The sequence below is a fragment of the Cryptomeria japonica genome, chromosome 3, assembly GCF_030272615.1.
Source record: "Cryptomeria japonica chromosome 3, Sugi_1.0, whole genome shotgun sequence".
Taxonomy (NCBI): Eukaryota; Viridiplantae; Streptophyta; class Pinopsida; order Cupressales; family Cupressaceae; genus Cryptomeria; species Cryptomeria japonica.
This window is the reverse complement of record NC_081407.1, coordinates 317,657,369-317,729,457: the sequence shown is the minus strand read 5'-3', so window position 1 is coordinate 317,729,457 and position 72,089 is coordinate 317,657,369. Positions and strand designations below refer to the sequence as shown.

The 72,089-nt window shown below is 36.2% G+C and overlaps 1 protein-coding gene across 1 annotated transcript; it reads left to right on the top strand.

The window, feature by feature from the left end:
* The first annotated feature begins 23,443 nt into the window (after window positions 1–23,443).
* On the top strand, window positions 23,444–49,850 carry LOC131035943 (uncharacterized). Its single transcript, XM_057967722.2, has 5 exons — window positions 23,444–24,734; window positions 29,911–29,963; window positions 30,168–30,349; window positions 30,460–30,605; window positions 48,967–49,850. The coding sequence occupies exons 1-5, from the start codon at window positions 23,591–23,593 to the stop codon at window positions 49,464–49,466; spliced, it is 2,025 nt and encodes a 674-aa protein (XP_057823705.2). The 5' UTR covers window positions 23,444–23,590; the 3' UTR covers window positions 49,467–49,850.
* The last annotated feature ends 22,239 nt before the right edge of the window (window positions 49,851–72,089 follow it).

The window sequence follows — 72,089 nt, the reverse complement described above, 5'->3', positions numbered from 1 at the left end:
TTCCTCCTGGAAGTTACAATACTTTTTAGACCGAATCCTTGGTCAATTAAAGTTTTTTAGTTCCTTTTCTATCTCGCATTGCTATAGGGAAATTAATTGCATTGCTTATTTTCTTGCTAATAAGGCAATAGGTGAGTATATGGATTACTTGGAGGTTGCCCCTTCGGATATTCCCTTCTCTTGTATAAGTATTTTATATTAGTGTGGTTTGGCCAATATTTCCCGAGGTTAGCCATCCCGATGGCTAGTATTGGGCGGGGTGTTTTTCATTTATGACTTGGCATGGCATGGCTACGTGTTGGCATTTCTTCTGAGGCTAGTCTGTTGAGTGTGTAATTCTGGGGTTGTGGCATTCTGAGATTAGGCTACGTGGTATTTGTATTATTGTTTGATGTTCATCTTTTATGATTTGTGATCTTCTTTGGGAAAGGTATGTCTTCATGATTGGAAGTAATAATGGCTTGATCCTTTCGTGCATGATTATGCTGACAGAGTAATGTTTAATTATTTCCATGCTATTTTGGTTTGTGGGATGGGATTTCATATGATGTATTGGCAGAGTCCTTTGAGGACATTTGTATTTTGGTTCTCATTAATACTTTGGTCCTTTGTATCCTTTGTGATCATGATAGTTTATGGCTTGAATGCCTATTGTTAGAAATCAATATATTTACATAAATACTTATGTCTTTCTTTATCTCTGAATATTTGCTTGGCACCCTTTTCAAAGTTGATTTCTTATCTGTGTTGCATTAGGGGTGGTGTTGTCCACATATTGATTATGTGGTTGCACTTTCATTGATGTTATACATTCGAGTGTCTTATCATTGGGGGGTGGTGTTTTCTATGGTCCTCCTAATATGGAATTGCTTTTGTTTGGCATGACTCCTTTATGTTTACTCCATGCTAATTTTAATTGCTTCATTTGGGTTGGGTTTATGAGAATGCATATTGGCTATATTGGATTGTTCATTCATAAGTGAATGATTGTTATAATGAGTGGTTTTTTTCCTTCTCCAAGATGTACCACTGCAATTATTTTGGAGAATGGTTTGGTGTGGGGGTGCCTTGTTTGTTACTTCATTAAGGTTGGTCGTATCTTTGGGATCAATGTGTATTAATTATGAATTTGGATGCTAGTATTTCTGAGTGAGTTGATTATCTCAAGTCATGTGAGATATCGAGCATCTCTTTCACACAATATTTGTTATGATGTTGCTTGTTATGTGGTTTGTGATATATATGTTCAAGGTATATGAGCTTGTGGTATTAGTGTTCTCAGCATTTCATCTTTTGGTCGTTTCTTTCCTTCTGAAGTTCATGATTTTCATGCATTCGAAGATGAGGAACTTGGGTAGGTTTTTAATCTATTTTATTCGGATGCTTTTTATGCGGCTTGGAAAGTGGTGGATAACTTTTGGCTGGTGGAAAATGCAGGTTTTAGGACACCTGAAGTGGTTTCTTGTTTTCTTATTGTTTGCATGGTTTTTCTTATGTCTACTCATATGGCTCCGACTCTGGCTGGTTCCTTCTTGGTCTCAGCATCCTGCTCTTCTCTTCATATGGATTATACTTTGTCTGTTCATGGTTTTGATTATGGCCTACTCACTTATAGTGGTTTCATGTCTTTTCACGAGTTTCCTGCTAATAGATAGGACGAAGAGTTGTTTTGTGTAGCCAAGTGTGTTGCGAGGATGAAAATGTTTTGCAATTTGAAAGTTCATGCACATGTGGAGGTTTATATTTTTTCACCGGTGGATGATCTTCTATTGTATTTTTGTGATGTTTCCTCACAGTTAGTTGAAGGGATGATTATATATTAAATATTTGCAATTGGTTTCTTTTTGTATCCCATTTATGGGAGTCCCTTTGTACTTAATGGGCTTTCTATGTAATGTGGGAGGGGGTTTTTTGAATATGCCCTTGAGGCTTCTTGTAATGAGTAGGTAGGCCTTAAGTTTTTTTGAGCAATACTAGAAGGTTTTCTTACTATCTCTTTCCTTCCAGTGCTCATTGAACCAGACACCATGTAAAAATTATAATAATAATAAAATTTAGTAGTAAATCCACTTTTATCAAATAATAATAATAATAATAATAATAATGCAACCTCCTAGGAAATTGAAATTTAAAATTAGGGTTATGTAAAAATAACCTCTTAATTTAAAATTAAAATTATCCAAAAGAGATTGAATTTTAAAATTAGGGCCTTGTGAAAATAATCTCTTAATTGTAAAATTTGAAATTGAAGGAATTAATTTAAATTTAAAAATTATGGCTCTATTAATTAACCTCTTAATTTTAAAATTTAAAATTGTCCACAAGAGATTTAAATTTAAAATTAGGGCCTTGTAAAAAGAACCATTTAATTTTAAAATTAAAATTAGATCTAAGATTGAAATTTGGAAATTGGAAAATTGGAAAATGCACAAGACTAATTTAAATTTAAAAATTAGGGTTTGTTGAATTAACCACTTCATTTTAAAATTTAAATTTGAAATTGAAATTTGATCTGAGATTGCAATTTTGAATTTGAATTGAAATTAGCAACCAAATTTGAAGAGGGAAATTCAAAATTTAAACAACCCACAAGGTCAATTTTTAAAATTAGGGTTTTTAAAATTAATCACTTGATTTTTTAAAATTAATTGCAAAATTTGTCTTGTAGATGAAATTTTAAATTTTTAAATTGCATACACTCATATCTGAAGATAAAAATCAGAATTAATGGTGTAAGGAGTCGGGTTCACCAAAATGTAAAGGGGAAAATTTGATTTGGCAATTTGCAACCTAGAAGGAGAAATCACCAAATCAATTTTCACTTTGGGAGAAGGAATTCCTTTACATTCAAAAGAGTGGAGGAATCCACTAGATTCAGTTGCAAATCAGATAAGGACTAAATGCTAAGTGGATTGATTGATTATGATGTGTTTTTCCCTCTTTTGTAAGTTGAAATGTTGATTTAGGGTAAAGTGTCAAAATGGAAAACAAAACTAAGAAAATAATGTGTTACAAGTTCGAGATTTTGTCATGCACCTAAATCTGAGTAATATAAGATTATTCAGATCTGCCCTACGAAAATGCCCCCAAAAAGCAGGGACCATGGCGTTGCCTCTTGGTCCTTCGAATTTTCCACCCAAAAGGGTTGTTCCATCTTTGTGTCTGAAGTTTATTTCCAGAAGTACATTTGCACACATGTTTCCTGCACACAAAAAGAAAGGGGAAAGAGGTTGGGAATAGGGGTCTTCTTGAGTCAAACCTTGGTTGAGGAATAAACCTTGAATAAAATATTACAAATGCTTAAAATAAATGATGAAAAGGTATACCTTCAGATCTTCAATGAGTGATGATGATGCTTTGCTTCTTGAATGTAATCACATGTGTTGTATGAAATGGCATGAACATGAGAAAACCCTAATCACACAGACATGCTTGCAAAAGAAATATATAATGTTGCTCCACAATGGATAGATGAAGAATATGTAGCGTTAAAGACCTCTAGAGATGCTTGATGATGAATTCTTGAATGCTTGAATGTAGTCTCCTCCCTTATCATGTTATGCTCACCTTATACCTTATTTTCACCTTTTGCCCAAATGAGAGAGGAAGACCTCCTTATATACTTGCCTGTAGTCAAACATATTAATTTTCTGAAATAGGTCGACATGGAGAAGCAATTCCCACTCAAATTTTGGACATGGCCTAGGGTTCAAATTGGGTCCCAATTAGGGAGGACTAGGGTGTGGTGTCTTGGCCCCAGTGAGAACCAAGGCGCCATGCCTTGGTCCTATCCCAAATTGGTCTAGGGTTAAGGGGTCCAAACAAGGTGCAAGATGAAAATATGATGTTTATTGCATGACGGAGGCACAAATAGGTCCCGATCAAGCATGAGAATGAGAATGCTAAGGCGAGGGCCCCAAATATGGTGAAAATTGCAAAGGGTACAATTTTAGGAAGCTACATCAACATATGTCTTTATGTGTGCCTCATGACTGATGTGTCTTCAACATTAAATATACAAAAATACAGTATTCATATTACAAGATTTAGATACACAATAAACAAATTCGATCAAATTAGCTTTTATATATATCAAAATGCACAACAATTGTGTATGTATACAAAAATGTCATATATGACAAGTCAATAACAGTTTTACAAAAATGTGGCATATGCCATGTCCAGATTGATATACAATAAAAATGTTGAATACATGCATGTATTGGTCCTTCAATGACCACAATTAATACTATATGATCCTATAGTTATGGTGGATCATCAAAATTGAGCCTCTTTGATGAAGTACGCGACTCTGTAGATGGCTGCACAACCACAATTCAAATGCCAAATTAGATTCCTTTTGTAAAAAATAATTTATAATTATCAAAATAACTATATATTCAGCTATAATTTCTTTGCAAATGAATTGTATATTACCTCATGTGTTGATCTAGTATTTGTTGTCTTTTCTCTCCTTGCCATGTCAATCTTAGGAGTCTTGGCAAATTGGTACGGGAGAGGATCCATGTTATGACCAAACTGCGAAGGGGCTTAGTGCAAGTTAAATACAATTAATACAAGGTAATAACATATATAGATCAAAAACACTAAAAATCTACAATATATAGAACAAAAGCGTATCAGAGCCTGAGATGGTTCTCCTATTGACCTAAGAGGGCTCATCATTGATGAAGCAACTATGGCTATTTCCTATATGAAAAAATATAAGATTATAATTTATCTAAAGTTCACTTGTACATGTGCATATAATCATGAAATCAAGAAAATAAAGTAGAGATACATACCTCTTCCCTCTCTTGAACCTCTAGCATATCAGGTGCATTCATCAATTCTACGAAGCCCAATTGCCATTGTATATAAAAGAGACAAAAAAGACTATACCAATCTACAAGTTCCAATTAAGACTATATCAATCTTTTCAAACAATTGTGTCAATTAAAAATGTGTTCAATTACCTTTTGACGTTTATGTGTCCTTGATGATTTCTTTCGCCTAGGAGATGTCCTAGAAACACGTGGGGTGCCCTAAAAGAAATAAAATTGACACAAGAGATATCAATAGATAATATTAAATATAATTTAACAAATCTAAATTTAAATGACTCGCATATTCAAAAAAATGCATAAAGAAGAGGTGTGCAAAATATGATACCACATAGCTTTCTAGGCCAAAATTAATAGTTTAAAGCGTGACATTATCAACTTGGGACATTTTATCCCCTAACAATGCCTATAAAACACAAAATAAATATACATTAAAGAGAGTTAGTATATCATAAAAAAAAGTATTTTGAATTCAAGGTAATATTGTATTTTAACATGTTACAAAATTTTTACCTTAGGCATCGAAGCTGCAACTGCAACAAAAGTGGGAGGAATATGAGATTGTGTATTAACACCAGCTGCTACATCCTAAAATGCATATTGTTCATATCAATTTAAATCAATCTATAAATGAAAATTTATTTACATTTACAAGTTTTAAGTGACTAATAAATAAAATGTTATCAATTCAAATCAACATATGTGTGTCTGTGTCTGATCGACAAACACCATATCCATCAAATCATTAGTCAACACCATATCCTCTATTGTGCTAGCCTAACATCTAGCCCCGCAACATGTACACACATGAGACATAGAACCATTTGCATGGGTATCAATATCTGTCCTAGAGCATATACCTGAACAACTAGGACACATGTTGAATGGGTTCACCAAGGCCAGATGGTTCAATTGTTGCATCATCATCTGGGCTAAGAGGATGTGATAATCGTGTGTCATGCTGAATAATGACATCAGTCAAAGCGGTGACTGCTTGAAGAATCTATACCTCCATAAACTCTTTCAAGGCTACTAGGACCGTGACATGGACCACAAGTTTTGCTACTCGAGGGATGTGATTTTGGGGATTTAGTACCCTCTAGGCTCCAGGTCTATCCTAGGTGGAGCCTCCACCTCTACGTTGGAAGTCTCTCATTCAAAATAGTTTGGCCTTTGATTGAGGACAAAATCACAATATAGTTTCCTCAAAATATATAATGGAACCTCAAAATTTTTACAAGGTGGTTGGTCGAAGACCATCCACCACCTATCCCAAAAAGCATTTTTAATCTTGAAATGGTTACACCACTATATAGGAAACCTCTTTTAATTAAGAGGTAAGGTCTCCTTGGTTTTGGGCTCATTAAAAAGAGCATATATATGTGCTTTACTTATCATTTTATTTTTCACTTCATTGTAGGACAACACATTAGCATAAAATGCATGACATTGATCCATATAGCTTCCCCATTTTGTAACTTGTTTCGAAACTTCCTTGGCACTATTAGCCATTGATTCTAGGTTTGTGCTAAGGAATGCATGATATTAATACTTGGAGGTCTTCAATCTATTCACCAATCTGGTTATTTTTGCAATGTTTTATGTTAATTGGTTTATCAAATCCTCTTTTGTCATTTGTGAAGGGTATTGGAGGAGATGGAGGGTTTGTATCTTGAGGGTCTTATTGTGCGTTCTTCTGTGGGTTTTTCCCTAATTTCTTAGGAGGTATATTTTGTTGGGGGCAGTGCTTTGAGAATCTGACATATATTTATAACAAATAATAAAATAATAATAAAAAAAACAATGAAATTACATTCAAATTTCAAATAAAATTAATCAAATAAATAAAATGGATCAAAAGCAACGAGTTACATACCTCTTCATCATCATGGCATTGTTTATATATTTTTTTTCTCAAAACTCAATCACGTATATGTGATTTGGATTCTTCTTCAAAACCCTTCTCACATGACCTCTAGTGAAAATGACCCAGTCGGCCGAAGTAAAAAAAAATTATTGTTAGTAAAACACAAATGTGTTTTTAAAACTAAAAAAATGATCAATTTTTTTTTAAATAAATAAAACCCGATTGGGTTTTAGGCTCAGTAATACAAGCCTTAACGTGAATGGGTTAATTAAATTAAAAATAACCCATTCACGTTAGTAGTTTTTAGAAGTTTTTTTGATAGGGTGTCCACTTTTTTGCACAACTTCTTGCACTTACCCTTATATTACATGTTCTTTTGATATATTATCCTTTTATCTTATGACAATTCCTTGTATAATATTAATATCACTAATTGCTCATAGGTTTGATATACAAATAGACACCCACGCTTATAGAGATCTTCATCTTATGATAAACATATACATAAAAGGTAAACACACATGATTATATATTTGTAAGGTCCATTACTTTATATGAATCCTTTGTTGATATCTTTGAAGTATTTGAATATTTAATTTGCATGCATGTTTATTTGTACTACATACTTTGAGATATGTGATCATTTTAAGATTCGCATGCACATCAAAGAAGGGACAAAATGTAATGGTGAATTGTGCATATCTATTCCTTTTTCCATTTATTTTTTTCTTATTTTGAGGTAATATAATAATACATGTACATAGTAATGTAGAGGAGTAAAATTGAACCACTACAAAGGGTGGTTAGACCCACAAGGACTTGAAATCCAACTCTTCACTTTGAGCAAATATTTGGAGCACTATGACATCTGAGTTTACCCACTAGAAGGAAAATGTGAGTATAATTAAGATATGCTAACAAATAAAAATGTTTAGCTCATAGAAGAAGAAAACATAGGTTACAAGGACCAAACTGATAACTTTGTATGCTCTTTGTCCAGGAGGCACACGCAAGTTGAGGACGACAATGTGGTGCTCAAATTTCTTGTATGGACATAGTGCAAGGAGTCATACCAAAAGGTACCAAATAACTAGTATTGCATTCTATAAACTAAATATGATGAAAGTATGAAACAAAAATTAAATAAATAGAAGTAAATTGACAGAATGATAAGGGGGAAGCAAAGGAATGTTCACTTGGGTCTATGAAATGAAGCTCCAACAAACACTACGCTCTTCTTGACCGAAACCTACACATAAGAAGCCAAGATGAAATCTTGGGGGTGGCTATGTTTAGAGGTTTGCCAGGGTCAAACCCCCTATTGGTGTTTCCACCTCCATAGACAACCTACAGATAAGATTGTGATAAAATATATGAAATAAAATAACATAGAATAGAATACTATGCTAGAACAAAGACAATAGACCTAATAATCATATAACCTAGATAGTTACCCCCTTTCAAGATCCAAAATCATATCAACTTGTTGCAATGAAGAAGCAAGTAGTCTCCAAGTTGGCAAAGCTTCGCTAGACAACAATGGCGAAAGGTGGTGGACTAGTATGCTGCGAGATGGTGTAGAAAATGCAAGAGAGCTTAAAAATGTGTGAAAGCAAGAACCTAATGAATGTGAGAGATGAAATGAAGCCCATAACAATAGTTTCATGAAACTAAAAGTCATCCCAACATTAGTGTGAGCCCAAAGGGGCATTACACAACCAAAATAAAAAAAGTGTAACATCCTAATGACCACCTTCATTTGTGGATATTTGTGAGAGGAATGTGTGATGCACAAATGTCTCTATGATTCATGCGTCCATGCATATTCCAGACCAAATGGTTGGGAAGGTAGATGGTACAAGTGGCAAGTAAGGTTGACAAAATGGGATTTGATCAATGTCTTTAATTTATCTAAAGTGAAAGCTTATGTAAAGTATATAAAAAATGAGATGCAAGCTAAAGTAGAGAGATGAATGGGTTAGGTGAGATATATCCAAGATTTGAATGGGAAGCAAAGTCTTCTATTCACGTGTAGTTGTTCCTAGGCAAGAGACCTTAGTCAAGCCTTAGTGCTCAGATGGTGCTGAGTTGTATCATCATAAACATGTTAGGTGTAAACAAACATTTTGGATAAAAAATAAAAAATTAGATATAAAATGATCATATTCATTAAGAAAAGATCATAAGACATCGAAAATTTATACATAAGATCATTTTAGATGACATTGATATATATGGGTAGCAAGTTGTGCTATGCTAGATTGAAATACGATTGATCGAATAATGACTACTACAAAAATTGTGTTGTAGGACAACCACAAAAAAATTTAAAGATAAAAAAGACACAAGTGTAGTGGTTTGGCCCCCAAGCTAGACAATAAATACGATAGATGGATGTAGACATATTTTGAAAATAAATATGTGATAAGAGATCAAAAATATAAATATAAATATGAATGCATATATAATAGCCCCCCCTTAGAATGAGATATGCTAGACAAAGAGGAGAATAAACCATTATAAGGAGAAGAGATTTTGTGTCATGAAAGTATAACAAGATGTATCCATGGAATGCTACCTTGCAACAAATAACACATGACACCCATTGTTGGCTTGATGATAATTGTAATGTATTCATCACTTGTTGTCATTGATGAAACACTCTCACACACATATATGATTACATTGACTACCTGTATAACTTCAATTGGTTTTTACTACCAACCGGTATGTTTAAGGTCTATCCATAACCGGTACTTTGTGTCAACTGGTATGTGCCTAAGAGATAACCTATGGTAACACTAAGTCGACATCAAAGTGAAGATAAAGTTGGAGGTGAAGATCAAGTGGAAGATTCCTGGACAACGATTCACTAGTTTTATTCCAACCGGTATTGATTGCTCTAACCAATATATGATTTTGTGATGAGTTACCGAGCACCGTTTGTTTGGCGGTCATTTTTTAGATGAGTTATGTTTACTTGTCTAGATACACTACACCTAGGAAATTGTGTTCCTATGGGCGATATAAGATATGAATGTCTATTTAAAGACATCTCAGTGAATCATTTTATAATAACACATAGAGAGTTGTTATGAGAAAAAGCTTTTGTTGAAAAGCGATAAGTGTTTAGATGGAGAGCAATGTTGAATGTACTTAGAATGATCTGATCAAGCAAGTTTGTGCTACTCATAACAGATCAAATCTTTCTTGTTGTTTTTTAATCATTACAACAAAATAAAATCCCCTAACTGGGTAAGCTCTAACAAGCTTCATTGTACAAATCCTCTAACAAGGTGATCCATTAGTTTGGATTGTAAAATCCTCCAACAAGGTAGTACTCTTAACAAGGTATAAGCTTCTAATCAAGCTTGGGATCTCTAACAAGATTTGCTCCTAGCAGAGCTTTTTGTAAGACCTTAACCGGTCAGTTATCTATTACTGCAGATAGTTAACTTGTGAGTTCCATCTCATCGTGGTTTTTACCTATTTGGGTTTTCCACATATAAACACTTGTGTTATGGTGGATGTTCTACTTTATGTGGATGTTGTTATTTCATTTTGGATAGCATGTATTTTGTTTAACTGCCTGGTTAAGTTCATTACCGATTAGTGTTTAAAGTAGTGTTTGTTTTGGTATCACTGATTCACCCCCCCCCACCCCCTCTCAGTGCTTTTCAATTCCATCAATTGGTATCAGAGCCTAACTTCTTTGAACCCTAACCGCTTGGAAGGAAATATTGAAACTACCATGGGGGACAAAAGTTACTTCGAGATGGTTAGAGAGCTAGATGCTAGCAGAAATGAGATTGAATCCCTTAGGGGCAAACTAAAAGTTTCTCAAACCAAAAGGAGAGAGCTATCTAAAAAACTATTAGAAATATCTGACAATACTTCTTCAAATGAAGCTAATATTGATGCTTTATCAGAAGAAGTTGAAAAGTTGTAGGGTGAGAAATTGAATTTAAGAAGAGAGCTGGAAGGTCTCACTATCTGCATGAGTCGGGAGCTGGAAGCTAGAAGAGTTGATGAAGATCTTATCAAGGCAAGAGATCAGGAAATCATAAAGATAAAATGGGAAAAATATAATATACATGAGGACTTAATTGTTGAAACAAAAGAAAAGGAAAACCTAAAGCTAGATCTTGAGTTGGCATCGTCTCTGCAAGAGAACCTGTCTAAGCATAATGAAGATCTTGTCAAAAAGCTTACTAAATCCAATGAGAAATTGGAGAAGTTCGTCAAAAGTTCTACCATGCTGGAAGAACAAATTCTATCACAAAGAATGAAGGGTGATATCTCTGGACTTGGTTTCCATACAACTGAAAAAAGGTGAATCCTTTGGCACAAAGAGAAACAATCCAAAGAACAAAAATACTTCTAAAGTCAATAAGGCTACCGGTAAGAAGGCTTTTAAACTTGTTTGCTTTATTTTCCATAAGCCTGGTCATACTGCAAATGGTTTTAGGAACAAACCTAACAAGAATGCAAGTTACAATACTAGTGCTAGGTATGTGTCTAGAAAGTTTGAAGGACATTGCTACACTTGTGGAATGTATGGGCATAAACATATTGAGTGTAGATATGGATCAAACAATCCTGTACCACACATGCATCCTGGACCATATGGTGACCGGACAAGGAATTTTGATAACCGGGTAAACAGAAACCGACAAAGATCCTATGGCAATCGGTTTAGTCCATTAGAAATGGAAATGGTAACAAATGTTGTTTGTACCTTTTGTAATAACCTTGGTCATGTGGCTATGAATTGTAGAAAAAGAACAGGAAGAGGAAATGCAGGACCCTGGAGATCATTTGGTATGGTCTGTTACCATTGCAACAAACCAGGGCACCTAGCAAAGTTTTGCAGATCAAGGAACAATAAACCGGTCAACTCTTTCAAGGACCAGAAAGGCAAACAAAAAATTGATGTTGAGAAAACAAGAGAAGATATGAACCAGACTTGGAAGAAGAAAAGCGAAGAATTGTCTGTAGAGGAAATCATTCCTTCATCTAGTGAAGAGAATCCAACACCGGTGACTTAAGCTTGTCTAACATGGCTAAGGGGAGCATAACGGTAAAACTTTTTCGGACCCCTTTTGTAAAATGAGTGGGAAATTTATTTTTTTTGAATTTTAAATTTTGGTGATTTTTGTTGACATGTTATTAACCGGTATTTCACTTGAGCGGTGAAATTAGGGTTTGCAACCTAAAAGTATGAGCATTTATTGTGGTTGATGAAAAGGATAAAAACAAGTTTTACCTTATCATTTTTACCCTAACTCTTTCGAAAAAAAAAAGGAAATTGAAGTGATTGCAGAGCAGAGCAAGATTGTCTTGGTGCGAATTGGTGAATTGCTTTGTGATTAAGAGAAATCAAGTTGAATCAGAAGCTGCAGAGAAGCAAATGGGAGTGCATTTGAACAGTCCAACCGGGAAACAGAGTGACGTGCAAGATTCGAATTATTTCTTTGTATCTCGCCTCGAAACTTGTTTATCTAGAATGACATCTACTTCTAAGTCTGTAGAGAGGTTGATGATCATTGCTGAGCTTGAGGAAGCTCTAAAGGCAGATGAAATTATGTCTTATAATGCATTGTTGCAAGTCCCAAGTGGTGTCGTGGTCAAAGGTGATTTGTCCTGCTATATAGATTGCAAAATTGAAGATTTGGGAACTCTTCACATCTATACTCAGCTGAAATCACTCTGTAATACATATGGAAATATTGAAGCTAAATACGCTAGGGTTTTTGAAAAAGGGTTTCACAATGCTGCCTACTTTCTTGAAGACTTTGAGGATGAACACATAAGAATAATTTTAAGTAGAGTCCACGGTGAAAATATGTGTCTAGAGAGGACTCACACAATAACCAAGGAAGCTATTAGAACTGTAACGGGTTATTGTTCAACCGGTGAAGTTCCTGAGTTGAGGAAAATTTCAAAAGGTACTATCTTCAAGTTAACATGTTCTACCTCTGATAGGCATTCTTTTTCTGTCAACAATATTAGGGACCCTGCAGTGAAACTTGAAGCAATGGTGATAGGCTACCAAGTGTTTTACTCCAGTAGACTTAACAGTGTTCCATCTGCAACAATTCATACAACACATAGAATGATAATTGATAATGCAGACTATGACATTTGTGAAGCTAGCAGAGTCTAGTTATTTCAAAATTTGAAATCCATTAAGAAGGACAATACTTAGAAGTTCAAATATGGTCAGCTATTAGCTGGGTTATTTTTCTACTTTCAGAACTTTCAACCTGGTATATGTGACATTGAATGGTCCAAAGAACAACCGGTGAATGCACAGATCAAGAACAACATTAAGGCTGTGAAGGATACCTTTTCAGTTGCCACGAATAGGTACTTTAATGAATTCCAGAAGAAGATGAGCTCGAGAATGAGGTTACCTGAAGATGTGGTAAAACACTTTGAAAAAGACATAATCTTCACGGTTACCACTGACTATTGATTGATGCAAGCAATTGAACCAAGGAAGGAAGAGATGGAAGATATGAGCTACGAGCTCAATCATGACTTACTAGTTGGCTATGCTAATATTTTGTTAGCATTGCCCAAAGACAAAAAGAAGGCAAAATTGGACATCTTAGCAGTCCAAGATGCACCAACTGAAACCAGTATTGCACCTGTAGCAAAAGCAAACGGAAAGCAAAAGAAATGTGATGAAAAATATCTTGTGAAGAAGACTACAAGGGTGACTTAGAGTGTCCTAACCAAGAAGGAACCAACACCTAAAATATCTGAGAAGAAGGAAAGTGCACCAAAGAAGAGGAATAGGAAACTAATTTTGCAACTAGAGTCCGAGGGTACAAATTCTTAAGAAGAAGCTAAGAAGGAAAAAGCAACTGACAGAACACCTAAGAAGGTAAAGGTAGTGCCAAAGGCAACTACACCTATAGACATTACCACCTACAAACCTGACACAACATTTGAGAGAACAATGAAGTCATCAGGAAGAAACAAATTTGACAATGTCAAAGAACATTACAATTCTTTTACTGAAGATGAGTAGAAGCAAGTACTTCAACAGGTAATAACCTACTTGGGTCATTATAGTAGATCTCCACATGATTTGGAGAAAGATATTTAAGTCTCTTTGTATAATACTTTGTTAGATAAATGGGAAGAAGCCATTCAATTAGAAAAGAATATTTTTGATGAAGTATTTGTACAGTATTCTCCCAATCTATCATCAAATGGAATTAGTGCAATAACTGAGGAATACAAAGCATATTTTGATTTTAAAATAAGAAGACTGAAGCTTCTAAATGGAAAAAGGTCAGTTGTTGAGTCTAAGACACATCAACTAGCCTGTAAAATCAAAAAGAGGGAAGATGTCATGCACTCAAGTAGTAAGGATGATACCACAGAAGATGTTCCTCGACCAGAAATGGATGAAGAGGAAGTTGTTCAAGCTAACGTTGTCTATCCAACCAAGAAGAAGGATAATTCCATTATTCTTGTTGATGAAGATATTTAGGACACAATAGACCTATCTGGAGACATTACTGCACCAGATACGGATCCTCCTACAATCACAGAAGTACAGGTTACATTAGGTGATCAACCAACTAATCAACTAAAAGAGGTCAGTGAACTGGCAACTGAACAACTGGAGAAACCCCAATCTCCACCGGTCATTGAGACTACTCAAAAGTAGTCTACTGAGGAAGCCATTACTCAGCAAATAGAAGATACAACGAAGAAGAACACAAAAAGAGCCATCATTAAGAGTACACCCCCTGAACCGGCAAAGCCATAACTACTTGATGATGATGATGATGAAGACTCTTTAAGTATTTCAGGACCTATTGACATGAATACCTTGAGTGCATCTGAAATTATGAAGATTGCTAATGTTATGCAATCTTGTGCACACAAGAAGAGGTTGAAAGAGCAAAGAATTGAGGTAGAGACAATCTAGAATGCAGTAGAAATTTTGTCTGGATTACTACCAGAAACCTCTATCGCACATCTTCCTACTCCTATCAGCAAACTTGGTCAGTTAGTTGCAGATGCATCTGATCAAATCAAATCTCTTGAAGATGCTACTCAAATATCTGCTGAGAAGAGCCACAAGAAGGAATATGGAGATAAACTAGCTAAGCACAGTGAAAATGGCAAAATGGCTTTATCTCATAATGAAAGTCTGTTAAAGAAAGCTATTGAATCTAGAGGAAAGTATCTTGCCTCTACCTCCAATATTAATGTCTTTTATTATGATATTTCTAAGAACCAAGTTGAGACTGAGCAGGAAATAGAAAGGTTATGCAAGGTATATGTCCCAATCCAGGACTCTATTCACGCCTTTAATCGATCTATAGATGAACTGCATGACAAACTAAATAGGTATGATAATGAGAGAGCTAAGATATTCCAATCTCTGAGAGAGCTCAAGAGTCAGCTCACCTCATAGGTTGACATTCTTCAGCCAGCCTACTCTAGTGTAGAAGCTATTCTTGCTACTCCTGAAACCTGCACGTAGATTTAATGGAAGAATTCTATTCTCAATTGCTGTCTACCTCTGAGTATATGGATAACATACTGGAATCATGGTAGTATGCTCTATCCTAGATGAAGCAGAATTTTAATAATATTTTCATGAGAATATCCAATGCATGAACTTGTTTAAAATTGTAATAGATGATGCACACTTTGATACAGATTTTCTATATATATGTATATATTTTACTTTATCATTTTTGCATTGTTGTCAAAGGGGAAGTAATAATATGTATGTGTGTTTTTGAAAATTTTGTATTTATGCATGCATTAAGGGGGAGTATTACATTCAAGGGGAGTATGAGTATATATATGTAAATATGTTGTGTACGCACGCTTAGTGGTATTGTGTTACTAAAATTTTCTAAGTGTTGCCATAAATGCCAAAGGGGGAGATTGTTGGCTTGATGATAATTGTAATGTATTCATCACTTGTTGTCATTGATGAAACACTCTCACACACACATATGATTACATTGACTACCAGTATAACTTCAATTGGTTTTTACTACCAATCGGTATGTTTAAGGTCTATCCCTAACCAGTACTTTGTGTCAACCGGTATATGCCTAAGAGATAACCTATGGTAACACTAAGTTGACATCAAAGTGAAGATAAAGTTGGAGGTGAAGATCAAGTGGAAGATTCCTGGACAACAATTCACTAGTTTTATTACAACCGGTATTGATTGCTCTAACCGGTATCTGAGTTTGTGATGAGTTACCAAGCACCGTTTGTTTGGCGGTCATTTTTTAGATGATTTATGTTTACTTGTCTAGATACACTACACCTAGGAAATTGTGTTCCTATGGGCGATATAAGATATGAATGTCTATTTAAAGACATCTCAGTGAATCATTTTATAATAACACATAGAGAGTTGTTATGAGAAAAAGCTTTTGTTGAAAAGCGATAAGTGTTTAGATGGAGAGCAGTGTTGAATGTACTTAGAATGATCTGATCAAGCAAGTTTGTGCTACTTAGAACAGATCAAATATTTCTTGTTGTTTTCTAATCATTACAACAAAATAAAATCCCCTAACCGGGTAAGCTCTAACAAGCTTCATTGTACAAATCCTCTAACAAGGTGATCCATTAGTTTGGATTCTAAAATCCTCCAACAAGGTTACTCTTAATAGGGTATAAGCTTCTAATCAAGCTTGGGATCTCTAACAAGATTCTCTCCTAGCAGAGCTCTTTGTAAGACCTTAACCGGTCAGTTATCTATTACTGTAGATAGTTAACTTGTGAGTTCCATCTCACCGTGGTTTTTACCTATTTTGGTTTTCCACGTATAAACACTTGTGTTATAGTGGATGTTCTACTTTATGTGGATGTTGTTATTTCATTTTGGATAGCATGTATTTTGTTTAACTGCTTGGTTAAGTTCATCTACCGGTTAGTGTTTAAACTAGTGTTTGTTTTGGTATCACTGATTCACCACCCCCCTCCCCCCCCCCCTCTCAATGCTTTTCAAGTCCATCAACCCATAACATCCACGAAAATAGAAAGAGACATGAGAATCAATTTTTAGGGGGTTAGTAGAATTAATAGTAGAGAAATAAAAACATATATATGATTACATATGAAATATTCATCATATTCCCAATGTTTTTAGATTTGAAGAAAGTATGTGAAAACAAAGATAAAATAAAAATTTGCTTCAACATGGAAGAAGTCCTAAATACCCCCAACTCTTTGCATTGTCCTTGAATGTTGAAAGTCAAGATACAACAAAATGAAGAATGGTGAGACAAACAGAGGAAGTGGACAACAAATATTATCCCATGTATCCAAGTACCTATGGAGTAACTTGGGTCCTTCAAGAGAGCATAAACATATAAAGACAAGTACTAGGGAACACAATACAACAAACACACTCTAATCTAAAAATAGAGAGGTACCACTCTAGTAATCATCCCCGATTAGATCATTATCCTCTCAATCTCATGAATAAGGGGAAGGAGGGTGAGCCTAAAGAGGCATGATAGCCAAAGTCATGCTAGGCATTTCACCAATAATAAGAGCCAAAGATGAGGTTGCCTCAACATTATCATCCAATAACTCTTGTGAGGTAAGAGTCAATGATCTTGTAAAAATAGTCAACAACACTGGAATCTCCTCCAGAGAGTCAAACATACACCTCTCTAAAGAAGAGGTAGGTGACTCAACTAAAGGCTGCAAGATGGGAGCTACATTGCCAACCTTTGAAAGAGGAGCATTGACAAGATCTAGAGAAGGTGGAACCTTTTCAACAATGAGAACTAAAGTAGACAAAGAAGCTGCAAGAGCTCACTTCCTATAATGAAACTCAAGAATTAAGCCTTGCTCAAACTTACACTTAGGCAGTTGAGATGAGACCTTCACATCAACGGTGGTAGGTTTGAGGACCCTAGGAAAGTTGTGATGAAGATGTGGAGAATAAATGGGAAGGGCAGAAAAGGCCATTCTAGACACCACCTGCATATGACGCATGTTTATGGGCTACAATAATGGAGGGATATTGGGAAGAGAGGTGGTAAGAGGTGGCTATAAGGAAGGAACAATGAACACCTAAACCTACTTAGGGTAGAGCTTATTGAAAGCCTCAAAGTTGTTTAAAGAAGGGACACAAAAGGAGAATATAGACAACATTAAGCCTTGCTACTATTGGACAAATGAGCAAGCTGCCCATAGACTAATAGGGCACTCATCAAAACAATCAATATATCAATATATAACATCTTAGGATAATCAACTACTTAATCAAACAAATCCCCAATCTTGAACATAAAGGAGCTCTAAGGTGACCTATATTCAAAAGGCTAACAAAAACTAATATTGTTTATGAGACCAATCCTGAACAATAGAGGTCAATCTTGGATATAAAAGTGCTCCTAGGTGAATGGAAGAAGGAGTGGGATTAAAAATTGAAGGCTCGCCCTCGGTCTTTAATGTAGCCTTATGTTCCTTAGTCATCGCCCATCGATAAAATTTACACTCATGCATAAGATGGTTTCAATATAGATGGGCTCTAGGAATGGAAGCCTGAGACAACTCTATAGCATCCTACACCATAGGGGGAGCCATCTACATCATTATTGGTGAAGAGAGGGTTCAATTATTGAAGCAAGAGGTGTGATAGAAGCAAGAATCGTAGACTCTATCATGGACACATTTTCTCTTTTTGTTTTAGGAGTAGTCAAAGGAATAGGAGGGCCCCTTAAAGGTTGAGAGACAAGTACCAAAGGTCAATGACAAGGATGTGGTGAATGCTTACATTTTTAAAAAAAAATAGGATGAGGGATATTTACAAGGATGGGAAGTTTAAAGGGAGGGTATAACTTAGACTTCGACAATACAAATGTCTTTCCTTTTTTTTTGTTGGGCACAATTGAAGAAAGAAAAGACACTACTGGAGGTTGCATTGTCTTTGGAGGACAAGGAGGCCTACTCTAAAGAATAGGCTTGTGCTTAACTCCTGATAATGAGGGAGTAGAAGACAAAGCATGCTATTGATGTAGGAGGAGCTAAAGAACAAGCATGTTGGACCAAATTAGAGCATGTTGGACCAAATTAGATGCCAACTCCTTGGTTTTATATTTATACTATGCTTTATATAACAAATTACCATGGGGTAGCATAGGTCCAGTCGGAGAGGGCTATAAATGAGCAAGAGAAAATCCCCCACATGACACTAGTGGCATGTATCCAATGTCTTGGATAGTATGCATGATACCTTCATGATTAAACTAGACACTTGTGCATAACTGAGGAGACTACATCCATTGAACCTGGGCACAAAATGCTTAGCTTCACCTAGAATAAGTCAAACTCAGGAATGACTACAAATATGGTAGAAATTGCCTTGGGTCCTACAAGGAACATCAAGGTAGTAGATCCCATAGGAGAAACAAAGAGATCATCATGTGTATGAATGGTGGCCTTACACTCATCATTTTTCACCCTTTGTAATCCAACAATGAAGAGGGACTCCTCCATGATCAAATCAACTTTACAAGAGGGATAAACCATAATGTCTGAGATGACGTTACCATTGATCTTAGAAAGGATGTAAAGAGGAGCAAGATATCCATAATATGATGGGTCATTAGGTGTGAATGATATATTGAGAATTATGATCTTCTAAATCAGGGGAGAGATCAAAGTGGCAGTAACCATGTTCACATATGGACAATCAGTTGGTGGAGGAGAAGATGATGAAGAAGATAAAGTTAGCAAATGTGGACGAAAAGTATAGGTATAGATCCACAACTCATTATTAGCTTTATCAATTAACATGTTAGATTTTTGTTTAATATCCTTGATTTAGATGGTACCATTATTTATGTGATCTTGGACAATACATCTCAGATGCACAAAATGCTAAGTATCTTGCCTAGGTACATAATGATATTGATAAAACTTAGATCCATCATACCAATGAGGGTACAATTTGTTGTCTAGGAATGGTCGGATCTCAAAAAGGGTTACCAAGTTATCTTTTAATAAATTTTGTTGCACACTTAAATTCAGATAATTTAGTAAACACTTGATCACATTGAGGCCCTTGTGTGCTCTTCTTAGTTGCCCGAGGAAATTTTATTACATTTTCAAAAGCTTTAATTTTCCTGGACCCACCCAAGGAAGAAACAACCCCAAAGTTATCAGCACAATAATTTGAAGTAGAGGCTCCAAATTGAGCCAATGTGTGTTGATAATCTATGAGTGCATTGCAGAGATTAGAAAAGGAAGGATACTTGTTCAAAAAAACTTTCTCCATAAGTGTCGGTTGTAGACTATCAAAGAACATCCTTTAGAGATCACCATCATGTAGGGAATAAGGGATGTTAGAAGCGACATATTAATATCATAAAATGAAATTAGTAAGCTTCTCATTAAGTTGTTGCTTATAATGAACAAGGTCAACAGTCCTAACCCTACTACTAATGCTTGCTTGAAACATCTAGAGAAATAGATCCCTCAATTGATCAAAAGAATGAAAGGAGTGAAGGTAGAAAGCCATACCATTCTAGTCTGGTCCTCTTGAGAGACCGAGATAATAACTTAGTTACCAATATATAGTCCTAATGATGGAAATCACTAGAGAGTGGAGTAAAAGAATTGATGTGTAGTTGCTGATCACCATCATCACCGAATCTATCAAACTTTGGAATCTCAATATATGGGGCGAGTGATGATTAATTAGTGACATTGGTGAATTTAGCAAGTTGAGCTTGCAACTACCTCATATTTTGCAATATGGTGTTTTAAATTAGATTGCCAAGTGGAGGAGGAGGTGGATACCCATGCCAACAGAGACTTGGGTAATATAAACATTAGTTGCAACTATGCTAATTGCAACATCATGGATAGTAGAAGTGACATTATTAGAGCTAGGAGGTCGAATGGTATATCCCAAGGGAGTCTGAGAAACATTAATACTATGAATTGTATTTATAGATAAAGGATCGATGGTAGGGCCCATATCAACCACGTGGACCAATACCTTAGGCATTTGGACACCCAACTAAGAACCAATTATGTCAGGCTAAGTGTCTTAAGGTTTAGGTGCGATGGAAGGTACATGCATGTCTACAATCATTGTCAATTCCCAAAGCACCTCAAGACCTTTGTGATATGAGATTAACGTGTCTCTCAATTTACTAACAACAAATCTTACTTAAGGGAGGACATTCTATTGATTAAGGAATCCTTTAAAATCTCTTAGGTTCTCCTCCAAAGACTATATTTGATCAAACGAGACTGAAAGAGAAGACTTGTGATCAACATTAGGAGACCCATGAGGGGTATTTGTTGTAGTGTTATGTTGAGAACTAGTTTGAAAATTATATGGAGAAGATGCTTCTAGATTTAAAGGAAAATATCAAGGAGTAAAATGATCTACATTACCTAAGAACATTGGACCAAGCCTTGTAGGACTATAACAATCAAGGGGAATACTAGGTCTTAAACTCCTCACCATAATTCTAGAGTTTTTCTGGGTCATAAAACTCAAAGATGAGCTACAAAACACTCAGGTAACCTCAAGAATGAGCAAGAAAAAAGAAGACAAAAAAGTTCACTATTTAAGTTTTCAATTTGTTTACAAAATTTTGACAAGCTTTAGAATTAGGAGGCGAGTTCACATCGAGTTCACCAAAATGTAGAGGACGAAAATAAAACCACTACAAAGGGAGGTCAGACCCCATAAGGACTTGCAATCTCTTTTTACTTCGAGCAAACCTTCAGGGCACTACAACCTCTAAGTTTGCTAACTAGAAGGTAAATGTGTGTATAACTAAGGTATGCTAATGAATAATTTTTTTTGTTTATATGGAAGACAAAGACATAGGTCATGAGAACCTTTCAAACAATTATATATGTTCTTTGCCTAGGACACACATGTGGGTCAAGGATGATAATGCGATGTGTAAATGTCTTATATGAACAAATTGCTAGGGGTCATACCGAAAATTAACAAATAACCAATATTACTTCTATAAACTAAATATGATGAAAATACAAAACAAAAAAATAATAAATAGGACAAGGAGGAAGCAAAGGAATGTTCACCTAGGTCCATGAAATGAATCTCCAACAAGCACTACAATCTTCTCCACTAAGATTTGCATACAAGAAGCCAAGACAAACTGTTGGAGGTGGTTGTGTTTAGAGGTTTGCCACGGTCAAACCCTTGTTTTGGTGTTTCCACCTCCATGGACAAACTATAAACAATATTATGATAAAATAGATGAAATGAAATAACACAAAATAAACTACTATGCTAGAACACAGACAATATAGAACAAATAATCAAATAACCTAGATAGTTACCCCCTTCAAGACCTAGAAGTGTAGCAACTTGTTGGAATGAGGAAGGTACTGGTATCCAAGTCAAGAGAGCTTTCCTAGACAACAATGACAGAAGGTGGTGGACTAGTATGTTGCAAGATGATGTAGAAAATGCAAGAGAGTTTGAAAATGTGTGAGAGCATGAATCCAATGAACGAGAGAGATGAAATGAAGTCCAATTAGGTAGTTTTATGGAACTACAAGTCATCTTGATGCTGGTGTGAGCCCAAAGGGGTGATACAATGCCAAAATTGGAAAGTGTAATGTCCCAATGACCACCTTTAGTCATGGATATTTGCAAGATGAATGTGCAACATGCGTGCATCACATCCATGCAAAATCTAGACAAAATGATCGAAAAAATAAACGAGACAAATGGCAAGGAAGGTTGGCAAAATGTGATTTGATCATTGTCTTGAATTCGACTCAAGTGAAAGCCCATGCAACATGAAATTGCATGGGGTGAAAGTTGCGTGCAATTTACGATGTTACAAGTAACAAATGGCACGATCTCGTGCAATGTTGGGCTCATTCCCATAGCCTTTGTATCCATTTACACATACACACACATGTATCCTTGCACATTTATCCCCACCTTATCCATTTACATGTGCACTTTTATACATTTGCATTATCCACTCACTAATCACACATGCACTTGCTTCCATTTAGCTACTTTCTACCCAAAATTGACTATTATGTTCTTTGAAACAAGTTTGTGATTGCAAGACAACCTTAGTCTTGAACTTGTCCCCTTCCATTTTAAAATTCAAAATTTAAATTTCACCTATAGGCAGGCCCCATTCAAACTCCTACCTGAACTTTATTGAACACACGTTTGGCATAATTTGATGTGGTGCCCTAGTATTTAAAAACATTTAATACATTCATTGAAATCATCTAAGAATCTTCTAAACAATGCATTTATCATTCTAGAGTATTAGAATAATCAATAATGACATAGTTTGTCTACATGTTTAAACACTTCTTAGAATTTTTGATATTGTTTAATTTTTAAAAATTGATCTAAATGAATGCTCCTTATAACATAATGACAATTCTTCAATATATTTACATATCATTAATCCTTAAATATTCTAATAAAGAACAAAATACTATTGATTCCCATAACAAATTCAAAACACAAATATATATCTATAATGTCAAATTTATCTAGAATCCACAACTTATCTGCACAAATTTAATAGGTAGAGACTTCAAAACAACTTATTAAAAAAGAACACACTCAAAATTTAACAAATTCTAAAATCTCCTTTATTTATAATAATCCTTTAATTATCGAAGACTCGAAAGTAAATACCATTCCCCCACATTAATTTCCCTTATGGATAATTTTACGTTTTACTATCACAATTTCATTTTTTTATGGGAGACAATTGCTTACGCTCCGATAGGGTTTTGTTAAACCCTGGAATACTACGAGAAGTTTTTAGTTGTTAGATCGTCTGCGAGGCATTTCAATCCAAATAACTCTGCTTGTCATTTCAATCCAGGCATGAAGACGACGGAGAAAAGAATCCACAAATTCATACAACTCCTCGCGGATCAGCTGCACAAACAATTTTCGCTTTCAGACGAAGAGAATGTCCTTCTATCTTCCTCACCAGCAGTAAAAAACTCGCTAGTTTCTTCGATTCAAGGCCTACCCGAATCCTCCCTAAAAAACATTCTTCTTCAAAATGAAGACCATCTTCTCGAACTTCTATGTCACGCTCTTCAGGAGCGAAAAGCACCGAAAAAATTCATATTACGGTCCAGAAAGGAGCGCATAAATGCAATCAGAAATGAGGTGGATGCATTTCTCAGAAACTTCGGCGACGGAACACTAGATGCCTCTAAAAATTACCGTCAAAGCTTTTCACAAATGTTGCTGGAGGAAGCTGAAGATCCGCCTCTGGAGCTTCTATGGTGTCTTTCCGCCGTCAAGTTCATGCAGGAAAACTGCCAAACAAAGGATGACGATGCTCATTCTGGGTTTTTGGCGTCTGACAATGCGAATTCTAGGGCGTTGGTAGCTGACAGAGCCAATTCTAGGGTTTCTGTTGCGAAAGCTTTGTTTCAGTGCTTGGCAGCTTGTACTGTGGGACACCAGTACAGTGCTTCGATTTCAATAGCTGCACTTGCTCCCACGATTGTCGTATTGGTAGATGCTGTTACTAAATTGGCGATAAATCCTACCTCGAAAACTTTGAGCAAGGCTTACCTGAAATCTTTGAAGAATTTTGTCGGGCAAATAGCTGGTCACATAGCCGTTTGTGGAAACAAGGGTAAAAAATCCAGTGTTGAACTAAGTTTGGCGAGGGCTTTGCCGTGCTGTGGCGCTTTGTTTAACTGCATTGATTTTTGGGATCGTGATAAGGGTTTAAAGTGTTCCATTGAGAAGGATTTGGGGGAGTTTTTTCCTTTTAGTTCGGCTTGTGTGCATGCAGCCTTGTTAGAAAAAAACTGCAGTGTGGATTATTTGGCCACTGTGGTTATTTTGGAGGTAAGTCTGTTGCAGCTTGTTTTAGAGGTCTTTGATCGGCGTAGGATGATGAATGAAGGTAGCCGCTGCACAGGCAGAGATGTAGAATTGCGGCAGAATTTGAGGATTTTGGCTGTAAATTCCATTGGCACAGCGAATAATATTAGATTTTTTGGTAAGCAGTTTTGCTTTCTTTTACAGCTAATCTTTTTGAGTCAATCTTTAGAGAGATTATGGGTGACTTTTTAGATCATAATTGTGGATCAGCTTAAGCCACAATTCAATATTTAAATTGAGTCACCCTTTTAATGCACTCCCTTTGTTACATCATGTCTAGTTGAGTTATAGGTTGCATGGTTGTTGTAAGGCAAGGGTGGTATTCAAGACATGGTCACTGTCTTGTTAGTGCTGGTAGTGCCATCACACCACCACATCTTGGACTTTGCAGCTAGTCATTAATTTTATCAGAACTAACGTTTTGGAACTTGGGAACATAACGGAGGCTCAAACCAAGACACCTTCAGTCGGAAGGAGACATTTTTCTAAGTCTCTTCATCTCATGCAGTCTCTTTACGTGAACAGAAGTCATTTGATAATTTTTTGTTTTGAAAAAGGCCAAAGTGGTGTCTATTGCTACTATCCAACCCTATTAGACTAATTCCAATGTCTTATTCTCATCAGTATACTTTAAAATTTGTTTCTAAGTTACCTTGTCACTGTATCAACATTTTTTGTTTTTTTTGAAATTTTCACATATTATAATATCATCTAATTCTCGTGTCTCCCAGCTTCATTGTATCCATGTCGCATCCAAATCTCAGGACCAACCTCTTGATGACCTTGGTGAATATCTGAAATTGACACTTACAAAACTAGAGATTAGAGAGGAGGATTGGGCAATAATTGAAAACCATGCCAGGTTATTCAAAACAATATAAAGTATGTAACAGTAAAATTGAGAAATGATAATGCCTCTTGAGGACTACAGGATTTTGGACTAAAAGAAAAAATGGAAGTGAGGCAGGTGCACAAGATGAAAACTCCATAGTTTTGGAAGGTGCAAATGAAGAAAACACCAAGTCAAGTTCACTATTTCATAATCGAAATAGACTCTTTGTCCTTTATCAGCTGGCAAGACAAGTTCACTATTTCCTAGCAATTTTGTTTTCTGGCTTATGTGCCCAATTTTTTTATTTGCGACTCAAATAGGAAGTGGATTGACAGTAGTAAGGACACCATGAAGGGATGTTGAAATAAGGGTTTGGAATGTTTTTGGAGAAAAGAGAAGCGTTGAATTTAGGGTTTCTGGTTTTGTCCTCTTTCTGATATTTACTTTATGAATTGAGGAATCATGAATGCTCTTTAAAGGTGTGGTTTGAATTTCTCAGTTTCCATTTGTTAGCATTCGCATGCTGTGTATTCTGATTTTTAGCAGTTGAATTTCATCAGAATTACATTCTACTGCACCATATGGCCTCATACCCATCTATATCAGCACATGAGATTTCAGATTTGCGTTTTGTGTCTTAGATTGCCTCTGTTTACCTGGTCCAAGAATAAGAAAACCGTACAACTATGACATACCACTTTTCTATGTTGAATTTTGATAACACATGTTTATATCTCTTCACCTTAATTTGTTTATGGTTTTAAATTGCCCAAGCAATAGCCCTTAATTCGTTGTAGGAAGAAAGGCTGAGGTTTCATTGGGAATAGATTGTTAGTTTTAGATCAGACTCTAGCAAATTAGATAACCATAACAGATAGACAAATTAACCAAAGTACACTGGGAAAACCTCCCTCGTGGAGGTGAAAAACCCAGCAACTAATCTCAGATCTTTATTATGCAATAATCAGAGGTAATTACAATATGCTTCAACAGTTGAAGCAATTAAGACCAGTAAGTTATGCACAGAAGGACATCATCTTCAACCTAGGATATACACAATTATGCACTTATCTCTGAGAATAGGGTGATGGCTGTCACAAGTAGGTTCGCTGTCTCAGAGATGAAGTTCGCTGCCTTCAGAAGATAGTGACTGCCCTTCCAATGATGATTGCTGCCACTGGAAACCAGTTCGCTTAGGGATATGATTCACTGACTCTGCAACAGTTCGCTGACCTTTGTATCTAGTTCGCTGTCCTTGAATAAGTTTCGCTGTCCTTTGAATAAGGTTTGCTGTCCTCAAGGAGGAGTTCGCTGTCTCCAGAAAGCAGTTCGCTGTGCATAGAAGATGATTCGCTGCTGATAAGAAGTATTCACTGATGACTAGATGGATTCATTCGCTGAGTACTGTAGAAGGAGATCGCTGTGTGTATTATATCCTTGAACAATGATTGCTGACTTGTATATATAGGCGACTTAGCCTTTTGATTCTCCAAGTTGGCTAGCATAAGGAACACATTTAATTACAATCAAATGCATTAAGGTGGCGCCAAGACTGAAGTTAGGTCCACACGCTATAGATGACCTCAATTATGGGTCAGTTACAACACGTTACAGCTTTTATGATTATTGCAAGATAAGACGTGACTAAGGCCAATTAGTCACTAAACCGTGCTAGGTGTGATAGGTCGGCCCTAGAAGGGCTCCGACCTAGCTACATACATCAACATAGATGGGAAAAAAGTGGAACATTATTGCAGCTTTGAGAGTTGTAAAATTGGCTGATGTTCTCAGAATCATTCTAGTATAATGGTCGGTGATGCTAGGTACAATGAATCCACAGCACAATTTAGTGGACATGGGGCAATCAACAAAGGACTCGCTTAAAGACACATGATATGCAAGTAGTTATAGTTGGATACTAATTAGTTTAGAAGAATTGGGAGCATGATCTTTCACATGTTGAAAATAAAACTTTCTTTTTTAATAATGTTTAGCAGTGGGTAGGTAATTACTATCAAAATTAGTTGTAGCAATGGTTCTTCATTCTGTTTTTTTAAAGTTTATTTTATTCAGCTAGAAAATATGAGAGAAGGATTATCTGTATTTTTAGCAATGTATTATATGACAGAGAAGGAATGTGAGAAGAGTATGAGCATTCTGGGATTGTGTAAAAATTACATTTGTGAAAACGAATGGTATAAAATTACTCCTCTCTCTACACTTAAAATACATGCAGGAGATTTATTTAGTTGAAGCATGCATGAATTTGTGCAGATTAAAATGCCTTTCACATATTTACTTGTGTATGTAGAAGAAGCAGAGGGACTAAGGGAGGAAGAGAGCTAGAAGTTTGCTATAAGGAAATCTTGGATAATTTACAAAATGAAAGGAGGTAAGTCAAGGACACAATCAGATTTTGGTTCAAGATGTTGATTTATATGAAAAGGAAATTTTTGTTCACTCTTTAGAGAATTGCAAAATGTGAGACAGAAGGGTAGTTCAGGGCTAGAATATATAGAGTAGCTTATGAGATGACAAATCAGAACAAATTTGTAGAAAGACGAAATTTAGCAGCAGCTATGTATTTTAACAGTCTGCATTATCGTCTCCAAGATGAGATAATTATTGAGAGAGAGTGTTGAGGAGGGTGACCTTGCAAGGGTAAAGTTTTCTATGAGTAATTCTTGGTGGGGTGATTTACAAAATGAAAGGAGTCAAGTGGAGGACAAAATCAGACTTTGGTCCAAGATGTTGATGTATATGAGGGGCAAAAGGGTGGTTCAGTGCTAGAATATAAGGACTAGTTTATGAGATTACAAAGAAGAACAGATTTGTAGGAAGATGAAGAGCAAACAGTAGCTATGTATTTTAATGGTCTGCAAATTTCATTATCAACTCCAAGATGAGATGGCTCTTGAGAGATAGCATTGCGGAGGATGACTGTAGGAGGGTAAAGTTTGCTAGCCTTTAGTTGGATAATTTACAAAATGAAAGGAGGCATGCCAAAGACAAGATGAGATTTTGATTCAAGATGTTGATGCATATGAGAAGAAAATTTTTGCTCACTGATTACTACTAAAAACTCGTTAGACAATTCCAAAATGTGAGACAAAAGGGTAGTTCGGGCAAGAATATATAGAATAGTTTATGAGATTACAAATAAGAGCAAATCTGCTGGAAGATGGGAGCAAGCAATGGATATGTGTTTCACTTTCAGCAGCCTGCATTATCAACTCCAAGATAAGATGGCTCTTTCAAAGTTGCATTCAGTTGATGAAGTAAACCAGAATGCTTTGAAAGCTGAGAAGAAGTTGAAAAGAAGAAAAGTGAAAATGGTAAGTAAAGTTATAGTAGCGTACCATTCAATTAAGGAGGGAGCACTTTTTCAAATTTGTTGAAAATGAAGATCAAGAATACAAGGAAGAAAACCTGGATTCTAAAGGAGGAATTCTAGAAAGCAAAAAGATACAAATAGAGCAATGGTAGCCAAAGAACACAAAGTAGGACAAAATATTTTAGTGAATGAACATTCTTTAAGGTGGCAAAAGCTATAGGATAGAGGGGGGAAGACATAAATCTAATTGGTAATGCAATTTCAGTTGACAGATATCTGTTACATTGAAGGGTTATAATGAGAAGGGCTAATTGTGAGGTTATGGACATATTTAGCTTTGATATTGTAATCTTTAACCTAGGAGGCTCAGATGTTTTAAAGCTAATGGAGAATGACGCACAGCAGAAGTTTGTGATCATGGGCCAGTCCAGAAAGTGCTTTCTTAAAGACACATGACATGCAAGTAGTTATAGTTGAATAACAATTAGTTGATAAGAGCTGGGTCTCAAATGTTGAAATTAAAACTTCTATTTTTAGTAATGGTCAGTAGCAGGTAGGCAATTAGTATTGAAATTGGTAGTGGGTAGTTCTCCAGGACTATTTCTTTTTAATTTAGTTGTTTTTTGTTTTAAAATAGAAGACGAGGATTGTTTGTATTTCGTAAAAAATATATCAGTGAAAATGAATGTTGTCAAATTATTCCTCTCCTCTTAAAATTCATTTGTAAGATTTATATTTTCTAGTTGAAGAATGCATAATATTTTGCAGATTGAAATTTTTATCAAAGATTTATTTTGTACCTAAAAGAAGCAGACTGTTGTGTGCATCACAAATTATAATTATTGTTATGTTGAATTGAATGTCTAAAGTCTGAATAGAGCTTTAACAATTTCTAAATGGTCTTACAAATACTACAGAACATTTTTTTTCAGCACAAAAGAAGCATCTTTCTTGTGGTATTCTGTTTCATCAAGTAATCTCAGTCAGACTTGCTTTGATTATTTCTAATTACATAAAATTGGAAAACAGTAGCCAATTCAAGGTGCATTCATGCTTGCCATTTGTGTCTTTTGCATCAAGTTGTAAATCAGATGATTCAAACTTTAATATCCATTTTTGTGGGGTCAGATATTCTTCTGGAGTTGCTTTTGGAGTCAAAACTACCTGTTGTCTCCTTGCTGGTTAGTTATTTTCCATATATTGACTCTTTGCAATTAATGTTTGAACTGTGCTTATCTTTATTTGTGATATTGTTTTTCTTTGATAGTTAAGAAGCATGTTGCCTTAGCTTATTTTATATGTATGACATAGTAGTAGTTAGCATTAAGGGCTTTAGAATTTTGTTCTAAGTTTGTTTGCTTAATTTTTTGTTGCAATGACCACAGACTCAGGAAGAGGAAGTTTTGTTGAGAGGTGTGCTTTATGAGGCAACTACTCTTGTTGACTATGCATTTTTGAAACAAAACAGGGAACCTATATCAAATGAAGCAAAATCTGTTGTAGATGAAAACAACAGAATGCTCTTGAATAGGCTGGTTTTAGCCCAAAAAACTGTTCAATTTTTCAGGTAAGCACAACAATTGCCTACACACAAGTTCAATAATTTAATTATACTTGAATGCATAAATTTTCCTGCATTTTCTGTTTCACTTTAACGGGTGGTAGTAATATTTACAGGTCGCTGGGGGAGCACAGTAGGGCTGTTTTATTTTCAAAGACCTTCTCAAATGTTCCTATAACACCTGATCTGATGAAATGGATGGGTCAGAGGAGCAATTTGAAATACCATGAAGCATTAACTCAGAATCCCCAGGATCTTGTTGGTAAGTTGCTTTGCTCCTAGTAGGTAACTTTATGACATGTTTATGTTTAATTTGTCTGCAGATTATGGGTTTTTTTTCTCCTTTGTGGTGGAAGTGATTGTTAGGGACTACCTATACATAATTACATGAAAATGTTGCAAGCCTTATGGGTGTTATTAAAGGTATCTATCTGAGCTCTAAAGAATGAGGCATTGAAGCTTTGCAGCGTAACTAAAGTAATGACTGTAGTTACCAAGTCCAGCTGGATTTGGTTAGAATCTGGTTCAGTCTATATGTTTTTTGGACCAGATGGATTTGTTTGGTTTTTTTCTGAACAAATTGAATTTTCTGAACCTGTTAACTATGGTTGCAACATCTCGTTAATCATCTACAGTAAGGTTAAATTTTGGGAAAAATGTAGCCCCTTCCCATGGACAATGTTGAACGATTACTATTCCAGAGCTGAAGCGTTTGTTGAGTCTCTCAACCTTGTGGTTGTTATGAATTTAAATTGTATAATTAACAAGCTATCTCCTAGATTGACACATCCCTATGATGGGGTTTTGTTCCACGTCAATATCTCCTTATATGTATTGCAACTTTATGCTGAGGGTTTGATTTTTCTTTACATCTCCGAGCTTCCCACTGGTCAAAATTAATAATAACTATCTGGTTTCATGCTGAATCAGCAGAGGTTAGTCCCTACTCATTATCTGGTAGTTTCCACATACTCAATCCCTATACCTCATTTGGGAGTTTACACATACTCAATTCCTACTCTTATCTGGGAGTTTACGCATACAAAATCCCCATTCCTTATCTACTAAGTTGCCGGTCCCGGTTCGGATTCGGATTCTGGTCCCAGAATCGGGTTCACAAATTCATTCAAATTTATTTTGGGGTGGGTTCGGGTTTGCTTTGGGTTCGTCCGTACAAAAACATATAAAAATAAAAAATAAAAAATATATACATATATGCAGCAGCAAATAAGTTCATAATACACCACTGTCAAGTGTCTCATCCCCAAATGAGATATGTTTTACCTTTTCGGCCTTTTTAGTGGTCTATTTTAGGGTTGCAGGGTCAAGTTGACCAAATAGGCAATAAAAAAACTTCAAAAAAATTGAAAAAACATGTTTAATTGCCAAAATTTGGCCTGGGTTCTGCCATTGAATTTCAAATTCGCTGGAAATTTCCCAAAATTCGCCTTGGGTCCTTCTCAACGAACCCACAGGGCAAATTCAGGATCCTAGATGAATTTGGAGAGAATTTCTAGAGGACCAGAATTTGGACAGAGCCGAACCAGGACCCAGTGATTTTCCAGAAGAATCTGGCAACTTAGCTTATCTAGGAGTTTACACAGACTCAATCTCTACTCATTATCTGGGAGTTTACACATACTTATTCTTCCCTTGCACATACTCAGGAAAACCAAAACATGGCTTGACATTTGAAATGTAAATTTGTATTTCCATAACATTGAAAAATAAATGGAATGGATGATTCAATAATCGGATAATGCATTCAACAATATACAAGCGTATATATAGAGATTACAAGACGACGTTCTAAATTAAGAACAAGTTGTTTAAAGTGAACTACTAAAAAGCTAAACGCTAAATAAAGCTTAAAAGCTAATTAATCTAAAAAGAAAAAGCTAAATGCTAAATAAAGCTTTAAAAGCTAATTAACTAAAAAGCTAAATGACCATTAAACAAGGAACTAAATATAGGTGACTAAAATATAATTAAATATTCTAATACCCTCCCTTAATGGTCATTCTATCGACTAACTACCCTACAGAAGACATTGTAGGTCTTTTGATTACAAATGAAAAGAACACTTTGCTGTGGTGGAGACCCTCCCTGGATCTGAAAAGTGTTAACGACCAAGAATACCAAAAGCCATCCAAGCTAATGTAGCCTTCACATGCGAATTAGAGATCAGGCACACATGAATTACTGAAGCCTGAAACAATGATTTTGAGGAAAAAATCAGCAAACCCTTTTGCAGAAGAGTACCAACTCCAAAACTGACTGCAAGATATCACGGTTGCAGATGTTCGCCCTGGTAGGTGCGACCCAAATTGACTGCAACAAAGCACGATTTTTGAGGAAAAAACCGTCAAACCCTGAAATGGGAACCCTTGAAAAGAGAATTTACGATTTTGAGGAGAAAATTGAAAAACCAAGAAATCTGAGGTTACAAATCATTGTTTTTGTGGAAAAGAATGGTAAAACCCAGATAACTAAAATCTTACGCGAATATCGCGGATTATAGATGAGATAATTTTTAAGGGAAAATTATAAACCCTGCGAACAATTTTTGAGGAAAAAATCGTGAAAACCCTCCCATGATTTTTTGTGGTCAAAATCAGAAAACCCACGCAAGCTTTGCAGATGACAGATAATAATTTTTAAGGAAAAAATTCGAAACCCTTTGAACAATTTTTGAGGAAAAAAAATGTGAAAACCCTGGGACCTATAGGACAAGGTCTGGCCTAAATCAATCTGATCAAGGCAACGATATTTAGATATCGTGAACATGCACTATTTCTAGGTGTTGTGGCAGCTGTTGAACTTTTGATTTTGTTCCAACATTATGTTGGTCAAAGATGCCATCACGAAAATGGAGGTTGAATGAGGTCAACCTAGTGAAAGCATGAGACAAAAGAATCTGATTCAAAAATCAGAATAGAAGTAGTTGCACAAAAAATCTGAAACCTTGGAGGAGAATTTTGGCACGAATTCTGAGGCGCGAATTTCAAGGTTTGGAAGAAACCCAGAAATTAAAATTTTCCGCAAACTTAAAACAGCATAAATGGTGCCCAAAAGACAACAAAATTCCCCACGTCCACAGAATTAGCAGAAATCGCCGACTGTTATTAAATTCCAAGGCAAATTCGCTGGCACAAAATTTGAGGCACAGAAAACGAGGCACCCAAAACATCTGAGGCCAACCTTGAAAAGCTCCTCGAAAAACCCACCAAGAATCTGAAATCAAAATCTAGATCCGACGGCTTAAAAAATGAGGCACGAAAAAAGATGCACCCAGAAAAATCTGTCGACGACCCAGTTGAGGTCTCGAAAAACCCACCAAGAATCTGCAACCAGAAAAAAAATTCGACTTGAACTGAAAGGTCAAAACCCTAGTCGAAAATTGCAGAAACCCTAGGAAAATTTTCAATCTTCAAAAAAAACCTCCAGGTAGCAGGCCCAAAAATCTCCAGAACCCTAAAAAAACATGAACTGCTGCCCAGCACAAAGGAATTCGCCCACAAACTCGAAACCCTCAAAAAGCCTTAAAAAAAGCAAAATCGTTTTTTATAAAAAAACAATAAAAAAAAATCTGGAAAATATTCCAAAAAGAAGGCCATGAATTTTTATTAAAAAATTTGCCAAACTTTAAAGAATCCCATCAACCCGCTCTGATACCATGAAAAATAAATTGAATGAATGATTCAATAATCGGATAATGTATTCAACAATATACAAGCGTATATATAGAGATTACAAGACGACGTTCTAAATTAAGAACAAGTTGTTTAAAGTGAACTACTAAAAAGCTAAACGCTAAATAAAGCTTAAAAGCTAATTAATCTAAAAAGAAAAAGCTAAATGCTAAATAAAGCTTTAAAAGCTAATTAACTAAAAAGCTAAATGACCATTAAACAAGGAACTAAATATAGGTGACTAAAATATAATTAAATATTCTAATAAACATCCATGTCGTGCAAAGGAAATACAATCTTAAGGTATACACAAATAGATTGGCATAGGGAGTATCTTTACGATTGACATGCATTGGCTTATACTGATCCTCTAGTTTGAAGACTCACTTGATTAGTTTTGGCCATATAGCCCCCCCTTGACAAATGAGCATCTCATTCTACCTAGTCACTGGAGCATTCATGCAATGCATCTGTGGACAACCTATAATGGTTTCTCTATGGACATGCGGCAATCAATAAAGACTATAGAGAAAAGGTAGAAGAGTTGCAATAGAATAGTTGTGGGATCTTAGGAATGTTTTGAAATTGTAGAAGATAGCCAAAAAAACAATAGAATAAAAAGAAAAATTAAGAAACAGCAATTGAAGTAATTCTGAAATTATTCAGTGTGTTCAAATGAGGTTTAAACTACGTTTCCATAAAATTGATGGTAAGCTAGCCATTGCAAAAACACAAAAAGGTCAAATGAATTGGTTGTTGGCCATTTGAAAATCTGTTTGTGCATGTGGACACTAATGTAATCATATTGGTGACCAGGGTCACTGCCACAATCACACTAGTGTCCATATGAACACAAGGTTTGCAGAATGCTGGGAATAGGAAAAGACGAAAAGAGGATCAAGGCTGGGTCCACATGGCATCATGCTCTGAATATACTAATTGAATCTTAAAACATATGTAAGGAATGGACACTAAAATGAGTGCATGACATTGAGCTAAGTTTCCAGATTCTTCCAGAATTTCTCAGGGTCCTGGTTCGGTTCTGCAGAAATTCTGGTCCTTTACAAATTCACTGCAAATTCTTTCAGGGTCCCGAATTTGCCCTGTGGGTTCGCTGAGAAGGACCCGGGGAGAATTTTGGGGAATTTGCAGCGAATTTCAAATTCAGCAGCAGAACCCAGGCCAAATTTGGACTGATTGTTTATGTTGACATTATTATTTTTGAACTGAAACATTGATATGGTCGTGTGTTTTGGCATTTTGCTATGTTATTATGCCATTTGGACTAAAATATTAATATATATGGTGATGTATTTTGCTATGTTACTTTACTATTAGTCTATTAGCATAGTTGACACTTGACAGTGGTGTATTATGAATTTATATGTATATGTTTTTTATTTTTTAATTTTATATGTTTTTGTACAGACAAACCCAAAGTGAACCCGAACCCACCCCCAAAAAAATTTGAACGAATTTGCGAACGAGAATCTTGAACCAGAATCTGAATCTGAACTGGGACCGGCAACTTAGACATAGAGTGAAGATTGTGAAGTACACAATATTTTACTTTAAATTTTGCCTTTACTCTAGCAAGCTTGTGGAGCTGAGGAAACATGTTAAAAAGTATATATCACATAAAATAACACTGTAAATGTGATGTTACATGTGAATTTTTGCTCTCTTTTTTTCGTTCCCCTTCACTCCAGTATGCACTCCAAATCTGGAACACAGAGACACAAGGAGAAACAATTACTATTTGTTATGGAAAAATAACTCAGTTACTGGGTTTGCCGGTTTTGGTCCTCGCACCTGAACCAGGTTCGTCTGGGTTTGGGTTCGCCCAGGCATTCTAACTGCCCTTTGCTGTTTTTCTGCTGCCATTTTGCATTGTTCCATCTTCCAATTCAATTCTGAACTATCGATTGGCATTTGGCATTGATCAATGATGAAGAATCAAAGGTATTTAGTTATATACACACACACACACACATGGACGAATCCGACCCACGAACCCAAAGGGCAATTTTTTTTGCCTGAACCCACAAACCAGGTTCGCGTGCCCAAACCCGAACTGGTAACTTAGAAAAAAATAACAATTTGTAGAAAATAAATAACAGCACACTATCTATGAGATACATTATTAGGAAACCCAACCAGGTAAAAGAAAATGATCTCTAGTGGATCATTTATATTGGAATTGGAATAGGAATGGAGGACAAGAAATGGTTATTTAAAATTTGTTGTTATGGCACCATCGAGAAATTAGTATAACAATAGCAAAGGAGCAAGGCTAGGTCCAAAATAAACTGGGTGCAGTGATAAAGGACCAAAAATAAATTGGTATTGGGACCACAAATATTGGTATGGGAACCAAACAACTTGGTACAAGGAACATCAAACTGCTAGAAACATGGTGACTGGAATCAAGAATGTAGAGGGGTAGTGTCTATGTGCCCCCTTAAATTAATTGTATGAGAGGGTGCAATCAATTTAAGAAGTAGAGAGAGAGAGAGGATATAATAATGTAAGCCTAGGAGAGAGCCAGATAAGAACTGTTGGCCCCAAAAATGCTAGCAAAAACATCTTCAAAAGGGGAGAGCAAAGGGGAAATAAATATGTGAGGCAAGAAATATATATATATCAAGATAGTAAGAAAGATAATCATGGTAAGCTTGTGAGGGGGGATGCCCCTTGAAAAAGAATATTAGGTTGCCCTTTAGTAGGTTGCAAAAAGGAACAAATAGGAGAATAGTGTTGGGTTGCCAGCAAGCTGGAATGGAATATGTAAAGGATCTTTATAAAAGGAAAGGATATGGAAAATAAGGAACACTTAAGAAAAAGGATGCAGAGACTTGTAAAAGTATAATGTAAAGTAAATTGATTGCATACATGAGTAAGGCACAAAAGGAGCTGTGAATATGGGATCGGTCATTTTTTGCCGATTAAGTTATAATAATTATGAGTGATCATCATTCCCCTTACTCATAGACCAACTAAAAAGGAAGAAGTAGGTAGAAAAAAGTGGGGTAAATCATAAAACAAATAATAGAGTGGAAGGGGATGCGTTTTTGGGTCAACATGAGTGAGATATTGTAGTAGTGCTTTGCTTCATCCCAACATATCATGATGATGAAAGCACAATAAAGTCAGCATTACTCATGAAGTGTCACAAACAAAGAGAGGGACTAGAAATATAAGAATATCTAAAATTTTTGGGTCAACATGAAAGAGGTGTGATATGCTATAGTGCTTTGCCTTGTACACCAAATATCATGGCAATAAAATCACAACATGGTGATAAAATCATTAGGAGGATTACCCATGAAATGGCACATATGTCGAGAGGAATTGGAAACAAATTTATATCTTAAATTTTTGGGTCAACATAAAAGAGGCATCAACATGTCAATACATTGTGTTGCCCCCAAAATGTGTAGATATATACTCAAAGATAGGAAAAAGAATAAGAAATGGAACTTGGAGGAATTTATAGAATAGATGGAAGTACGGAACAACATGTATAGGATATAAAGAACATGGAACAAAAGGGCACAAAGTAAATAGGCAACAAACGGTAGGGAAGTAATTTAGAAGTGAGGACATATCAACCAATGACTCTAGGCTAAGCTAATCATCAATCAAAGAATCATCATGCTGAAAATATACAGAAGAGAATGCGATCAAGTGAGCCAAATGAGCATGTGCCATAGAAGGAAGGAGCTCAATAGGGCAAAGAGTACTTGTAGTAAAAATGGACTAAAGAGGAGGAATATTTGTAGTGAATTGGAAGAGAGTTGGCTCTATTGAAGGGAGAGACTCAACATTCATAGTAGAGGCTAAAGGAAGAATAGAAGTGGTAACATTAGAAGAGGTAGGAATAGTAGCAGTGGGCTGAGGAAGATTCCTAGGAATAGTAGCAAATTATATAGCAGCATCATGCACAAAAGAGGATGTTGTAGAAGTGGGTGTGGGCTGTTCGTATTTTGATTCAAAGGATTATAGATTTGGTTGGAGAACAGATTGGATTTTGTTTTTAGATTTGGGTGGGAAAGGACATTGGTTGGCTAGTAGTTAAAGGAGAGTATCAATGTTGGGAAGAGGTAAAAATAGTGGGAGAGTGGAAGGAGGGATCGCAAGAAGTTTGTGAGAAAAGGGGCCCTTGGCTTTAGGTCTATGAGGATGGGCAGTAGTAATTGTGGGAAGGGAAGCAAAAGTGGTTGGGGCTATAGTGAGATGAGAACGATCAGGGACAATAGTTGCTCTATAAGTGGAGGAGGGAATCTGACATTGTATAAGTAGGGGAATAATTGGTATGATATGACAAACAAAGTGGTTTGGGTCATTGGCATTGGCATGTGCTTTTTGTTCCTTGAATTATTCAAATCAAATAAGGTATCATGACACTCTTATAGTGAGCCTGCTGGTTTAGCAATGAATCAGTCAAGGTAAAGTTTCCCAACTTGTAAAGGGGTTTGTGTGTCATGACCTTGTTTTGAATGGGGCTCGTCGCCCCATGGCAATGTTCTCTAACATTCATGTTTGCTTAGAATAAATAAATAAGTTGGAAATTTATAATAAATGAAAATTATTATTAAATTTTCTAAATCATAATTGGGGCGACCTAATTAGGTTTGGCAATTAGTTTAATTTATATTTTTGTTTTTTTTGTCTTTAGTGCTAGCCGGCTCGAGGTCAGTCACCCCCTTACCCTGGCACACAAAGCCTATATAAGGCAGACTACAAATGGTCCTGGACGACAAACCCAAACCAATAGCAGGTCAAGCTAGCAAGGGAGTTCCAAAATTAAGATAGAGCCATGTTTTACCAGGAGGCAAATTGCAGTGTGGTCATTCATTGCAGCAGAGGATCAGACTTTGCCTTTGTCTGTGACAAGGCAAAGCCTGAGTTTTGATACGATAGGGCTGTGCCATAGTGAGGTGTGTTTGGACACAGTAGGAGGAAGCTATCATAGCTGACAAGGTGGAGAAGATTGTTTGAAGTGGAGGAATATCACTCAGCATTCATAAGGACAGCTTTCAGACAGATCGTGGCTTGTGTTGGGAACACAAGCACTAAACCATATTGAGCCACCCAAGTCCAGCTGGGAAGGAAGTCTGAAAATGGATCTGTATGTTGATGAATTCTTTGTCAAATAGATGTGTCGATTGGGTTAGAAGTTCCTTAATATGTAATACTGTTCCAGTTTTGATTAATATATAAATTGGTGAATTTTGGTGCTCCATACATTCTGATATTGAATTTAGAATTGTTAATTGTTTGGTCGTGAGTTTGATTGTCTTAGATCTAATGACATGAAAGGATAACATTGTCAAAACTGGTGAAATTTTTCTTTCTGCACAAGTGGGGATCTTTCAGTGGTATCAGACCCTAAGTCCTGCCAACCATGGGCTTGATTGATGAGAGAAAGAGAGCAGAGGTTCCAGCAAAGGGAGAAAAGGAAAGGTGCTAGTATGAGTGATAACGGGGATGAGGAGGCAAGAGCCTTCTTCAGGAGGTTTGAGGAGATTCATATCAGTGTGGTTGAGACATTCAAAGAAGTGGCCTAGCTGTTGAGAGGACTCAAATCATTTACTCAATCATTATCAAAATCGTGATAGGCCTGCAAATGATAAGAGTGAGGAAGCAATTCTAATGAAGGGAAATCTGTTGCTGATGGAGAAAGAGTTTCAGCTAATACCTGATCGTTCAGGGCTAAATTCTTGACTAATGAGGAAGTCTGTGAAAGTCAACCAGATCAGACCAATTAAATGGACCACCTCTTAGCCAAATATAATACCTTGAGTGAGGCGGTCAAGAACAACATGACCTACACTAAATATTGTGGATTGAAATCTAAAGGTGGACATAGGAGGAAAGGGTATGATGAGAGGAAGGATATTCAGCATCATCTGGGAAAGATCACAATTCCCAATTTTGATGGGACACGTAATAAAACAGCAAGGTCATGATTACAAAAACTCGACACTTATTATTCATTGAACCCAATGATAGAGGAAGAGGCCATCAAGTTCGGCACCCTACACTCAGAAGGAGTAGCTCATGAGTGGTGGTACCATGTATTAGTAACTCAAGGGCTTGATTCAATTTCCACAATAGAAGAATTCAGTCAAAGGCTGATCGAGAGATTTGATAGGACAGACCCGGAAGTCCATTTTATGAACTTGGCACAATTGAAATAGGAAGGCAAGATGGAGGATTGTGTAGTAGAGTTTTAAAAACTCGCTGTCATGGTGCCAGATGTGACAGATATGAGACTTACAGTTCTCTTTGCTGAAGGATTAGTTGAGCCCATCAAAGGTTTAATCAAGGCCTTAAACCCTACAAATTTCCAAGAGGCCATCACAACAACCCTTAACTTAGAAGATTCAGTTGCAAGGGACAGTTTCAGCAGTAAGAGAACTCCACCTATGCAGTCTGAAAATCCTTTCCAAAGAAATACAATACCTCCAAGGATGCCTGTAGCAAAGACAAGGCAAAATGATGTCACTAGAAATGAACTAAGGAGGACTTTGTGTTTCACATGCTAGTAACTGTGTGGAGCCACTTATAATTATATTTATGGAGGAGTGGTGAAGAGGCTTGGATTGAGAACAAAAGCAATTGAAGGGTTTTTTTGTGAAGATAGCTAGTGGGGCAATTCTTTTGTGCACAAGGAAGGTTCCTCAAATGGAGTTGGCAATGGGAGAATATAAATCGAAGGATGACTTTTATGTGATTAGTATGGATATGGAAGTAGTACTGGTATGTCATGGCTGTATGCAATTTATAAATATGAGACTAACCATAAAACATGGAGATTTATTTCCAATGTAATGGGAAGAAGGTAGTCCTACATGGGCTATCTAGTAAAGGGCCCATGGAAATTTCAGCTAAGAGAATGGAATGAGTATTCGGCAAGGGAAAAGTAGCATGGGCAGTTGAATGCCTCATCATCAATACACTCTCTACCAAGAAGGAAGGAATTAATAATGTGCAGATTTAGTCTATCTTGGATAAGCGTGGTAAAGTATTCAAAGATGTTCCTCCAAGACTGCCCCCTAATAGAGGGTTATAGCATATCATTGAACTTAAAGCGGGAGCAAAACCAGCGATGATCACTCCCTATTGACATCCTAAGGTGTACAAGGAGGAAATTGAGAAGGTGATCAAAGAAATTTTGGATATGGGGCATATAAGGCCTAGCTCCAGCCCTTTTGCATCATCTGTAGTGCTTGTTAAGAAGAAAGATGGAACAATGTGGTTGTGTATCGACTATTGAGCTGTCAATAAAAGAACAATCAAGAATCGTTATCCAATTCCACAAGTGGATGAATTAATTGTTGAGGCACATGGGGCAAGGTATTTCTCCAAGATTGATTTGCGTTCAGGGTACCACCAAAGCAAAGTTAGAGATGAGGATGTGCACAAGCTGGAATTTAGGTGTCATTATGGTCATTATGAATTTTTGATGATGCCATTTGGCCTAAAAATGCACCAGCAACTTTCCAATCATGTATGAATCCAGTATTCATTCTACAATTGAGAAAGTTTGTTTTGGTCTTCTTTGATGTCATCTTAATCTATAGCAAAACTTGGGAAGATCATTTGAAACCCTTGGATGAGGTATTGAATATTTTAGAACAGCAGTCTTTCTATGCCAAAGCATCTAAATGTGAGTTTGGGTTACAAGAGATTTTATACTTGGAGTTCAAGATTGGTACACAAGGAGTTAGTGTGGATGAGGAGAAAATCACAGCCATTCAAGAATGGCCTACACCAAGTAATCTAATGCAGCTGAGAGGATTTGTTGGACTATGCAGCTACTATAGAAGGTTTGTAAGAGGATTTTCACAACTTGCTGCCTCCTTAACAAACTTAGCAAAGAAGGGAGCATTTGCATGGACTCCATTAGTTCAACAAGCCTTTGATAAGCTCAAAGAGGTAATGAGTTCGTGTCTAGTCTTGGCAATTCCAAATTTTTCACTTCCTTTTGTTTTGTAATGTGATGCTTCCGGTGAAGGAATAGGGGCTGTTTTGATGCAAAATAAACACCCCATAGCATATGAAAGTAGGAAGCTCAAAGAGGCAGAGCTTAAGTTCTCAACTTATGACAAAGAAATGCTGGCCATAATGCATGCTTTGGCCAAGTTTAGGCAATGTTTGGTTTTTAACAAGTTTTTGGTTAAGACTGATTATAATAATTTGAAATATTTCCTTAACCAAAGACATTTGAATGATAGGCAGCAAAAATGGGTGAGCAAAATTCAGGCCTATGACTTTGACATAAAATATGTAAAAGGGAATAACAATTTAGTGGCTGATGCATTGTCTAGGATACCTCATTTGCATTCTATTTCTGATATATCTGTTGATTGGAGGTCTTTAATTACAGCTGAGTATGTCAAAAATTCATTTGCTAATGATATCTTGGAAGGCAAGGTGCAAGATGACAGATTCAATACGGCAAGTGAGCCGATTCTTTACGAGTGTACATCACACTTGACTCTAAGATGAACGAAAAGATTCTAAAAGCTTGTCATGATACCCCACTTGTTGGCCATCTAGGTTTCTACAAAACATACAAACAAGTGAGGGAACATTTTTCTTGGAAAGGGTTGAAAAAGATGTAATGCAGCATGGAAGAGAATGCAAAGCATGTCAACAAAATAAGGTGGACCATGTGTTTCCAGCAGGATTATTGCAGCCTTTGCCAATTCCAAATCAGAAATGGGAGAGCACATCTTATGGATTTCATCACCAGATTGCCAAAGGTCCAAGGTAAAGATATTTTGTATGCAGTGGTTGATAGACTCACAAAGTATGCTCATTTGCATGCTCTATCATCAGATTTTAGAGCACCTCAAGTGACAAATCTGTTTTTAAAGAGGTTTTCAGACTTCATGGACTCCCTAAAACAATTGCGAGTGACAGGGACAGCAGTTTTATCAGTATGTTTCTAATGTCCCCACCATGAAACACAATTTAATGATAAAATAATAATGATAAAATTGAAATTAAAATATATATATATATATATATATATATAACCAAATAAATGAATAAGATGCATAAAATCTTAATAATAATAATAAACAAGATTTAATATATAATTTATATTTATTAAATATTAATATTAATTTCATATTTATCAAATAATAATAAATTTTTTACAATATTATATTATTGACACATTATAATAAATACATTATTATAAATACTGTTTTAAGGAGGCCAATGCCTTTGACCATAGTCTGCGATAATTTCTTAAGAGATTCTATGGAGTAGTGGCCCTACTCATCAAGATAATACACATGATGATTACAATACAATACATAGCAACGGATTGTTTATATCAAACAAACAGTGATTAAGAGACTTGGTATCGGTTTATGAACGACTAGAGATCTGCATACTAAAGCAATCTGTATAGACATCAAATAATGACTCATGGTACCATAACACAAAAGAGAAGCCGACTCATATGGAAAATGACTTGGTTGATGAGTAAAAGAAAAATAACAAATATAGCGAATTTGTACAGCGATTACCTCAGATAGTGTGATGTCCCCTTTTTGTTGACATCAGATATTCAATGGGATTAGCCTATTACTGACCCTCGTAGGCTACTAAGATTGAATAGAGGGTCCTTTGAGGGATGCAAATTCTCCAGTGGTCAGAGTTTTGTAGGTTTGGCTTTCGTTCGGCTTCATTTGGACTCCGTATGCATTACTTACTATTTATAGTAAGTCAGAGATGTTAGAGATGGACCCCTGCCTTTTTTAGTAAAGGGGTATGGTCGTATGCAGCTTCATCATGTCAGCTCCCAGTTCAGACGACGTTCAAAAAGGATGACTAATAATGGAGATATTAATGTTTATTTAGTTTAAATAAACATTAATGGTTCTGAGCTTATATTATTAAGTTATAATATAAACTTAATATTATAACTTAAGTGAGGGTCGAGGTATCATAAGTTGGGGCCATTGGAATTAATTAATTAGACTCTCAAATCAAGGTAATTATTAAATGATAAAGTGCATCTAATTATATTATCATTTAATATCATTTAATGAGCAAAGGAGAAATCGAACTTGTGAGGGAAATACATATATATTGTCTTGAAGAACTCGAACCTCATTGTGAATTGTGCTTTTTGAAATAGGAGAAGTTTGAGAGAGGAAGAAACCAGGTTTTCAACCTTTGCACTTTGGAGAGCGTAAATTCTTCGAAGTTAGGGCATCTGAGGTGCTGAAATAATCACTGATATTTGCCATTGGGAGTGGCTTCATTCAGGGTCACTATTTATGCACAAATTGAAGAAGAATCCATGGAATGTTGAGCTGATTAATGAATTTCATCTCCAAGTTGAAAGATCAGATTGGAGGAAACATTGCCAATGCATTGTCATTATTTATTTTGGAAGCTGCTACACTACGCGCGTCTACAGTACCCGCGTGAACAGTGTTGCGCTGCAGTACCTTGCCAATTTTGTGGTCTTTGTGGAGACCAAATTGGAGATGTTTGTTCAGATTTATGATGAAGATTGAATAAGGAGTCTTTGGCTGCTTCTTCTAGATTCTGCAAACCCCTGTAGCCGCCTTCATCACCTTCAGATTGGGGTCGATTGATATTCCAGCTCTGCCCTTAAATATACATTTGTTGCCTGTGAAGTACATGTTTTATTTGCAAAAAACTGTTTAGTAATGAGTCTAAGACTTGCTGTTGTTATTTGAGACTGCTACGTAGGGATCCCAGTCATTGTATGTTCAGAAAAAAAATGCATCTCTTATTGCTGTTACAGTCCCAATTCATATTTCTGGGTAATATTCAGGTTGCCTCTGTGAGTCTTAGCAACAAAGGGGTATCCAGTAGATGGCTGTCATAGTCTATGATGCATAGAAATGTTCCTTACATGTATTGCCGTGTGCGTAAATGCCTTGTTGGGTCATCAATGCAAGCTACTGGAATCGTAAGGTCTGATATCAAAATCTGAGACTCTGTCCTTGCAATCAGTCCAAACCTTATTCAGAAATTAGAAGATTTTATGCTAATAAAATCTTGTGGTGTTGCTATGGAAGAATTGTAATAACCATGGGGGGCTAGGAGACTATATTAATGGTCCTAGCTGCTGTAACCACCATATCAATAGAGATTGAAGACATTTCTGAACTTGTGCATTGCTGATGAATAATTCTGAGTACACTAAATTGCAAATTAAAAAACCAAACCATTCAACAACACAAACATTTGCAAGTTGGAGGTTGGATAACCCGTAAGGGTTTCTACAGATAGATCCCATGAAGCAGTAATCCATATAATAATAAGGACAATTGATATAATCGCTGCTCAAGAAACATATTACAAATCGCTTGTTACAAAAGGTCAAGTCATTAATTAAAAAAATAGAATATATTGAGCGATCATTATCAGCGATTCAATGTCAAAGAAGACTAAGTCTCAATGCAACCAAACAAATACTTTAATATAATCGAAACAGCTATTAGTTAAGGATGTTAAATGAAGGGTCGTCACTCTTACTAGGAAGATGTTAGTGGAAGAGACACACCTTCCCATTCAATGAGTGGGATATATAAGCATCAAGCTGGCTGTCAAGTAAAGAAAAAAAAGGACAGAGCAAACAGCCTATCAGTTTGGCAGATGCAAATACGAATAGTATTTTAACATCTCTTTTCTGGAATAGCTTAACCAGTATAAAGGATAGAAATAGCTATAAGCATTTACGGAATCGCTTGAACATAATCGACATTGGCCAATCAGGAATGTTAAAGGGGCAGATCAGAACTGAGTAAGAGACCATCATTTCATAATCTATATTAGAGGAAATAAAGATTTCCCTGTAGTATTGCAGATCTGAATGTTAAAGTCATTCATGGCATCGTTCTTGAATATCATATGTTGACTAAGATTACAAGTAACATATCATGTAATGTACAAATATAAGTGGTACCAATTGAATAATCAGTATTAAGTGACATTAATTATTATTGATTTAGGGTTTGAACTGGAAAGAAGTCTCCTGCAATTGATTTTGCAAGATAATTATCCCCAATTCCTGAGTGTTAGCATAAGGGGACATCACAATGTTTCGACAGGAGTTATTTCATTTGGTAGGAACATAATTAACACCTAGTACCAACTATCATCCACAAACAGATGGACAAATAGAAATAGTAAACAAGAGGATTGAGGGCTTTTTGAGAAACAATGTTACAGGACAGCAGATCGCATGGGTTAAATGGTTGCATTTGGGGGAGTATTGCTACAATACAACATATCATATGTGCATTGGTATGACTCCCTTCAAAGCCCTCTATGGTTATGATGCTACCTCCTTTCTGATCTGATTTTTATGGATAGCAGGCCCTAGTGCAAAAGATATTATGGTCTAGCAAAGCAAACACTTCAGGGATTAAGTCAAGGAAAACTTGCAACTACCATAAAATCAGCAAAAATTATATGTTGATAGGCATTGAACTGAGAGATAATTTGAAGTAGGAGACATGGTGTTTCTAAGGTTGCAGCCCTACCACCAATCCTAAATCAGAAGGATGTGGAGCAGAAAAATTGGAGCCACATTTTTATGGTCCTTATAGGGTCACAAGGAAGATTGGACAGGTGGCTTACAAGCTGGAATTACCACCCAACAGCAGAACTCACATTACTTTCCATGTTTCCTGTCTTAAGAAGGCCCCTTGGACAACAAATAACTCCCTCAATGGAACTACCTTCACTTGATTACGAGGGCAAATTAATACTTGAACATGAGACAGTCCTGAACGTGTGAGAGAGGAGGCTGAGAAACAAAGTAATTCCAGAATACTTGGTGAAATGGAAGGGACTGCCACTAGAAGATGCAACTTGGAAGGGGGCAGAAAGAACATGCCAATTTTAAATTGCTCGAGGTCAAGCTATTAGAGGATGTGAGGACTGCCTTGATCCTGTTTTGAACGGGGCTAGTCGGCCTCATGGCGGTGTTTTCCAACACCCATGTTTGCTTAGAATAAATAAATAAATTGGAAACTTATAATAAATGAAATTATTATTAAATTCCTTAAATCATGTGGGCCGACATATTTGGGTTTGGCAGTTAGTTTAATTTATATTTTTGTTTTTATGTCTCTTGTGCTAGCTGACTTGAGGTCGGCCATCCCCTTACCCTGGCACACAAAGCCTATATAAGGCGGACTTCATGTGGGAGAAGATGTGCTTGGATAATCATATGCTTGCCTTACTGGTCCTGGACAACAAACTCAGACCAATAGCAGGTTGAGCCTTCAATGGAGTTTTAGAATTAAGATAGAGCCGTGTTTCACCAGGAAGCAAATTGCAGTGTCGCCTTTCATTGCGGCAGAGGATTGATTTTCAGACTTTGCCTTTGTCTGCGACAAGGCAAACCCTAACTTTTGATATGATAGGGCAGTGCCATAGTGAGGTGTGTTTAGATGCTGCTGGAGGAAGCTATCATAGCCGGCAAGGTGGAGAAGATTGTTCAAACTATAGAGGAATATTAGTCAACATTCATGAGGACAACTTTCAGACAGAGTGGCGCTTGTGCCTGGGAACGCAAGCACGAAGCCATATTGTAAGAAGATCCCTCTTGGAAGCTGCCTCAATCTCTCAAAGATGGTGCTTCCAATGGCAAGGATTGCACTTTGCCAATTGAGTGCTGAAATATTGCTTGCAAGAGCTAAGGAGATTGCCATAAAACAGTGGTATTCTTCTCAAAGCTTCAAAATGCAAAGCAACTGTGCATGCCAGAGTGAGATTATCCTTTTTTTTTCAAAATGGGAAGGTTTTGTTAAATATAGTAGAAGGTTTGGGTGCATCTGCAAGACTGGTCCTGGCAGGTAGGGGCATTACATTGGCAGATTCCTGGAAGAGCAATGCTCCGACAGTTTTTTGTCAGACATTTTTGCAGAATGCTAGTGTGACTTGCAGATGTCTGCACGTAGCACTTTCGTCGAGGAAAATGGGACTCAAAAACTGTGGATTAAGCACATTCTACTATGGAATCAATGTTTTCATGTCATCATAACTTAATACAATATTATTTTTTCTAATGCTAAAGAGGAGTTTTTGTGTAGTGTTCGGACATTAAAAAACCAGGAAGCATAATTGTTCAACAAGACCGCCTTCTTCAAACTGCACAAATTTATGTGTGTGTAGTCCTTTTCATCAAAATTGTCATGCTGTGAGAAGAAACTCAGTACTGTTATGTCACTTTTCAAACTATCATTTAACTCTTCTTGAAGGTCTCCTAAATTTTCCTTGGCAATAAAATCATATCATCCCTCACAAATGCAATTTTAGATAAAATAGGCCTTAGGTTCACCTCATTTGCTAGTATTTGCCCTTTTTGCAGGCATTTTTATTTTAGCTTTGGTAGGTGAGAAAGTGGTGTTTCCTATTTTTTCTTTATTATGTTCTTTTATCCTCCTTAGGCCTTGAATATAATAAATTCTTTAAAGATTATCTACTAAACTTCTTCTACCCTTACAAGGCTCTAAATTTAGCTTCTCCTTAAAATGATATATCCTCTTTCTCCAAGTCCAATCTCTGATCTTCATCTTAAACACCACACATATCGTATTGGGACTCAGAATTTCAAGTGCATTTCTCAATGTCTTGAAGAGTATCTTATCTAAATAGCTTCAACAATATGTCTTCCTACAGAAAATGATTGATCCAAAAACAAAAAATAGAATTTAATGTTGATTGTCATTGGATCCATATTTCTTAATGTTTGATCCAGCTATGTGTTTTCTGTTTATTAACTTCAAAATAGTAGCACATCATATGGCTTAAGTGAATTCCATTGCCCCTCACTGTCTAAATGTAGTGTTTCTTTGTTGTACTATAATCTTTATTTCTTTCTGATGCCATGTTTTGTTTGTTGTGATGCTTTAGGATATCTTGTTAATTTGGAAGATCAACAGGGGTTAAAGCAGATTGTGAATAAGCATCCTGCGTTTTACACAAACACATTGCCTGCTGAGAACATAGACACAAATCTTGGCTCGAATGCAACAACTACTGACTTGCCTTCTAACCTGAAAAATTCCGAGGTAGAAGATGATCTCTTTTTTGTAGACACTAAAGGTGACACTGGTGGAGGGAAAAGAGAGAATGAATTTGAATCTGTAGGTAAGTCTTTTGTACTAGCTGCTCATGGTATGGAGAGCATAGAAAATGATGGAAAGAAAAAGAAAAAGAGACAGAGAAAGGGCAAGAGAAAACAAAAAATCAACTTTCAAAGACATGTACAGCATGATGTGTCCACAAAAGAAAACTGGCCACAGGAATTGGGCTCTGATTTGAGCATGAGTGAAGACAGCGACTTGGAGTCTTCAGGCTTAATCAGCCAAAAAAAATCAAGGATCAAGACACAAGCCTTAGATGAAGAGTAATGGGTACTTCTGATTGTAAAACTTTTGAGCATCGAAGTTACCACAAGGTTCACCATTCAGCACGAGGGGCACCATCAAGTTTTCTGGAAGAACTGATCAAAGCATGAGGGTTATGCTAGAATGTGACATTCTCCAGAGATGCATGATGAAATATCTTCATTTGGAGTTTTACTCAAACTGGATTTTCATGCCTTGTTGCATGTGGGCTGCCGGAGATGCTAAATCAAACAGGTTAGAAAGACCTGAGAAAAATATTTATCTTAGCTTTGATGATAAGTAAACTTTTTAAATTGTGTTGCTCTGGCACCTTTGCTACAACTTTATTACTTGTAATATATCTGCCTCCGAATCTCTTAAGTAGTGGCATTATCTGCTTCATCTTCACTGCTGTTAATCATTTAATTATTCAAAAAGCTTTTCTTGCTAAATGTTTTCCTATCTGTGGAGATCTGTGCAATGCATGGAACAGCTGAACCTGCGCTTTATGCATCCAAGAAACTTGATTTGTGATAAAGGACAATGGTCAAATATTTCTTTTAAAGGATTCCGAAGATAAGTTAAAAATAACAGAGCCACAGAATGTCAACAATAAACCCAACTTCATGTTTTAGGTAAATGGTTAATTAAGCTACTGAGCAGAACAGTTCATTGTTGGCCTTTCTAGCATGTAAAATTTGAAACAAAATATGAGCCTTGGCTTCTCTTTGTCAAGTTGAAATCGTGGTGGTTTACAATTGTGGCTTTCCTGAACATTTTGACTTGACAACAAGAATTTAATTACATGCTTCCTCAAATGAACAAATTGGATTTGTAATGCAAAAAGTGTTTAAATTAAGGTAACAGATTATCTTCCCCAGAAATAATAGATGGCTCAAAGGGCCCCGAAAAAACCGGCTAAAATTTATTGAATGAAAACAAATTTTTGTATCTTTTACAGATATGGCCGATGTTTCATTTTCATAAAATTTTGAACCTGTGGTGTGTTTATTTTGGTGGTGAACTGGTAAAGGTGACATGAAATGTTGAGAATTAAATTAAATCAAATATGCCGCCCAGATACTATAATTAAATCTAATAAAAATTCTCACAAACAATAGCTATAAATACTATTAACTCAATTAAATGCAAACTAGTTTCAAACTAATATGCAATATGAATGCAACCTACACAATTAAATTGTAAACATGCATTGTGAACGCAACCTACTTGACTTATCTAACTCATTATGTTTTGTGGACGGAAATAGGAAGGAGATTGTCCCAGGAAGATAGGGGTGGAATTAATTCAATAAGTGGGTGTAATTCTTTTTTTTTCATTATTAAAGTTTTTTTGTTTAGATTTCAGGTTGTAGATTTTTGACCATGATTATTGCATATTATATTTTTCCATTAGGTTTACAATGAGCTCAATCTGTTGATGGCTATTTCAGCTTTGTGGCAACGAATCCTCAACCCTTTGGCTTTGCATGGACATAATGCCTATTTAGGCTAGCTAAGATGCATTACACTAACTATAATTTCAGAAATCTACAAAATATAGAGGCCAAACAAAAATAAAAATTACTCACAAATTTTTAAACTAATCCTTCATTTTTAAAACTTAAAATACTCACAAATTTTGCATGCAAAGCTTTTTTTATTTTTTTTCTCCCAAAAAGAATTGAAGCATTTAAAAAAGTAGTAAATAATAAAACATTTTGATTTTATGTACTGGTGAGACTAAAAAAATTATACAAATCATCATAGAAGGTTGTTTTGTTGTCTTTGATCCTATGCACACTTTTGCCTAAGTTGATGTATGGGAAAATTTCCTTTTATATCTCTTTGTCCCCTCTATTCCCTTTCTATCTCCCTTTCAATTTCATCTCTTCCTTTACTTTACTTCTATCTATATCTTTCCTTCATCTCTTCCTTCTCTACTTATCTCTCCTTTTCTCATCCCATCTAGATCTTTCCCAAATTATATCTATCTATACACATATCTCCCTCTATCTATTCCTATCTCTCCTTCTCTCACTCTATCCCTATCACTCCCTATTTCTATATATCTCCACTAATTTTTCTTCTCTCTATTATCTCCCTCTACTTCCTCTACCTATACCTATTTATTACTTGTCCCTATCACCTCCCTTTTCTCCCACTTTTGTCCCCTCTATCTCCCTAAAGATTGATTTTCATGTCGATCTATATCTCAATATTTCTAAATCTCTCTTATTCATCCCATCTCTACCTCCATTTGTTCTACTCTCTCTATCACTTTCTATCCATATCTATCTCTACCTCCATATTTATATCTCTGTCTCTTTCCCCGCCCATCTCTCTTTCTATATTTACCTCTATCAATATATCGCTTCCTCTATACTTGATTAATCTATCTCTCCCTCTCTTCCTCTCTCACCATCTCTATGTATCTCTCCCTTTGTCTCCCTTTACCTCTTTATTACCCCTTCTCTCTCTATATCTCTGGCTCTCTCCCTCCATCCTTACCCCCTTTATATCTCTCTTGCTCTACCTCTTTCTCTCTCCCTCCCTATCTATCCCTGTCTATTTTCTCTATTTCTCTTTATCCCTCTATCACACTATGTACATTTCTCTCTCTATCCATATTTCTCTTCCTTTTTATATCTCCCTCTATGTGCCCATCTCTACCTGTACCTATCTATCTCTATATATTTATCTCCGTCTTTACCTCTCTCTTCTCTATATCTATTCATCTCCCTCTCCCTTTATCTTCATTTCTATCTCTATCTTCCTCTCTCCTTTTATATCCCTAGATATGTCTCCCTCTTTCTATCCATCCTTGTCATTCTATCTTTCTCCTCTCTTCCTAGTATTTATCTCTTCTACCTCTATTTATCCTCTCCCCTCTTTTATCTCTTGCCCCCCCTCTCTATCTCCATTATTTCTCTATCTCTATTTTCATCTATATACTTCTTTCTCCCTATTGGTAATGGAGCTTGATTATCTTTCTAATTTAGATGTTTTTGTGTTAGCTATATTCGGATTCTTGATGAGGTGCGTGAAGTATCTTTCTCATTTGACTTTTGTTGCTAGGGAGGGAGGGGAAAAGGGGGAGAGGGGTGTGTGAGAGAGGGTAATTGGGGGGAAGAGAGAGTGAGAGAGTTGGGGATAATTAGGGGGTAGGAGGAGAGGTGGAGAGAGAGAGGGGGAGAAATGGGGAGAGAGGTGGAGAGGGACAAATTGATAGAGAGAGACAGGGAGATACATATAGAGAGAGGGTAATTAAAGGGGAGGGGAGAGGGGGCAAAGGGAAGTATCAACAAAGGGAGAGGGGGATAGATGTTAGAGAAAGAAATGGTAGTTGGGGGGAAGATAGAATGAGAGAGTTGGGGGTAGGAGGAGAGGGGAGATGGGAAAGTATTAACAAAAGGAGATGATAAATGGAGAGAGAGGTGAAGAGAGAGACAAAGAGTAATTAAGGGGAGGGGAAGAGGCGTGTGAGAGAGAGGGTGATTAGGGGAAGGAGAGAATGTGAGAGGGAGGGAGAGAGTAATTAGGGGAGAAGTCGAGGGGGGAGATGAAAGTATCAACAAAAGGAGAGGGAGGGAGAGGTTAGAGAGAGAGGGTAATTGGGGGAAGAGAGAATGAGTGAGAGTTACAATAATTAGGGCATAAGAGGAGAGAGAGAGAGAGAGAGAGAGAGAGAGAGAGAGAGAGAGAGAGAGATTACGGGGAAGAGAGAATGAATGAGAGTTGGGGGTAAAGGGAGAGGGGGAGAGAGGTGCGAGAGAGGGTAATTGAGGGAAAAGAGAATGAAAGAGAGAGAGTTGGGGGTAATTAGGGGGTAGGAGGAGAGGGAGAGAGGGGCAAGTATCAACAAAGGGAGAGAGGTTCAGAGAGAGAGAGAGAGAGAGAGATGGGGGGATAGCCCCCTAATTACACCCTCTCTTTCTCTTCCTTTGTTAATACTTCCCTCTCCCCCCTCTCCCTAATTACCCTCTCTCTCTCTCTCTCTCCCTAATTATCCTCTCTCTCTCTCTCTCTCTCTCTCTCTCTCTCTCTCCCCCTTTATTGATACTTCTCTCTCCCCCTCCCCCTAATCACTCTCTCTTTCTCTCTATTCACCTCTCTCCCCATCTCTCCTCTCCCTTTGTTGATACTTGCCCCCCCCCCCCCGCCCTCTCTCTCTCTCTCTCTCTCTCTCTCTCTCTCTCTCTCTCTCTCTCTCTCTTTGTTGATACTTGCCCCTCTCCCCCTCTCCCCCTACCCCCTAATTATACCCTCTCTCTATCTCTCTCACTGCTCTCCCCCTCTCCCTTTGTTAATATTTCCCTCTCCCCTTCCCCTTTGACTTTTGTTGCTAGGGATGGGAGGGAGATGTAGAGAGACAAGTCTAGATCTTAGTGGAGAACGAGTGATATAAAGGATGGAGTGATGAAGAGGTAGAAACGTAAGTGTAGAGCTTGAGAGAGAGAGAGAGAGAGAGAGAGAGAGAGAGAGAGAGAGAGATGTATAAATAGGGACAAAAAGAGAAGGGAGGGAGCAAGAGAGAAGTGGAGTGATATGTTTTAGATCTTATGAGAGAGAGGTAGAGAAAGGAACAAAGAGAGATATGATGGTTTATCAAAATTTATTACACTCCTTAGTAAAATGCCTAAATTTTTTATTATTAATTACTCATTTAATGTTTCAAGTTTTTTGAGATTATTATTACAAAAAAAAATCATGAAAGAGGGAATTCATATGCTGAAGTTGTGAGCTTTGATGTTTCAAAAATGAAGGTTGAATTTAAATTAATTATAATTATTTTTAATGTATAATATGGAAACACTACCCATTCCATTGCGTAGAGCTTTGAATCACCTTTCCAACACCTGTAAAAAATCAAAATTTCGATAAGAAACCTAAAATTTATGCCCATTTTACTAAAACGTTTTTTTTGTAGACTTTCAAAACAAATATCTATTTTAGAAATCATGACATCACAACAATGATGTTAGGAAACATATCCATTAATAATTGATATCTGTAACTAAACGAATATCTATTTTTTTGACATAATTTTTCTCCCTACATTTTCCCCTCAAGATTGCTTTGGGATTTGGCTTAGACGTTCCAAACCTAGAAAGTCAACACATAAAATGTGTTTAGAAGTCTGTCTTGGTTTTCTAGACTTCACCCATGTGGTTGATGACTTTTTTACACCTAAAATTGATGAAACAAAAAGGGTTTATTAGGGAAATTGTCATTTTTTCACCAATATAAATTATGCCTTATTTTGAATTTAATGAATAATTATTGTTGATTTTTTACATACATTGTCTAAAGTCCCGATTGATAGGCTGATTGAAAAACATCTATAACTTTCAAACGGTTTAACAGTTTTTGAATCTAAAATATGCACCACATTTTATGTTTCACATACTATAGGATTAAAAAATAAAATAAAATTTCATAAAGTTTTGACCAAGTTATGGTGGTCAGACATACAAGTTTTTTATAATCTTAAAATTTTTTAGTAAAAAATTCACAACTAATTATTTACTTAGAAAAAATTACAAAAAATATGCATCACAGTTGAGCATGAATCCTCTACTTATATTTAAAGTGGAATATAAAATATTATATTTTGCTTGTACTTAGGTTGGTTATATATACACTTGTTTTTTTAAATCCTTTTCTTGAAAATTTAGTACTATTGCATTGAAATTTCAAATTTTCACCGAATAGATTTAATTCTTTTCAAAAAAACATTTAGTAGCTTATAAACTAGATTCAATTTGCTACAAATTTTGTTACATATTTTTCAAATTATGTTTTTACTCTATTCAAATTTTCATGTCAAGTTGCCTAACTCTGTTTTTAAAATTTTCATCACTACTTAAGAGCCTAGTTTGGCCTACCATGATCTTGCACATACCTTAGTCTAAAATAGTAAATTCTCTTCCATTTTAGGATGGTGACACCTCAAAACCTTATCTCCTGGTTATTAATTAATTAAACTCACTTTATTAATCTAAGCAAGCTTAATCAATGTGTAAGAGAAACCTCTTCAAACCTTGATTGGAGTGATTCCTTCTAAGGCTTTATGTGGAGTGTAGTCCCACATGTAGTTAGCATAGCTGATTTCTTGAACCCAATGTTATGGTTCTTTTGATTATGATTGCACCATGCAATTAGCCATCTTTTTGAAGAATCTATTCTTTATTTGACTACTACATTTTACTATGGTTATACGTATTGAAGGCCACTCCTTTTGGTGGAACACAATTCTTAATTATTGAAATACTCTTGATCATTAGCCATGTGAAGGATTTTGCCATCCTTCCCTATTTGTTTCTCAACTAGGGTCTTTAAGTGTTGAAAATAAAAACAAAAACCATTCCTTTAAAAAATTAAAAGGCCATTGTGAAGAGAGAGGATATACCCACATTTACCAAATGACAAAATAGGAAAGGAACCCGCAAGATTATTGTTAATCAACTTGAGAATTGTTGAACTTCTCCTTACCTTACTTTTGTCACATTTCTCTTCAATATGCTTGCCTAAGGTAGAGCAATAGAAAACATCATGGAAAAGTATATTAGAGAAAATGTGTCAACCACTTATCGATTAAAATAATATAGGTACTAGCAATAAAAGTGACCAAGTTTCTCATACCATAATTTACCTACATCATTCAAGTAAGAAAGAAGAGCATTGGAAGGTGAATCAAGCACAAAGAATGAAAAATAAACAAGAATTCATTTTGGATAACCTTTCCAAGGAAAACCAAGGAATCATCTTATAAATCCTAAATGGCGCCTGTATCTATAGTGAAATAAAATCACTTCCTCAAACCAATATGTGTAATTTGGTAGATGAAGAGTGATTTGGATGGCAATTAAGCTACACAAAGAAAATTATTGACTTCTTCATCATTCATATCAATCAATCCTAACCTTTCAACATTTATTACTGAACCATTACCCATATGTATAAATGAACCATTACCCATATGTATATTTATAGTATCTAGTATGAATCAAGTGTAGGAGATAATATTTTATAGGTGTCACAATGTAGTGTATGCCAGCCAAATCAAGTATTCAAATATTTAAAAATGAAGAAGAGAAAATGATTGTAAGAGATTTACATTATCCTTTCCTAGATTTAGAGATGGAATCACTGAAGGACATTTTATTTTTATCTTGTTCTTGTTTTGGAGATTTATGGATGTTTTTTTTTTTCTATCGATTTTGACTCATTATGCACCCTTCTTATAGTAACTACATTTACCCCCTCCGTTTTGGTTGAGTTTCTACTTGTGAAATTTGTTGTAGGAGGATCTTACTATAAAGTTCAGGCTATTTTATTGAACCTATCCTACTTGCAAGTGAGACTTTTTGCAAAGACATCAAATGTCAGAATAATAAAATCAAGTCCCAAGGAATATTAAAAGTGGAACAAAAGTTTGATCCAAAGATGACATATTTAGAGAACTCTTATAATACATAAAGTGGATTCAAATGTAGAATAAAGTCTTGACCGATATTAACTTCAATAGGGTTAAGGCTAATCGATTTACTTTTTAATTGATGACCATTTTTTTTATAGTATTAGTATGACAACATTCAAGTGTTGTCAATATTTTATTAGGTATATCGAGTAGATTAGTAATAGGCCCCACCCAAAACACAAAGAGAAAATTTGATGGAATAATTTTTTTCCATGAAATAATGATAACATCGAAGATGCAACATGTCATACTTGCACTATAATGTGCACACAAGTGTCATATGGGAGACAACAACACAAAGGTAATGGAAACAAAAATGACCTAAGAAGGGTGGCACTAGTAGAAAAATTAACAATTGTGATATAAATCCACCATGATGAACCTTTAAGAGGGTAGATGATATTGCAATAATGATCAGGTTTTAACTCATGTTTGCGTTATATCACAACCCAAAACTAGGTTGGGATGAGGGAACCATCAACCTCCGAACCACACCTAGAAACACTTAACAACTCCAACACACTAAAAAATTGACACAAATAGTGAAATTTCTGTTGGCATTGCACACTCCAATGAGAAATTGTAGGTGATTGAAGGTATTGTCATTGATGGCAACCTTGCAATCTTATGGAACCGACATCGGCAGACTCTACACCGACATATAGTTTACCGGCAGCGGCAAAGATGATTACCGACACCCCAACCGACAAGATTTTGTTTATTGCATTTTTTATTTAATTGTAATATCTTTTTGTAAGCCAACAAGGCGTATTGTAATAAGACTCATATATAAGTATGAGATCTTGTAGATCATTTTTAGATGCGGACATGGGATGATTATTGCAGAAGTAACATGCGAATATTAAGGCAGATTTTGGAGTAAGGTTTATGGTTATTGTATGAGCTTAAACCGATATTGAACCTGGCATAGCAGATGTTGAATTAAAGCAGTACATTATATTAGATTTACATAATCCATTTTTTAAGTCAGTGAGACTTCCTTTTGTAATTAAGCAGCGAGCTTTAGGCAGTTGGTCTTCCTGCATGTGCAGGCCCCTATTGTAAGTAATATCCATTCATTGGCCAGTGAGTGAATATTGTGGGTCACAAATCCCACCGAGGTTTTTCGCACATCGGGTTTCCTCGTTAAAAATCTTGTGTTATGGTGTGCTTTCTATTTTGTGCTTATTGTTCATATTTACTGCATTAATTCTTGTTTACCGATACACTGTTTTCGAATGCAATTTATTTAATAAGGTCAGAAAATCTGTTAATCGACAAGATATTGATTCACCCCCCCTCTTAGTATCTTTGGGAATCCTAACAATTGGTATCAGATCCTGGTCCTCTTTTTTTTCAAAAGCCTAACAACTTGAGGAAGATTCTAACACTGGTACAGATGGATAACTTGAGAAAGCAATTGGAAACAACTCTTGCAGATTATGATGCAGAAAAGTTGAAGAATATCAAACTTGAAGATGATCTAAAGGCTTTAGAGGAAATCATTCAAGGACTTCAAGAGAATCTTACTATTGTTAGAAATAAAAGAAGAGAACTTCATGAGAAGATACAAAGTGATGATGATGAAAAGGAAACTCTTAATGATCTTGTAAGCAAGATGAAGCAAGAAAACATGACCTTGAGGAATGAGATGCAAAATATGACTATGAGATTTTGTAAAGACACTGAAGACAGAAAGAAGAATGAAGATGACTTGGCTAGGAGAATCAATGATGCTGGAAATGAAAATCTAAGACTCAGTCATGAAAATGATATGTTAAAGACAGATCTAATTCATTTGGAACATGATAAAACTGAACTCATGAGACAGAAGGATTTCTTGGAAAATGAGTTGGCTACTGCAAATCAACATAAAGAGAAATTCAAGAAAACTTCAGAAGAACTTGATGATATGCTGAAAAACTAGAAACCTAATGGAGATACTAATGGACTTGGCTTTGAAGTTGGTGAAAGCTCCGGTACTGCAAACAATCATGATCACAGTAAACCGGTAAGACAACCTAATGCCTTTAATTGTAACAAGTATGGTCATAGAGAAAATCAATGTAGATCTAGAAACTATCATAACATTAATGCACCCACCGGTCAATGTTCAAAATGCAACAAAATTGTTCATAATTCAGAAAATTGCAGAATGAATGTAAGATGTTATGTTTGTGGAAGATTTGGTCAGTTATCTAATCAATGCAGAACACAAATCGACATAGGATATGGAAAGGCTATTCAGAAAAACAATGTGACTTGTTATGCTTGTAACAAGATTGGACATATTGCAAAATTTTGTATAAGTAAGGCATTACCAACAAATAATAAAGGACCCAGTTTGAAAGGTAAAGAGAAGGTTGATGAGGTAAAGCAAGAATTTTGAAAACAATGGATTAGAAAGTCAGATCAGAATGTTAATGAAGCTATTCCTTCACCGGTAGAACAGAGTATCACTCCACCGACAGGAGATTCTTCATCTAACTGAAAAGAAATATTTTGGGGGTATGGCAACTAATTGAAAAACATGTAGTTTACCCTCGGTTGATGGTAAGAAGATGAATTGCTTCTTTACCGACAGATGAGTTAAGTTTTCACTTAACCGACAGGCATTTATTGTTGTAGTTGAAGGAAAAGACATTATAAAGCAAGTGTTTTTCACTCTTTTTCACTCACCGAGCATTCAAATTTCCTAAGAGCGTGAAAAACCTGAGCGAAAGCACCCACAACGAGAAGTGAAGTAAAATATTTCAAGCATTCAAACCTAAAGGTAGATTAAGGTATTTATAAATGGCTTCCTCCTCTGCACCTGAATTCATTGCAAACCCTACTGTTGTTGAAGTGGTTAAACGCCCTTGTTGAAGTGGTTAAATGCCCTAGGCCCGTATTCAAAATCATACCCGAAGTAGCGAAGCAGGATGATACCCTAGGTGCATTCTCTAAAATACCCAAAGGAGTTGCATATGCAGAAGACCCTAGGATATACATACATTGTCATATTGAGGAACTAGGTGCTGATGAAATTATGAACATGTATAGGACTGTAATTTGTGATGAGAATGGTATTGTGAAACCTGAACATAAGATCATAGAAACCCTAGGTTTTGTGGAAATACTTAGTATTCCTGATTTCCTAAGGAAGTTGTGAGAATTGTGTTAAGTAGAGTTCATGGTGAATTATTTTGGCTTGACTCCATCCACAAGATCACAAGAGAAGCAGTTAGGGCAGTGACTGGCTTACCTTCCACCGGTAGCAGGCCTGACAAAACTAAGAAAGTTCCAAACAACACTGTGATGACATTAACTAGTGCAACCCATGATAACAGATCCTTGAGAGTCAATGATGTGAAAGATATAAATGTCAGATTCATTAGCATGATACTAGGATACAAAACTACACATGCTAACAGATTAAACTCTGTTTCTAGTTTATGTATCAAGAGTGCTTATGACATGGTGAACAGTAACACTAAGATTGACATATGTGAATGGTTGAAGGATGAATTGATTGACAATGTAAAGAAAATCAAAGGTGATAAGAAATGTACTTTCAGATTTGGTAATCTACTTGTGTGCCTAATGCTATACATTACTAAGGAAGTTCCTGATATAGGTAGGAAAGAATTTGGTTTTGACATACTGGTAGGTAAACAACTTTTGGATATCTTTACCAGCATGGGAGATGATAGGGAAAACAAAATAATTGAATACTTCCAAGCATTTAAGGCTAGAATGAAAACAAGGGAAAGGCTATCTTAGAGCATAGTTGACAAATATCAGAAAGAAATATGTTTTGTTATAAAGAAAGATGAAATTTGGATGGAAGCCGTGGTTTCTAGAATTGTTTGGGTAACATAAATGGGTTATGAGGCAGATGAAAACATAATTGAGACATATGCTAAAGCCCTACTTGAAGCCCCTAGAGAACCTAAAGAGGAAATATTTGGAAATGTTGAATCCATTGAGAGAAAGGTACAAACCCTTAAATGAAGGAAGAAAAGAGAACAATCTATCAGAAAAGCAACAAAACAGGCCAAAGAAATCAAGGAAAACATATTGAATATCACTAGTATTAAGGAAAGTGACTTGGAAGGGATACAACCGGAAGCTCATCTTTCACCAGTTGGACCTTCATCTGACAGTGAAATCCCAGCCGAGTTTAAGAGAGTTGAAAGGAAAAGAAAACCTTCACCGGTACCCTCTCTTGCACCCAAGAGAACAAGAAGGAAACAATAGGCAGTAAGGCCCCCAACAAAGAAAATGACATTGAGGAAGAAGAAGGAAAAATAGGTTATTCCTCCTTTAGATAATCTTTTAAATGAAATAACAGATGAAGGAAACTTGTCTAATGTCAGTAAACTGTATGATACTCTTACTAATGAAGAAAAGGAAAGCATAGAAAACAATATCATTCTACACTTAGACATTTACAAGAAAATTTTGATAGAAGTTGTAGATGATCTACCAAGTGACTTGTATAGGAGACTTGATGCAAAAAGACTAGCTATTATGGAATTGGATAAGAAGATAAAGATAGAAAGATTGCTTGCAGTTCATCCAGTTAAATCAGTAGAAGAAATTGATGAGTTGATAAGTGAGGCAAATGGGACAGTATTTTCTAGTGGTCACCGACATGTAGGTTTAATGGTTGGAAGAGTGAATGAAATCTCTGAAGAGACAGTGGATAAATGGGATATCTTCTTTGTGGAGAAAGAAAAGCAAGAAGAGCTCAAATGACACAAAACTCTCAAAGTTTACCAAAAGGATAAGGACAAAGGTAAAGGAAAGGTAGGTGGACCTCCAAACATAAAAGTAACAGATAATTTTCCCCTACCTCCTTCTGATACTCCACAGGTTGAGACTGTTAATACACCATCGACTACTGATAATGTTGAGTTGGAATCAACACATGAGGACACCAATCCTGATTCAAAAGTTTTATACACAATGAATATTGATACACAAGAGGTAAATATTGTGGTTGATAAGGAAACTACTGGTGAAAAGAAAGATGTGGCTATTGAGCCATTGACTGAGAATATTGCAGTGGAAACACATGTAGAGCAAACAATTGAAAATATTGAAATTGGGGTTGAGACACAAACTGAACAATCAGTTGATCCCCTGGCTTCTGGAATGGTGACTGGTACCACTGGTGCACACATTGAAAAACCCACTGAGTTAGAGAAACCGACTGATAAACCAATTGAGATACCGACAGTGAATAGTTCAGAGGTGCATATTGAGAAACCAACAGTGAATACTAAGACTTCATCAGAGAAACCGATAGTAGAAAGCACAAAGAAACAAATTGAGGTACACACTGAGAAACATGAAGAGAAAAAGGTTGAATCACAGGTTCATACTGAGATAGTGCCACCGACAACTGTTGAGAAACCCAAGCCTTTGCTAGTTGAGATGCAGACACAAATTGACCTATCAGAGGTCAATACAAGCAAAGAGGTTATTCACACCGACATAATGCAGATTGTTAAGGTAGTTGGACAATCTTTTGGTTCTTAAAATTCAGACCGACTAATGTGACAGAGGTACTATTGGATTCCATCAAGAAAATCACAGATTGTAATGCACTGGCATATAAGGCTATTGATGATACAATTCCTTTATTAAAATTGATAGCTCCCAAGTGCAATGTGGAAAATAAAGATTCTTTAAGTCAATTAGACACATTGTCTAAGTATATCACCGACAACCTATTAACAGTTGATCAAATAAACGAGGAGACATTTAGTGAGAAAATGAATAAGGAAAAAGAAAAATTCTTTGATGAGACAATAAAGAAGTGCATGGGACACATTGATACCCTATTACCAACACTTAGCAAAACAATAATGGAATTTAAAGAGTTGTACAGAGACACATGCAAGACTGATATTTTGATAGTGGATATAGACAAGAAAATCAGTGAAGCACATAAAGAAATAAATGATATTGTTGATAATCTCATCGGTTCACCTAACTAATATCGGTTATAGAGCAGCAAATAGCTGAATTCGAGGATAAACTTGAGAAATTGGAGAAGGAAAAGGAAAGAATAAAGTTCAAGGCTAAAGAGCTTAAATGCAGACTTGGTCCTAAACTTGACAACCTCATCTCTTTGAGAAAAGAGATCTCAAAGGCACATGTTCCAGGACTAAAGACACCAGAAGAGCTAATGCACATCCTCACCAGTACAATTCAAAGGACTGAAGCAGCATTGAAGGATAGTGAAAGGTTCATTGAGAACCTAAATTTTGTATTAGCAGACATATTTCAGATTATAACAAACCAGGTATAGGGTTCTAGCTGAGAACTACATTCAGTTGACATTTTTGACAACCTTTGTCATTGATGCCAACAGGGGAGTAGTAGAGATGAGAAAAATGATGGACATAAGTGATCATCTGCTCAGGGGGAGCACACAATTTTGGCACAGTTTTTGGCAAGATTTTTGGACTTCAAATTTTGGATACATTTTTGAATTTTTCTCATTGGTGTTGCCATCAATGCCAAAGGGGGAGATTGTTGGCATTGCACACTCCAATGAGAAATTGTAGGTGATTGAAGGTATTGCCATTAATGGCAACCTTGCAATCTTATGGCATTGGAACTGACAGACTCTACACTGATAGATAGTTTACCGGCAGTAGCAAAGATGATTACCAACACCCCAACCAACAAGATTTTGTTTATTGCATTTTGTATTTAATTGTAATATCTTTTTGTAAGCCGACAAGACATATTGTAATAAGAATCATATATAAGTATGAGATCTTGTAGATCATTTTTAGATGCGGACATGGGATGATTATTGCAGAAGTAACATGCGAATATTAAGGCAGATTTTGGAGTAAGTTTTATGGTTATTGTATGAGCTTAAACCGGTACTAAACCTGGCATAGTAGATGCTGAATTAAAGCAGTACATTATATTGGATTTACATAATCCATTTTGTAAGTCAGTGACTTCCTTTTGTAATTAAGCAGTGAGCTTTAGGCAGTTGGCCTTCCTGCATGTGCAAGCCCCTATTGTAAGTAATATCCATTCATTGGCCAGTGAGTGAATAGGTCACAAATCCCACCGAGTTTTTTCCCACACCGGGTTTCATCGTTAAAAATCTTGTGTTATGGTGTGCTTATTGTTCGTATTTACTGCATTAATTCTTGTTTACCGGTACATTGTTTTGGAATGCAATTTATTTAATAAGGTCAGAAAATCTATTAACCGGCAAGATACTGATTCACCCCCCCTCTCAGTATCTTTGGGAATCCTAACAATTTCTAATAGCTAACACCACTCAACTAGATGATGAAACTATAAAGTTTCCAAACAAGGAGTGGAATGAGGGTACACTCACCTCTAATCCACTAAAACAATGAACTTAGAAAATATGTAACCCAAGGGCCAACCTTCATAAAAGTTTTGTTCAATGAACGTAAAAAATATGTAACCCAATGACCAACCTTCATAAGAGTTTTGTTAATTAGGAGGTACAAACCCTCCACCAATTGGAATGACATGTCACTTCTAGAAAAAAAACCATGCTTCCCATAGCAAGGAGATGCCCTAAATCTTGATGTATGACTCATTGATGAAAAAATTTGTGGGAAGACTTGGGAGGTCAAAGGGGATGAATTTCATAAACAAGTTTTCCCTGAGAGAAAATTAGAAGATCTAATTGGATGACAAAATGATGAACCCAAGCACTAGTGTCTAGAGAGGACACTAGCACCTAGGGAGGAAACTATCACCCTTGAAGCATAAGTTTCTTATTCTATCACTAGAGTCCATATTTGGTGCTAGAGTCCTTGATAATAAATTTAGTCTCTACCAAGTATTGATATCTTGGCTAATGACCAAGTTAGAGTTTGGTTCCCACTAAATTCAGAATTGTACATGAAAAAATTTGAACCCAAAATTGTAAAAAATGACTCGTCCAAAATTGGGATTCTATCTTGTGGGCACACAACACCTACAACATGTGTAAAAGGTTTATAGTATTATGGAGATCTCCCAAAGACTCCAACACCACCCCAAGAAAGAAAGACAAGGGAAATGTGGATCCCACAATTTTGTCCACTTACAAGATTACACATGAGTGAAGAGCGAACAATTGAAGAAATTGAACCATTATTACAAATTAATAAAAAAAACAAAGGAATTGATATTCAATTGATTCAATCGGGCAAATTTACATTTATGTGTACTGGATTATTAAGCCATAAATTTCATGTATAAAATGCCCGAAGGGAAACAATTCTTGTCAAGTAACTTTAACCATGTAAATATTTATTTTACTTATTTTAATCTAACTAAAAAACCTAACTACAAATATAATATTCTCCAACATCCCCTCCCCCCCCTTATACATTAATCTAAACAAGAGTGGAACATTGCAAGGATTGAACATAATCCTTATGGAGGCTTTGATGAAGCACATTCACTGATCCTCCTCGCTCACCTAGGAAACACCAAAATAATTGCATTAGTGGATCTCTCAACTGTAGAACTTGCAACCATATGCACAACATGAGAGAACATAAAGTGTTCCCAATTGTAGCATCATACATTGCACACCTTTAATTAGGGTATTCAATTCCATGTTCTATTAACACTCATTTTAGTATGTCTCATTATACTATACATTATAGGACTCCCATATGCTCTTAATCAATAATTAATTAAAAATATGAGTCATTTCTTGATTCCAACCTCATCACACTTTCATACAGGCCCTTAATTTTAGGTGTGCCCTTTATCTTTTAATCATCCTAATTTAGCATAGATCCTACCATATTTTAAATCTCAACACATGTTTCTCTTACCTAAACATTATATATTGTCACAAAAACTTAATTTCAGCATTAGAACTCTATTTTCTCAAATTCCTAAAAAAGTAGGGCTGAAATTGTCAAGGTTGAATCACCAAATGCCTCCTAGTCCTGTACTTTTTGCCTCAAGTTTTGGGAGGATAATAAGGTGGTCCCATCCTATTCAAATCTATCTCCATGCGAAAAAAACAATAAATCTAGGTTGGCTATTCATCAAGTTAAACTTAGAATCTCATATATAAGAAATCATTTTCTCATTTGTGATATCTATCTAGCATAATTAAGTGAAGGCACAAATTGGAGATATCCTTATGAAGTGAAAGTGCTACTTTTAGGAGAATTTTAGATCTCCAAATTGTTCATCATCAAATATTCATCAACATCCAACCATGGAATATTCAAAAGATATTGGAGGATAATAGAGAATTACCAACTGGTGATTGGCTCGTACCTCTTCCTAAGAGATTTGGTATAATTTAATGTTATTCTCATAGTTCTATCATTAAGCTTTAGATCTAAATTTATCATTCAAGTTATGTGATTCATATGTTATTACATTCAAACCATATCATTCAGGGTTTTTCTCTAACACATTTGAGTAGACTCTAGTTTTCATTTATGCACTTTAGCTCATAACAATCTTAGACACACTTAAGGTTCAAGAATACACACATTATTTCAATTTCAATAGTAGCTATTCATAGAGGTGGAAATCACCAAACGTGGGGTTGGCCAAGGAAAATCCCTATATAGCCACAACCCTACCCTCTTTCTATTTTGTAGGTACAACTATAGGTTTTCAGTAGAGTCAAGGAGAACAAGGAACATTTAGTAGACAAAGACAAAGAAGCGTCTTAAGATAGGATAGGGAAACCCTAGACTAGGGTGCTTTAGGCATCCCTGTCTAGGACCAAAATGCCTTGGCCACCCTTGTCCTAAAAGAAATGCACTAGATTTTAGGGGAACATAGTACATGGTCTTAGGAAGTCTCAATTTAGTTTGTGTGTAGAAGTAGGAAGACTAGAGTGCTTTGGGCACTCCAGTCTAGTGAATTCAACTCCAGTTTATAGTCATAGGTGCACCTCACAACATTAATTTAACATAGAGATAGAGATGTTGGAATCCAAGAAAGCTGAGGGGGGGGGGGTGAATCAGTGTTCTATCAGAATGTTCAATTTTAACCTTATTAAAACATGCATTCACCAACCGGTATATCGGTTATATAAGATTGAAAGAAGTAAAGCAACCAATAAACCAATCATACAAATGAATACCATAAAGAAAAGAATTATACGTGGAAAAACTCAAAGAGGAAAAACCAAGGTGGTATTTGTGACTCGCAATATCAATCCACTGGCCATATGGAAAGATATTACAAAATATAGGAGCCTGCACTTGCAGGAAGGCTTACAACCTAGAGCACACTGCTTAATCACAAAAGGAGCCTCACTGACTACATACAAATCCAGACTACAATCCAGAGAAATGAGTGAACTGCAAAGATAACATCTTCTATGCCTGAATACAGTTCTGGTTAAGCTCGGTCTATTCCGGTCTGAAACCCTAAACCCTTACCGGAATAACCTCTTACATAAACTTCACATTACAAAGCATTGTCACATTCTCCTATCCTTACACATTTCATCATACCTTACATATTATAAAATGATCTAATCAATTGGCCTATATACCCTTACAATCCATCATGCCTTATGTCGGCTTACTTAACTTCCTCCTCTCAAGGTTAGTGTAGGAAGTTGTTGCGCTACTTAACTTCCTTACAAGTGGTATCACAGCTTGATCACCTTTGGTTTCAGTTGTGGGTTGTTCGGTTTTTCAAACTAATCTAGATTTGAGTGGGAGATTTTGCAGAAGACACTTTTTGATCTTGTTGTAGGAATTTTCAGATGGCAAGTTCGTCATGGAAAATAGAGGTGGAGAAATTTAATGGAACAAATTTTGAGATGTGGAGGCTAAAGATGGAAGACTTGCTAATAGATCGAGATCTATGGGATGCTGTTGATGGGAATGTCCAAAGGCCCTTAGATCCTACTGCGACAACTCAGTATGATGTTATGGACCAAAAAGCTAAGGGTCTGATCAGACTATGCCTGATAGACTCAGTTCTGATCAATGTCCACAAAGAAAACACTGCAATGAAACTATGGGATAAGCTTGGTGAAATGTATCAAGCGAAATCTTTATTAAATCAAATTTTCTTGAGGAAGAAATTGTATTCCTTGAAGATGCAAGAGGGTGGACGAGTTGCAGACCACCTGGAAGCATTCAATATGTTGGTGGCTCAATTAGTATCTGTTGGTGTTAAGATGAATGAAAAAGGAGAAATGCCAGATCTTGCTTTGTTCTTTGCCTGATTCGTGGGATTCTCTTGTTATGGCTATCGGTAGTACTTTTGTTGTTTTGAAGTTTGAAGATGTGGTGGGTGCCCTACTTGGTGAAGAGATACGAAGGAAGGTATCCCATAGTTCGAAGGAAGCCCTAACTATTCGTGGAAGACCTAAGGAGAAAGGCAAGAAGAATGAGAAGCGCGATAAGTCCAAATCGAAAGGGAGATCGAAATCTCCTAGAAAGTCCAAAGTCATTTTCTGGAATTGTGGTAAACTAGGTCACATCCATAAGGACTACAAGGAAGAAAAGAAGAAGAAAAAGAAGAAGATGCATTCTGATTCCGAGTCTGAGAAGGAAGATGGTGATGCATTCATTGCAACTTTGGTGACTCATGCAGGTAATGATGCCTGGTTAATTGAATCAGGTGCATATTTTCATATGACTGCCAATAGAGATTGGTTTTCTGAATATGAAGAACTTAATGGAGGTAAGGTGTACTTGGGTGATGATTCATGTTTAGACATTGTTGGTCGAGGTAACGTTAGAATCAGGTTTTCTAATGGTAGAATAAAAATGATTAATGGTGTCCTGCATATCCCTGGTTTAAAACGAAATCTGTTATATGTGAGCAAACTGATAGATGCGGGTGTGCAGGTAGTCTTTTCTGAAGCAGGATGTAAGATGATTAAGGGTGCTATGGTAATTGCTAGAGGTGTTAGGTTCAACACTTTGTATAAGCTAGACGCATACACTGTTGAGTGTAATAGAACTTCTGTATAAAGTAAACCTGTGGAAGATTTGAGGGTTTCACCTTCAGTATATGGAAATGGCTTTTGGGTACCTAAGATATCTCTTTCTTTTGAAGCAAAGTTACTCACAAAGAAGACTATGTTATGGCACCAGAGGCTTGGCCACATTGGAGAAAAGGGTCTAAGGACCTTGAAAAATAAAAACCTTGTTAAAGGTTTGAATGATTATAATCTTGACTTTGATTTCTATGAGTGTAGACACCCAAAATTGTCTAGTCTAATTAAATAAATATTTTATTTATTTAATTATCTAAGCTTAATTCTTCTATTAATTAAATAAATCTTTATTTATTTAATTAATTCATTTATCCTCTTCTAGCCTTGTTTCTCATTCAAATAAATACATTTATTTATTTAAATTATCATTTTCCTAAATTAAATAAATATCTTATTTATTTAATTGATCCCACTTCTTCTATTAATTAAATAAATCTTTATTTATTTAATTAATTCATTAACCTTTTCTACCCATGACACATGTCATTCATTTCTTAATTCATACACTACCTACCCCTTTCATTATTTTATTATTTCTTTTACCTACCCTCTAATCATAGCCGACCTCCTTTTACACCTCTCAATCTTATCCTTCCATTTCATATAGTGTTTTCTATATAAGGAGATGTTTCCTTCATTATCAAAACTCTAATCATTTTTATGCACTTGACTACACTACGCTTTTGAGCATAGGCGATCCTACTTGCAACCACATTCCGTTCTTTGTTGAGCTCTTGTGCATATAAAATCTGAGAGCAAATATATCAAGCAAGATCAATGGAGATAGGAAGAATGGAGATTCAAACCCTATTGGACATGTGATGGTATAATCTTTGTGATTTCGTTTGATTTGCATTGCCTTAGGTGATCTTCATATGTTATGGTGGATCTTTGTTGTTGTTAGGCTAGGGTTTTGTGGTTGAATTCATTTAGCCTTTCAATATCGTTATTATTGTTATCCATTTTCACCATATACATTTTGGCACGCCCGGTGGGACTCTTGTCCCTTTTGCATTTAACATCCTTGTTGCAGATTTTGTATTTTGAAGTTGCAGATCTAACGTTTTTAGCAGCATTTTGATATTCCCGCGTCTGCGCACTTTTGGATCGCGTTTTTGTTTTTCTGGTGCATCTACGACATCTAGAATCGCGTCTGTGTTACTGGTAGTATTTTATTTTGTAGGTTCCGAAAGGCGCGTTTGTGTTATTAAGTCGCGTCTGCGGTGTTTTTAGCCGCGTCTGTGTCCAGAAAGTGCGTCTGTGTTCTATAGTCGCGTCTGTGCCTCACAAAACCGCGTCTGTGTCACGAAGGCGCGTCTATGTTGATGGTAATCGCATCTATGTTCACCAGTTTCAAATTTTGGGTTTATTGATTCAGTTTTGGATTTTGCATTTAGGGTTTCAGATCTGGTTTATTTTGACCTAACATTTTCAGATCTAGCTAACGAAATTGGTGCAGCTTGTCTTGAAAGCAAAATCGTTTGGTTGAAGGCCCCTATTTTCACAAAGTCTTTTGGGTTTAAAATCTACCTAACTTGTGTGCTTGCAGGAAGGGTGATCATTTGAAACAATCCAAACTACTAACAACTCTTTGGTGCAGGTCCTTGGCAAGGGTTTTTGGATTTTTATTGTGTGCCTTGTTTTCATAGACTAGCAAACACTTCAATTGGTGCACTAAAATTGGATCATTGTCTTTTGTGTCTTGAGCAATAGGCTCTTTTTGTTTAATCTTTAGAGGGCCTGTCTTCCTGTGTGGTCATTAGGACTACTAGTGAGAAGAAAATGACCCAAGTGGTAGCGAGGAAAACCCACCTCTTCCGAACCACTATAAACAACTGTATTCATGGTGAAAACTATGGATAACGTGTGCTGATTAGTTCATACCGACACTGTCTCCCCATAAACCCATTTGATCAAATTTATTTGATCATTTGTAGGGCGTAACCCCTACCGGATGGGAGCCTTCTGTATTTACAGAGCTGAAAGTGCCGCATGTATGGCCACACGAGCGGATGCCCTTACTAGCACCTTTTTGTTTTAGAAGCCCAAATCCTTCTAGTTGCTGTGGCAGGAGGTCGGACCTCTAGTAGCAGCCCACACACATACGGTTCTTAGTAGAGATACAAAGTTTACCACGGGGAGTTTTCGTGGGGACTGATGCTTGGCTGACCCAAGAAGTGAGTGTCGAGGGTGGAGCCAGTGAGGTCAAGCATCTAAGTATCCGCTCTGAATAGCGTAGCCTCGGGGGTAAAACCCCATGTGGGATCAACAACTATTGTCTTGGCCAGCCATAAGAATTGTGCTTGACTTATTTTAAACATTCAAAACATTCAAGACCAAACAACAAAACATTGTGTCTTTTGTGTCTTCAAGTGTATGCAAAACATTTTTACATCAAACAACACACTTTTCTTGGAGTCATTTTGAGTCTAGACACTTGCAAACATTGGGTCTTCATCAACATTGTGTCCTCTTGTCACGAAAAATAGTCAAACAGTCAGATTTTGGTCACAACAAAACGACTTCACAGATTGAAAAAAAAATTGCACAAATTTTGCAGAAACGCGTCTGTGTTTTTAGAATCAACATTACACTTTGCAAAAAAAATCTCAGAAGCGCGTCTGTGTCGAACAGAGCCATGTCTGTGTCAGGAAACCGCGTCTGTGAAGTATACAGGCACGTCTGTGTTCAAAATTGAAAAAATTTTACAGTCCAGCAAACAACCACAGTCAGTTTTGGAATTCTTGAGCTTCCTAGGTCATTTCTCTAGGGTTTCGTTTAGTAGTCAACCTGTCCTTGGGTCTCACAAAGTCCATCATTGCTTCACATCTCACTTTACATTCACAATTGTCTAAACTTGGGTCAAAAGGTCACTTCCTTGTCCTCATCATACTTTGTCAACACACTACATACAACAACACTTTGCTAAGTGGTCCTGCATCAAGGTTTCTTACCTTTGGGTCTCATTGGTCTTACTTAGAGTCAAGGTCAACTTACCTCATCAAGAGAAACTATCCTCTCTTTGGAAGTCACACCTACTCTACTACATACATACTTGGTCTTACACTTTGGACATTGCAAGTACACCTCAGATTCATTTACATTCCATCCAACTCTTGGTCTTCCATACTTTTTCCATTTTTCATCTAGTCTCACACATCTCGATCAATACCTAG

Bases quoted from the DNA above. Each gene is read 5' to 3' on its own strand.
- LOC131035943 (XM_057967722.2), top strand. From the start codon at position 23,591: ATGAAGACGACGGAGAAAAGAATCCACAAATTCATACAACTCCTCGCG. The intron at 29,964-30,167 runs GTTAGTTATTTT...CAATGACCACAG, and splicing joins TACCTGTTGTCTCCTTGCTG to ACTCAGGAAGAGGAAGTTTT. The intron at 30,606-48,966 runs GTAAGTTGCTTT...GTGATGCTTTAG, and splicing joins GAATCCCCAGGATCTTGTTG to GATATCTTGTTAATTTGGAA.